The sequence below is a fragment of the Pinus tabuliformis genome, chromosome 1_1, assembly GCF_031772625.1.
Source record: "Pinus tabuliformis cultivar Carrire ecotype Pingquan chromosome 1_1, CPIR1, whole genome shotgun sequence".
NCBI classification, from domain to species: Eukaryota; Viridiplantae; Streptophyta; class Pinopsida; order Pinales; family Pinaceae; genus Pinus; species Pinus tabuliformis.
Window position 1 is genome coordinate 8,659,081 of NC_142297.1, and position 72,089 is coordinate 8,731,169.

The 72,089-nt window shown below is 37.3% G+C and overlaps 1 protein-coding gene across 2 annotated transcripts; it reads right to left on the reverse strand.

Moving 5' to 3' along the window:
- Positions 1–9,625: 9,625 nt before the first annotated feature.
- Positions 9,626–41,561, reverse strand: LOC149211348 (metal-nicotianamine transporter YSL3-like). Of its 2 annotated transcripts, none has more exons than XM_089391466.1 (7): positions 40,920–41,561; positions 40,451–40,623; positions 40,268–40,365; positions 12,645–12,779; positions 12,345–12,534; positions 10,789–10,915; positions 9,626–10,689 (listed from the first exon to the last, which is right to left on the reverse strand). In XM_089391466.1, exons 1-7 carry the CDS (start codon positions 41,365–41,367, stop codon positions 9,722–9,724), a joined length of 2,139 nt encoding a protein of 712 aa, XP_089247592.1. In that variant the 5' UTR covers positions 41,368–41,561; the 3' UTR covers positions 9,626–9,721. The 2 variants fall into 2 exon arrangements, with proteins under 2 accessions (XP_089247592.1, XP_089247591.1); XM_089391465.1 differs by lacking the exons at positions 9,626–10,689; positions 10,789–10,915; positions 12,345–12,534; positions 12,645–12,779 and adding exons at positions 34,999–36,256; positions 36,357–36,483; positions 38,343–38,532; positions 38,643–38,777 and having other exon boundaries at positions 40,920–41,534.
- Positions 41,562–72,089: the final 30,528 nt, after the last annotated feature.

The following is a 72,089-nucleotide window of genomic DNA, read 5'->3' on the forward strand; positions in this document are numbered from 1 at the left end:
AGTGCCTCCTTTTTTACCTTAGATGCCTATGAAAAGTCATTATTCAATGACTAGATCAACCAAGAGTGGGACGGTGAAGATATTCTACAAACTAATGATCGACACAGATATGATTTGAGGTCGACGATGAATAATGCCAAGGAAAATCCTGTTCAGAGAGCTATTGTCCCTACAATACAACAAGCTAAAAAGCAGAAACGATCGACAGTTGATCCCATCATCCTCAAAGCTCCAACTCACGAGGTAAGAGGCCTTGACATGTCTCCTTCTCCTTTCAGGTTTAAATTAGAAATTCAGAAGTTAAGCATACCTATACCACTTATTGAACTAGTGAAGAATGAGTCCTTCAGGATATCTATCCTCAAGTCCCTTGAGCCTAAAGCCATCCAAGCCTCCACTGACTATTTAAATCTGTAAGATTACAAACGAGCTGTTGTTCTCAACCCAATGATTGAAAACTTTGATGACGACTCCCCATCATTCTATGTCTCTTTGACTATTTATGACAAAATCCTCCACAACTACCTTTTGGACATAAGATCCAACCATAATCTAATTGCCAAGGCTGTCATGGATGAGTTGGGTCTTAACATTACCAAGCCTTACCATGACCTATTTTATTTTAACTCTAGAAAAATGAAATGTTTGTGATTAATCAAAGACCTAGCCATCACCTTGTCTCAACTGCCCATGAAGAGCATGATGATTGGATGTTGTGGTAGCAAATGTACCCCCCAAGTTTGGCATGTTGCTTTCGAAAGGCTAGATCAAGAGATTAGGTGGAACATTGCAAAATGATCTTTCCTATGCTACTGCCCCAGTTTTTGGAGGTGAGAGTAGGAGATTATACATAGAATCTCAGTTGTCTTATATCATCAGTGATGAAAGGAATCCCACTAATCATCCCATTTATGTTGTTGACACTGATTTTGGACCCTGTATTCTTCAAATTGAAGAATCTCAGTTGGCCTCCATGCAGCTTAGGAAACCGGTTTGCCAGATCATAGAGGAAGAAGGCCCACAAATTTGGGACATGTTCTTTGATGGAGCTTGCTCCAAGGAAGTTGCAGGGGAAGGTGTAGTCCTTGTGTGCCCCACAAAAGAATGCATTCATTTATCTTTCAAATTAACTTTTCATGTCACAAATAACATAGCAGAGTACGAAGCCTTGATATTTGGCTTAAACGTTGCTAAAAAAATGGTCATCAAAGGTCTGAAGGTCTTTGGAGATGCAAACCTCATCATTCAAGTAGGTCAACAAAAATTTCTAAGCAAAGCATCCAAGGATGAAAGCATAGAGAGATGATTTATGGAACCTCAAGGGTTCTTTTAATAGTTTCAGCATTTCTTACATCCCTAGAATGAAGAACCATCTTGCTAATTCCCTTACTATGTCTGCTAGCACATTTATTCCTCCTTTGCCTCCTAAATTGACTTATGAAGTTCAAGTGAAATATAGACCATATCTGCCTGACAATGTCAAATGTCGGAAAGTTTTTGAAGATGATGATGAAATTAATAGGCTTTTACAAGCCTTTGATGAATTTACTGAAATGCACATTGACTAAGAAAATGAAGCCATTGAAGAATAAAACCAGTCCAAGCTAAAGGACGATATTGGTTAGGATAGCATTGTTCAACTGCATAGTAACCATATACCCAAAGGATTGGTACACCTAGAGAAGTTGTTTGATCATAATGATGTACCTTATAAGCTTTCCAAAAAAGAAAATGAGTCTACAGATCATAGACATAATGTAGGGAGTCCAGCACATCCAAAGTACATAAATCTATCCACTCACTTGTATTCTGCCCAAAGTTCCGAGTATTGCACCTTGACGAAACAATTTGCTAATATTTTTTCTTGGGAGTACAATGATCTTAAGACCTGTGACACCAACATCATTCAACATAATATTCCACTGGAGAAGGACACCATCCCTTTTAAGAAAAAATTAAGACCTATCAACCCTCTCTTGTTGCCTTTGCTTGAAAAGGAAATCAAAAAACTGCAGGAGGAGAACAAAAAGAACTGGGATTCCAAGTTGAAGTTTGCACTATGGGTTGACAAAGTTACCAACAAGAATTCCATAGGAAATTCTCCATTTAAGCTGGTTTATGGCGCTGATGTTCTTTTTCCTATCGAGTTGATTCTCCTCGTGGCCAAATTCTTGCAAGAAGAACAAGATGAAGAGAATGGCATAGTGAGGAGAATGAGTAACCTAGTTGAATTACAACATATTAGAGAACAACTGGTTGAGAAGTCAAGAATTCATCAGAAGAATATCAAAGAAACCTTCGATAGAAAGGAAAAAATGGACAATTTTCAGGTTGGTGACTAGGTTCTCAAATGGGATGCATTGAAGGAAAAGAAAGGCAACCATGGTAAATTTGATGCCTTATGGATGGGACCATTTGTCATTGCTCAAGTTCAGATGAACAATACTTTCATTCTGCACAATTTGGAGGGTAAGGTGTTTTTTATGGCCCAGTCAATGGGCAGTTTTTGAAACTTTACTTCATATGAGGCTTTAAGGCCTTAATATTGTAACGGGTTTTTTCAGTTTTTGTTTTTCATGCAAATAAACTCCATGCCCAATGGAACACTAGGGAATAAATTTTTTTTGGTTGTTACTAGAAAAGCAATAGTCTGTAGTTCTTGAAACCTCACAAGGAGGCTTTCATCCCCAGAAGGAGCTAGTGTTAGCCCCTGAGGTGCAATGCTACTATTTTTAGTAGAAATGTCCCCTGTTTTAGCTCCGATGGCTACGCCTCCTCTTGCTCCGTTCTGGCCATAAATAGGACTTCAAAAATATTATTCTCGCATCTATAATTGCATCAGGTCCTGATCCAAATGGATCCAAATATGCTCTCTAAGTCTTCAAAATCTCATAAAATCATGCCAAAGATCAAAACAATCGCATTAGAAGAGCCCTTAGAATGGCAGGGAAACACTATCGAGAGGCCAAAAACATGTAAAAATAGTGAAAAATAGAGTATCGGAGGTATAAGCAAGTGAAGGCATATTAGCCGTCAGATCTGGTCGATCAATGGTCCAGATCTGATCTGCAAATCATAATCGACAACCACAAAAGAGTGCTTACAACGACCTGGGGCTATCGTGATATGTGATTGCGATTAATCACATCGCGATATCACAATAGAAAAACACAACAGAGTGGGGCCTATACACATATATATGCATGATACGGTCAACCAGACCCGATAAAATTATGAACCATATTATATATATATTTAAGTCTGAGAAACGACTATTTCCTTTGCATTTGTGTATTTCATTTATTAAACGAAATACAAAGGATGAAGCGCGGATGCGACATTACAGACCCAAAAAGGTTTATTAATGTTGTTGAACACCATTTCAAGTCTGATAAAGCAATATTTTCACATTTTAATGTATTTTCCAATATAAAGGGAAAATCACAAAACAGGCAGGATTTCAGCAGAGCCAAAGGTGATAAGTGGTTTGGTCCGAGCTCCACCTGATCCCATACAACGACTGCCATGTGTCGAGGTTGATGAGAGATAAAACCACCTTCATCGGGTGGTTAACTCCCGTACAAAAGAGATGCCCGAAATGGATCACAATCATTGGATCTAGAGCTCCCAGATTAATGGTGGAGATGTGATATTGCTACAAAGGTGGACACAATAGGAAAATAGACCAGATTTGAGGATATTTGAAGTCCAAAATGAATAGAGTTTTGGTGGAATTTCAAAGTGAAAAGCATTTCTCTGTGTTAATAGGAAGCAGCTAGTTCAGGGGTTCCAAAGGCCCGAGGCACTCTTACACTGCAGAATAGGTGGCCACCTCCCCTTTCTACGCTAAGAAATGATTGATAACACTAGAAGAGGGATTCGAGTAGACAGAGGCCAAGAGACAGAGGCCAAGAGATAGATGGATGGAAGGGGAAAAAGCCACAGTGCAACATGGCTGAACCAACAGAAAAAGTCATGGAGCATCGCTGGCACGAGCGAGCTACCTAACAGTGGGGAAAAAAATACCAGAAATTGGTTACCATGTTTGTTAGAAGATAGAGGGGATATATTAATACCTCTCGAGCCTCAGATGGTTCGAGAGCATTGTAAAAAGTCTATAAATGGCTGAAAGCTAGAAGTAACAAGGGTTCAAATTTTGGGGACTGTGGATACTCTATTCCTCGCAGTGTCTCATCTTCATTCCAGTAATACAAGCTTCTTTTGCTATTACATGTTCAATTTCCATTTCCTCCTCCGTCCTAAGCTTGCACGTGAATAGGTTATTCATGTTTTCTTCTGTGTCTAATGCCAAATAACTATTATCTTATCTCCGCATTGATAAATTATATTTGCAAGCTCCATTTACTTTCTGTAGCTAGCCATTCATAGGTGTTTATGTATGCATCTCCTGGGACGGTCAGTATTCTCCATCTATCCATTGATTCTATAAAATATTGAGCATTAGTGGTCTAAAGCCTTGTCAAGCTGAGGGTGTTCATGCATTTCTGGAGTGAAAATAGAGTTGAAACAGTCATCTAACATGATCCAAACCATCATCCATTCCATTATTTTCGAGAACGTTATTAAATATTTATATGTTACCAAGCATATATGAGCTACAACCTAGGAGATCTTCCTAGAGTGACAACAAACCCAACTAATTGTCACCTAGAACAATGCAAAATTTTCTCAGAAATCCATCTCAATCTGTGCTGCCTACAAGCAAATCAACGAAGCCTCCATCTGGTCAACTAGAGAGTTTCACTGGGCAATGACCCCGAGCCTCACTCCCCCAAAAATTTTCACAGAAGCTGCCAAGCATGCTCGCCTCCATAGACTAAAGAAATTGCACAGACATACTTGCAAGACACCCACTGCCTGTCTCTACACTTCCCTAAAAAATTAGGCAGTTTTTCTAGCGAGTCACCCTATGAGTCGGCCTGCTGCTCATCTTGAAAACTTGGCAGTTTTCATGAGCAGTCTCCTAGTTGTCCAACATCCCGCTCAGCTCAGAAAATGTGCAGGCATGTGCAGCAGGGCAGCCTCATGGCTTTGTACTATTTTTCTAGCAACATCCCGTAGTTGACTGCGAGCTCCCCAGAAAATTGTGAAAATTTTGCCACCAACCTCCCACAGCCTGTCGTCAGCTCCTGAGAGAAATTGCATAGTTTTAATGCCAGTCTCCCTTTGCTCCCTACACTATCTGCTTGAAATAATGGCCTAGGTCTGCCCTTCAGTCGAGCCAGATCCCGCAAACAGTCCCTCTTGATCTGGATTGCCCATCTCAGCCTCCCAGTGACCTCTGCGCAATTTTCATGGACAGTGCCTAGAGCATGCATACCGGCTTGAAATCTTCCTTGCATAGTTTTAGAGCCTGGTCCTCTCTCCCGACAACCTCCATCCAAAAGCGAAAGACAATGCATCATGGTAGATAAGGAGATTTCTAGATTTGATGACGTCTTGTCATGAGTGATTACAGATACATGTACATGGATGAGACATGGCACGATGATAGACGGGATGAACAAGGAGCGCATACTAGGAGACTTGTTCATGAACGAATGAACACATGAAGCATACCAAGAAGCAAGCGAAGGAGAGACATGCATGTGCAACATCAAGCAAACACCAAACCATCGAAGACTCCACACACCTTGCCATGTAGAGGTGAAACTATGATACACCAAAAGCACATTCATCACTCAGCAACATTGCAACTCAACATGGATACCACCAACAACATGAACATACCATCTCAGTAAGTTTGCAAGATAAGTGGGAAGATCTGTACTTTGAAGAATATTTAATAAAAAATAGTTTTGAAGACCCATTCTATGTATTTACATCTTTGTGTTTATTTATGTAATTTTATGTGTTCGCTCTATTATTAAAAATATATGAACGAAGGATTAATTTATGTGCAAAAGTAGTAGATCTATAGAATTTATGCATGTTATAACTATTTAAGGACCTTAGCGGAAATATAAATATTTTGTATAAGTTTTATTATTATTAACTATTCTCGGAAGATTAGGGTTCGAGAAGACCGAAATAAGCTGTGAGGATCGCAAGAACCCTTCACCCAAAATTCTGGATGAAAATACCTCATTCTATCATCCCTCAACATTACTTTGGGTGAGACTTCAACCTGCGCTATGCGGGTCACTACTGAAAGGGCCAAAAATAAGGGTTTTGTTGGTTGGTGCAGCTAATGTTGAACTCGGTTAGGCCCCATCAAGCCAACAATCGAAGTGAAAAATGAGCTCCAATAAATAGTTTTGACAAGATCGAGGCTTATGACGTGGATGCCACAAATCTAGGAAAAAACTACACTTGGCGGGAGGTTCCTAAAATAGATCTTGCATGTAACCCTCAGCTACTTAAAATAAATCCCTAAAATCTAGGGATGCTTTTTTCTTTTTTTCTTTTTGGGAAGAAATTTCCCATGCATGCAAGGCAGGATTGCACATTCTTGGAAGAAATTTGTTAACTTGTGAGCACATGCAATGGACGGCAAGACCCAGGATGACTTCTGCGTAGTTTCTGGGCTGACTTGCTATGGCTTCCGTTCAAACTTTGTGCAATTTCTGGATTGAAGCCAAGGATGCCAGCTAGAATTGCACAAATTTTGTGAGCAAGCCTAGTGTTCGACTACTCTACACAATTTTAAAGGGGAAGGTTGCGTGCATGCTCTACGCAACTTTGGAGAGAAGCTGGTTGCCTTGATACTCTATGCAATTCTGGAGAGAAAGGTTGGTTTCCCTCAAGTTCTATGCAATTCTCCAAGTTAGCACCAAAACTAGTTGAAGACCAAGTCATGGGATGTTAGCGTGTGAGTGAAAGGAAAACAAGTTAGAAACACAAGCTGATAAGCGAAAGAAACTTAATTGAAAGCATAAGTACTTGGGCAGTGCAAGACATGCTACTAAGGATGGTTGGTAGGGAGGCTCCAAAACGAAGCCAAGGAAAAATTTTGGAGGATGGTTGTAGCTGCTACAACATGGCCTCAAGAAAGAACTTAGAGCGTGGTATGCAAAGAGGGATTTCTATTTGTTATCTAAAAAAACAATATGCTACAAATCGGATTGCAATGTTTATTTGTTGAAGAAAATTGACTCCTTGTTGATCATAGTACTCTACATAGATGATCTTTTGATAACATGTAGTTCAACTTCTGCCAATGGTGAGATTAAAAATCAATTTCATAAGTGCTTTTCTATGACAGATATGGGCTTGCTAAATTTTTTCCTTTGACTAGAGATCAATCAAAGTGGTTATGGGATTACCATTTCTCAACCAAAGTATGCCAAAGATATTTTGGCATAATTTCACATGAGTGGCTGTAAGAAAACAACCACACCTTTCTTATCAGAGATAAAGCTTTAGAATGGTAAAGACGCACTATTGGTTGATTTCACATTGTACCGTCAACTTGTGGGGAGTCTTATTTATCTCACTCATTCTTGTCCTGATCTGTCATATGCCATAGGAGAAGCTTCCAGATATATGCAGGTCCCACATAAATTACGCTGGAAAGATGCAAAGTGCATCCTTCAATATGTCGAGGGGACAATAACCTATGGGATTCATTATGCAACAAATTTTCCTTTGGATCTCATTGGGTTAACAGATTCAGATTGAGTTGGCGACAACCTTGATTGCACGTTCATCTCCGATTATCTACTTAGTTTAGGATTCAGCCCAATTTGTTGGTAAGCAAGAAGTAGGTTGTCATTGCTTTATCATCAGTAGAGGATGAGCATAGAGGAGGATTCAATGCCGCTATTTAGTCCATTTGGCTACAACATTTTCTTTCTGAGCTTGGTATTAGTGTCCATCGTCTCTCTATCATATGGTGTGATAATCAGAGTAGCTAAAGTTTTGCAGATCCAATGCAATGATAGAAGACCAAACATATTGAGATCCACATCCACTTCATTAGAGAACTGATTCATGATGGGATCATCTATTTGCAGTACTGCCTGGTTCTAAGTAGACTCCTGACATATTCACTAAGACATTCACTAAGCATAAGATTCAATTTATGTAAGATTTTCTTGGGGTGAAGGACACAACTACCTAGGAGGTGTCTTTTCTCTACCTTTTTGCATTATATTTTGGGGGGGTTTTCTTCCTAATCGGTTTTCCCTCTTTTCTCTTTTTCATGCATTTTACATGGGTACCTAAAATGGCCTCGTTGACGGGACCTATTCATGTTGCATCACACTCACCTACTTTATGCTTAAGGAGGAGTGTTGGTGTACATGCACCTAATTAGCCTTAATTAGCTTCAATTCAACTCTAGTTCTTGCATGTGATGTGCACTCGGCTTTAGTTAGTTAAATCGAGTGCTTACATGTGGTGTGCACTTGGATTTAGTTAGTTAACTCGAGTGTTTACATGTTGTGTGCACTTGGCTTTAATTAGTTAATTCTAGTGCTTGGATGTAGTGCACGTGTACATTAAGAGAACATAAAGCACACTTAGCTTCAACAAATTTAATTATCCTTAGTTATTGAACCAATATTGAGTAATCAAATTCATTCTCAATTCTAATTTTCTTTTTAATTCTTGCAAGTTTGAACTTTGTGCCATTATTCTTCACAGATGTTTCAGTTTCTTACCTATAGGAATCATACTTCAATGGTAATCCCTAATTTCTCCTATTATTTTATAAAATGGGTGGTTGTGTTACCATATATTGGCACACCCTTCTTTGGCTCTACTATTTATGTGTGTATGTTTTGGCTGCATTTGTTGGTCTCAATTTAAGCTATTGGTGGGAGAGGAGACATGAACGCATGAACTTTTTGGTTTGGATTCTCTATTTTAATATGGATGGAATTGAGCCCTTGTTGGAGCTCACAATGAGGTGGAGACTCACATTAGGAATTGAAGCTCTCATTCTCGAAAAGTCTATGGAACTCAAATTTGAGGTGCCCTCTTTGTGTAATTTTCAAGGCTCAATGCCCTATGGAGAAATAATGGTTGAAATGAGTCATAATCATGCTGGAGGCCCCCTTGGTAAATGGCACAAAGGCCCCCCCTAGTAAATTGCACAAACAAGCTTTGGAATTAGCATTTGTAGGATATTCCTCAAAAGGATAGTGCCTTATAAGGATTCCAATCTCTCTCCAACCTAATATCATAAATGTAAAAATGAAGTCTTGGTTCGTAGGAAACATTTTGAATCAGGAATCATGGAAATAATCTCTCATGATTCCATGACATACCTTCTAATATAAAATCATCCATTAGTGTTAAAAAATAATTACAATAGTAAATAATAAGTTAATTATCTATGATATAGATTAATTAATAAACTTCCCATAAGAATCAAATTGTTTTTGTTTTCCAGTAGTGACTAGATTTCATATATTTTGTAAAGATTGTGCGAAAGAAATCTCTTACACAAAAGTTTAAAAAATATATAGCTAAGTATTTTTCACATGCTCTTGTGTGATAAGCATATGTTTTTATATCATATTGAAAAGGAGTAAAACGATATTAACCCACTGCACCATCATCTCTTGAGGAGAGAGGAGCGCTCAAAAATTTACATTCTAAGCGTTCACGTTGTTACATTAACAACAAGAATTGTGTTGCAGCCATACTGCGAAGACGATTAGAATTTTCAATTTTGACATTGGATTATTTTATGTACTCTATTTTGATTTTGAAATGCAACAATATGTATCTAAAGAACTTTGTGACCATCTACTTAAGGATGAAGAAATTTGTCCACCTTCTGGTTCATATGATTCGAGAGAAATTTCATGCAGATCGGAGGCTTGACTTTCGTTAGAGATAGGATAGCCTCTGGAACAGTCCAAAGGCCTTCACCACAGATGAGGCCGGATGCCATTGTAGGACCATATGTCTCTGCTTTTTTGTAGTCGATCTTGTGCCATATGAACAAAATTGCACTCCCCACGCACATGTCAATAGCAAAATAGGATCCAACATAAAATGGAATCGCCATGGCCATAGGTAGAGGAATATATGCAGAAATTCTATCTGGCAACTTTTCTCGGATGACATTAACCACCACTGCAAAAATAAATGCACCGCAACAAATCTGTAAGCAATGGTTGGGAAGAGCTGAGAAACCTTCCACTCCCAGAATGGCCATGTTTCTGTAAATAAGTGCAAAGGGTGCTTTGTACTCTCCATCCGGATTTCCGACATCAAAAGCCTCGTAGAAGAGCCAAAAAGTGAGTGGGGCAATTATGCATCCCATGAAATTACCAATCAGTTGGCTCACAAACATGGATCTTGGTGATGAAAGTGTAAGGTGTCCAGTCTTGAAATCCTGCATCAAATCTGCAGAAGTTGCCACAAAGGACTTCATGACACCACATGTAACGAGACCCACAATAACGCCCCCATGGGCTTCCCCTGCCCAAGCTGCAAAAGCAAACAGCGCCACTTTTCCATAATTGTATGCCAAGTTCTGATCAGTTAGGCCGGCCCCATATGCATTGCAAAATGCCATGACAGGCGCAAATACATAACAAATGAACACATAGTACCATTTCATGTGAGGGAAAACCTGTGGGATGACTAGTGTAGATATTGCTGCAAGGCCCACATAGCCAGATGCTGCTATCCAAACGGGTATGGTGTCCTTCATGAATACCTCGTCTCGTCGCTTCTCTATTGCGCCGACTTCTGCTACCACGTCGATCCCTAAATTTAACAACACGGTGTATATATTTAGAAAATTCACGAGGGAACCACGGGAACTCAATCCCCAAAAAAATATACAACTTGGTTGGTGGAACTCACTGTTTATTTTGAGTGGAATCGTCATTCTTTTCATGGCGTCCTTGTAGATGCTGCTGAGGGAGATATACAGTACTTTCAGAAAGTTGTAGAGACCATCACCTAAAATTAGAGAAACGCACACAAAAACCTGGAAAATAAAAGTCGTCAATAAACTGACAACAAACTTTGAAGGCTGGACAGTACCAAACTGTTTACTGAGCTTGTAATATGATGTTACAATTTAATTTATTTATTATAATAAAATTTATTTATGGAGTGAAAGAAGAACAAAAAATTAAAATAGTTAATCAAAGCATTCTAGCATAAGGATGTTATATTCACCATTATTTTAATAATAAAATATATAAAATGTTATTAGAATGATAGGTTGAAGTCAAATAAAATAATGATGGTTATTTTTTTATTTAAATTTAAATTTTATAAATGATGGATGATAATGATTAATTTCTACTAAGATCAATGCTGTGTATTAGAATTTCTTGCTACTTTTTAATATTTTATTTTTATGATAAAGAATGAGGGGACTTAAGAAATTAAGAGATTAATTGCCACTTTTTAATATTTTATTTTTATGAAAAAAAATGAGGGAACGAGGTGTTCCAAGATCGCCTATACAACATTAAGAAAGTAAGAGATTAATTGTGACTCTTATATGATAAAAATTACAGAGAGAAGGAATCCAAGCTCACTATAGTTTTATTGACAAGTCAAGAAGGTTGGAAGTGTGACAAATGTTCTGGAACTGTGGGCGGATCTGCATAAGAATCGGCAATCTAAGAGAAAGTGTTGTTCATTTTCAAACACTTTAAGTATTGCAAAGGAGGCAGATTCTTTGGTGTAATTATTCTTTCGTCCGAGGTATTTTTGAGAATAGACCAACCTCTCATGAGAAATAATTCTTATCCTTGTAATGCTCATTTTATTTTTAGCACTAGTCAATACAACGAAATAATTATGGTAGCCAAGGGTGGGGTTAATCACCTCCTTATAATATCAGAGTTTTTTTTTCTTTCTAGCTCCTTATCTTCCCACAATTTATCCTTAAATTTGGAGGTAATAATATTTTTAATACTATCCTTATTCCCCAAGATGATCTCCTCCTATGGTACCTCCTTATAATACTTGAGCTTCCTTTCTCTTTCTAGTGCCTTATCGTCCCACAATTTATCCTTAAATTTAGAGGTAATAATATTTTTAATAATATCCTTATTCCCCAAGATGATCTCCTCCTTTATCCCTCAATGGTCTATCCAAGAAGCGACATCCTTATGCCATCCACTCTTGAGAGAGAGGTGAGAGTTTTGACTAGAGTTAAGAACCAACTTTGTGAAATCCTGTGACTTCCATATTGTAAAATTTCTTTTTATACACCAAATACTTAAACATAGACATTCTTTCAATAAAAAAAATCTAACTTCAATAAAAAAAATAAAAAATATTATATTTAAAATAAATATATTATTGCAATCCCCTCTAACATTATTAATATATCGTTATACTTTATTATACATACTTGTGTAAAACATTAAAAAAAAAATTACTCAAAGAGGTCATACCTTATAGCCATTAATGCCCTTGATACTACTCTCCGGAATACCGTGAGGGTACCAGTCCCCTTCACGTTTGCTGATAAGTGGCCACATAACACCCCATGAAATGATCCCTCCAATAAGCATAGAGACGGTAACCAGACGGGGGCATATCATCCCTGCTCCCACATATATCATATTGAAGTCGAAGTAAAACCTAAATTACAAACACATTCAATAAGAATAACGATGCTGTGGTTGGCACAACTTCAAACAAGAGTCCACATACACTGTACGAATTTAAATCTCTGACAAGATCTGATTTACCTATGCTCCAGAGCTTTCAATCCGAAGAAGGGAAATTTTACGAAGCCGCAATCATCTCCAGCGGCGAAGAACCATTGGAAAAGTCCCCAAAGAAAACTGAATGTAAAATATTTTCCAAAGCTTCGAACTTGCTTCCTGCCGTAGACAATTTCCTTTAATTTAGTAAGTCAAGCTAGCCCATACGTTAAATGTATATTATATTTAATTTATATGGATAAAAGAAATGTTATTATCAGAATTTTAAGTGATTGTCTGGAAAGTCCTGGTTTAGGTTGATTTAGTTTTTGAGAGAGAGTTTAGAGTTAGAGTTTATTAATTTTTCTTAGTGCATAGGATGTGGTAAACAATAATAGCAGTAGCCTTTCACTTTATAAGGCAGAAAAGAAAAGTGGAGACATTAAGTCTACCGTCCTCACCTCATAATATTAATTTATTAACATGTAAATATTCTATTTCCTGGAGTGGAGACATTTTACTTTCTGAAGTGGAGACCTTAAATCTGTCACTCTCACTTCATAATTAATTTATTAACATGTATAAATTTTATTTCATGTTTTTAAGTATGTTATTTTTTTATCTTCAGGAGAGAACACATCTTCTGGATCATTATGCCGCTTAAATTGTACAAATATTTCTTTTTGAGGTTAATAAAAATATTTAATTCTGTAATTTCATTTTATTTTGTTAATATAAAATAAATATTTAAAAAATATATATAATATTATATTAATTTTAAAAAAATATTATTTTGTTATTACAGAAATCAAACTAATAATAATTTTTTTATTTTTCATATTATTTAAGATGACCAATTAATACAAATATACTCAACTAATACAAGTATATTCAAAGAACAACAATGTTACTTCTATAACCAAAAAACGCAAATGTTCATGGTCTATACATACTAGCAATTAATCAAATAAAAGGTATGTGCACAACATTACAACAACTTGTTTATAAATATATTGAAACTCTTGCAAACTCATACCAAATGAATTTATGAACTACTTTATTTTTTTTTTGTAAGCTGAGATGGAACCATTTCTATTATAACGGGTTAAAACCAGTGCATACATATGATGGCCTCAACCCGCCTCCAAGGGAAACCGGGTCTATTGGCCATCTGAAGTTCTTAATGGCCATCCAAAAACAAAATTTAACTAGTCTCTTTGTCCATGCTATATATATTAACCATTCAAAAAAACTAAAACTGTTTACTAACTGCATTATGAAAATTTACAGAGGGTGGCATGCTTTTCAACTTCCTAACTAAAGAAGAAATAGACATATCTTGACAGGATCATTCTTCCATTGCGCTTGGTTGATGCTCCTCCTCTTTAATCTCCTGAGTGAACTTCTTTAACTGCTGTTGTATCTTGTTGAGCTTGCCATCTTACATCATAATGATTATCAAGGTTGTTTATGTCTTTCTTTAGATTAGGAATATGAACTATGTTATTATCTTAAGGATGATTATGATATATATATATATATATATATATATATATATATATATATATATATATATATATATATATATATATATATATATATATATATATATATATAGGTTGATGGGGCTTTAGATTGACGATGATTGGGATTGCATTGTTAAGGCATTCTATGCGGGCTTTGGTTTGGATTCATAGTGAATAGGTGTCTTGTTAAGTTACTCCATGTCATAAGTGTTTACTTCGGCCTCCCTCCCCTCAAAAAAGAATTAGTAAGCCATCCCAACTATAACAATCTTGGAGTGCTTCTTTTCGGTGATTGTGAAGAATAATGATCATCATCATCATCATCATCATCATCATCATCATCATCATCATCATCATCATCATCATCATCATCATCATCATCATCATCATCATCATCAAATTAATATGTTATTTTTTAATTATTTATAAAATATTATAAATTTTCAAACTCATTCTCACATCATTCTTTTTTCTACTATCCATTAGCATTTGGTACTCTATATAACAAAATTTGAGATAAGATTTATTCTTGTTATTATTTATTAATTTATTTTTAAATATTGAGAAAAAAACAGTTTATGATAAAAATAGAAACAGAAAAAGAATATTTTATTGTGTAGTAAACTTAGTGAGTAAATATAGTGAGTAAATATTAAACACCATATAATAAAGAATGATCGGTTTATTGAATTTATAATAAATGAATGATTGGTTTACTGACTTTACATTTTATTCACGGGAAAAATGAATTTATGATTAAATAAAACAGAAAAAGTATATTTTATTGTGTAGTAAAGTTAGTGGGCAAATATTAAACACCATATAATAAGGAATGATTGGTTTATTGACTTTATAATAAACTAATGATTGGTTTACTGACTTTACATTTTATTGAAAGAAAAAATGAGTTTATGATTAAATAAAACAAATGATATTTATTGAATAGTAAAGTTGGTGGGTAAATATTAAACAACATATAATAAATGAATGATTGGTTTACTGACTTTACCTCCTGTCCACTTAATATCATTTTATTCAAGATATAAATGTACTGCTCCCCAAAATTGCACACACCTTGAAGTTGTCTCCTAAGGAGTCTGCACTGCACAATCCTGTAATCGACCCTGTTAGCCCCTGAGGTGCAGCGCTGCTATTTTTAGCAGAAATGTCGCCTGTTTTAGCTTCGATGGCCATGTATCCTCTTGCTCCGTTCGGGCCATAACTCGGACTTCAAAAATATTACTCTCGCATCTATAATTGCATTAGGTATTGATCCAAATGGACCCAAATATACTCTCTAAGTCTTCAAAATCTCGTAAAATCATGCCAAATATCAAAACAATAGCATGAGAAGAGCCCTTAGAATGGTGGAGAAACACTATCTGGAGGCCAAAAACATTTAAAAACAGTGAAAAACAGAGTATCGGAGGCATAAACAGGTGAAGGCACAGTAGCCGTCAGATTTGGCCGATCAACGATCCAGATCTGATTGCCAAATCGCAATCGACAACCACAACAGAGCGCTTATAATGGCCCGGGGCTATCGCGATATGCGATTGCAATTAATCGCATCGCGATATCGCAATTGGAAAACAAAACGGAGCAGGGCCTATACACATATATATATGCGCGATATGGTCAACTGGACTCGATAACATTATGAACTATATTGTATATATATTAAAGTCCGAGAAACACCTATTTCCTTTGTATTTGTGTATGTCGTTTATTAAATGAAATAGAAAGGATGAAGCACCGATGCAACATTACGGACCCAAAAGGGTTTATTAATGCTGTTGAACACCATTTCAAGTCCGATAAACTGGGATTTTCACATTTTAATTTATTTTCCAATATAAAGGGAAAATTACAAAACATGCAGGATTTCGGGAGAGCCAAAGGCGATAAGTGGTTTGGGTCGGGCTCCACCCGATCCCATACAACTGCTGCCATGTGTCTGGGCTGAGGAGAGAGAAAACCACCCTCATCAGGCGGTTAACTCCTGTATGAAAGAGCCCCCCGAAATAGATCACAACCATTGGATCTAGAGCTCCTAGATCAACAGCAGAGATGCGATATCGCTACAAAGGCAGACCCAATAGGAAAATAGACTGGATTTGAGGATATTTGAAGTTCAGAATGAATAGAGTTTTGGTGGAATTTCACAGTGAAAATCATTTCTCTGTGTTAACAAGAAGCGGCTAGTTTAGGGGTTAAAAAGGCCTGAGGCAATCTTACACTGTAGAATAGGTGGCCACCTCCCCTTTCTGCGTTAAGTAATGATTGCTAACACTAGAAGAGGGATTTGAGCGGATAGAGGCCAAGCGACAAATGGCCGGAAGGGGAAAAAGCCACAACGCAACACCGCCGAACCAACAGAAATAGTCATGGAGCATCGCTGGCATGAGCGAGCTACTTGACAGCGTGGAAAAAAAATACCAGAAATTGGTTACTGTGTTTGTTAGAAGACAGAGGGGATAGATTAAGACCTCTCGAGCCTCAGACAGTTCGAGAGCATTGTAAAAAGCCTATAAATGGTTGAAAGCTAGAAGAAACAAGGGTTCAACTTTTGGGGACTGTGGATACTCTGCTCCTTGTAGCATCTCATATTCATTCTAGTAATACAAGCTTCTTTTGTTGTTACGTGTTCAACTGCCATTTCCTCCTCTGTTATAAGCTTGCACTTGAATAGGTTATTCATGTTTTCTTCTATGTCTAATGCCAGTTAACTGTCATCTTATCTCTGCATTGATAAATTAGAATTGCAAGCTTCATTTACTTTCTGTAGCTAGCCATTCATATGTGTTTATGTATGCATCTGTTGGTACGGTCAGTATTCTCCATCTATCCATTGAATCTATAAACTATTGAGAATTAGTGGTCTAAAACCCTGTCAAGCTGAGGGTGTTCATGCATGTATGGAGTGAAAACAAAGTTAAAATAATCATCTGACTTGATCCAAACCATCATCCATTCCAATAGTTCCAAGAACGATATTGAAGATTTATATGTTACTAGGAATCTCCGAGCTACAACCTAGGAGAGCTTCCTGGAGTGATAACATAATTGGCATCATTGCCGAGGAGAGGAAACTAAAGATCAGCTTCCCTGGGGAACAACACAGATCCATCTTTGATGATAGACAAAGTCTGGACGCTATTTCGGTTGTAATCATCTATCTGGCAACTCTATTGGAGGACGAACCTCTTTGCGACTCCACTCCATAGTGCTGGCTCAGTTTATGAGGCATACTCGGAGAAATCCTCAAAAGCCACAAGCGGACCCAGTACCTGACCCTGAAAGAATCATCAAAGAAAGAAAGGCGTTGCAGAAAGAAGCATCAGGTTCAGGTAGTTCTAAACAATATTCTATATCTCTTTAAGAAAATCCTATAATAGAACAAATACATGTTGAGAGTATAGCATCTAATACTAGCAGTGAAGAAAAAATCTCAGAGATTCATAGAGCTCCTTATTCTTTAGGTTCTCCTTTCGTTGTAAGCCTAAAGGAAACCTCCCCTTCTATCCATTTGATCTGAATTGGATCCTAAAGCACTCTCTAAGTTTTAATGACTGTTTTAAATTATGCTAAAAGATTCAAGTCTTAGAATCATCAAAGCTATTAGAAGGAATCCTTGTAACAGTTGCAGTTGTCGCCAGAGCGGAGCAACGAGGACCCTCGCTCAAATGCGCAGACTATTGGCCCATGGTGACGCGCGATGGCGCAAACTGACGAAACTGGAGGAAAAATCAAGAAACGGGGGTGGTTTCTGATATGGGATTAGCACGAAAGTGGTAATCATGTATCACAGGGCATCCCCCTCAATGAAGGAAAGCCCCAAAGCACCCGGACTTGAAATCGTTATAAAATGCGGAAAACTAACTATTTCGGTTCCGTAGCGCGGGATTCCCCAAAACCGACAGGATATCGAAAGGCTTCGAGGCGGTAAGCAGTTTTGACTGAATCCTGCCTGATGCCACACATTGAGCGACACGCATGCGGTGGCAGAGAGAGAAAACTGCCCACATCAGACAGGTAAATGTCGTGTGACTTGTTCGCCCGATATGAAGGATGACCATAGGATCTGGGGGGCCCAGATCGATAACAGAGATGCACCCCAATGACTGACTAGATTTGACAGGTTAAAAAGCAAGCTGAGAGGGGATTTGAAGTCTGATGTGGATGATGAGTTGGAAAACGATTCGTGTTCACGAGCAATCTTGAAGCAAACAAATTTAACGGCCATTCGAATATTTTTTAGGGAATCTGACACTGAGTTCGTCAACAATCAGGTGGCCACCTCCCTGCAAGGCATTACCCGGTGATGATTACGCAGAGTAGAGGAATTCGGACGAACAGAGGATAAGGAAACCAAAAGATCGGGAAGCGAAATGAGCAGTCAAAGAATAGACTGGCTTTAAAGCCATGAACTAACAAAAGTAGAGAGGGAGGCAAAAACCCGAAGAGCAAACACATAGATGCAGAAAGCTAATAGCAGAGAACAGAGAGTAGAAGCCGAGTTGACTTGAAGGTAGCATCAAGCTAGATAGAGCCAAAGAGAGTCAAAGAGTCTGTGTAGTCCATTGAAGGCTTGAGAGGTTCAAGCAAACTACTCGGCATAGGCCTGTCATACTATTGTGACCCTTAGAGGTCGAGTTTCAGTAAGGAGAGTCTGTGCACTCCATTCCTGCTGACTACTATCTGTTAGTGAGACTCGAGTCGAGCTCACTGTTGTAAAAACTCTTCTTGAAAACATAATAGAGAGGCCACCACTAAAGGTTGGACCAGGAGACGTAGCCGAGGAGCATTGGGTGAACTCCTTATTAAACTTGTTTTGTTTAAATGTTTGACTGATATGTTTTCTCTGATTGCCTCAGTGTCTATGTATTCTAGCAATCTTATCGATCTATTGCATAAGTAACATAGGCACATCCATGCACATGAGTCTATAATACCTTTAATTCTTTGTCCTGGATAAATCCAGATCAAATGGTATTAGAGCATAAGTTTACTAAGGTTAGACAAGCTTGTGTTGGATTTTGTTGTTGAATGCTAACTAGATCAAAGCTTAAATTAGGAGAAGGAGAGTTGGATGAAACTAACCCGGAAATTGGAAGAGTCTATTCTAAGAGGAAAATGTCAGAAGAAAATCCCTTGGAATCAGATTCCCAGTTTGTGGATAGTTTTATAACCCTGAAATCCATCGTGGAGGAAACGTATAGGGACTTTAAGAAACATAGAGATGAAGATTAATCAAGCTCCAAAAAAGACAAAAGAGTAGAAGAATCTCTCCTCCATGACCACTCTAAAGGCAAAGGGAAAGAAGAAAAATTTCTCACGCCTCCTAATAGCCTTGAAAATAAAAAGAAGACATGTTTGATTAAATTAGATGTTAAGTTTGATTTACCAATATATGATGAGGAGTTTAATGCAGAGAAGCTGGATAATTGGATCAGACAAATTGATGTTTATTACAGAGTGCAGAGTATTGACTCAGACAAAAGTAAGATTCAGCTGGCCAGCCTATGCCTTGGAGGCACTGCCTTGGTATGGTGGGAAGGCAGGACACAAGCTGACATGAAGAAGCATGGTAAGATTCTTTCTGTCTGGAGTGAATTTGTTTCTGCAATTAAAAAGAAATTCTATCCACTAGCCTACATGCAGCAAGCCACGATGAGCTGGCAAACTCTTCGACAACTAAAAGGGAAAAGTGTACAAGTTTACACCAAGAATTTAGGAAAGGAGCTTTGATTCTAGGAATTTCTTTAGACTCACCTGAGACTCTGTTGAAGTATATAGGTGGTCTACACAACTACATGAGGCACACTATCCTCATGTTTAATCCCACTAGGATAGATGGGGTATTCGTTCAAGCTATGTATCTAGAAGCTAGAGGTAAGAATGGGAACCCAGAAGTTGGGGAATCATCCAAACCCACTACAAGCAAAAATAAGGAGAAAAGAAAATAGAAATCGAAATAGAGGAAGACAAACACTGTACAGAAGAGCAAGTCTTCATGCACTCACTGTAAGAAGGATGGGCATGATGATGAGCACTGCTGGATTCTGCATCCAAAGCTGAAACCTAAGAAGATCAAGGGCAAGAAGAAGAAGATTGCTACAACTATTCAAAAAGATTTGGGGTCAGACTCAGGAGATGAAACAATAATCACAACCACAGGTATAAAAGGTTGTCCGCTTTAGAGAATGTATAAATCAAGAAGCAGGGACTAGAGCTGCTCGAGAAGGGGTTCATTAGACCTAGCACATCACCATGTGGATCTCCAATTGTCTTGATGAGAAAGAAATATGACTCGTGGAGAATGTGCATTGATTACTGAGCACTAAATAAGATAACGATAAAAAATCATTATCCTCTTCCTCGCATAGATAATCTATTATATCAGTTGAAAGAAGCTATTTATTTTTCCAAGTTAGACTTGCATAGTGGATATCATCAGGTCAGAGTTGCAGAGCAAGATGCATGGAAGACTACTTTCAAAACAAAGCAGGGATTGTATGAGTGGCTGGTTATGCCTTTTGGCTTAACTAATGCTCCTGCTACTTTCATGATAGTAATGAATGATGTACTTAGACCTTTTCTTGATGATTTTCTTATTATATATCTGGATGAAATTCTTATATTCAGGAAAACATGGGAAGAGCATTTAAAGCATGTTAAGAAGACACTAGATGTTTTGAAAAGAGAAAATATTTATGTTAAACTCTCAAAATGTGAATTTGGCAAGACATATTTGAATTAGTTGGGACATATAGTAGGGGGTGGTGAATTGAAGATAGATCCCTCTAAGGTTGCAGTCATTGTAATCTGGCCTAAACCTAAATCTGCTACAAAAGTTAGAAGCTTCTTAGGAGCAGCACAATATTGGAGAAAGTTTATTTCTAACTTTTCCTTAATTACGGCTCCCTTACATGCTTTAACAGGATTGAACAAGGTGTTTCAGTGGGGAGGCAAATGGAAAAAATCCTTCGACACCTTGAAAGAAAAGATTAGTATAGCACCAGTACTAGCACTGCCCGATCTTCAAAGACCATTTGAGATTCAGATGGATGCCAATGACTATGCCATGGGAGCAGTGTTGACGCAACACAGTAAACCCATATGTTATCATTTCGAGACATTTAATTCTGCAGTAGTTAACTATCCCACATATGATAAAGAATTGTATGCATTAGTACAGAGTGTGAAAAGGTGGAAACATTACTTAATGAGCAAAGAGACAGTTATACATATTGATAATCAACCACTTCAATACCCACACTTCCAAACTAAGTTGCAGCAATAAAAACACTATAGATGGATGTGTTTTCTACAACAGTTTCATTTAGTCATCGGATATAAAAAGGGCATACACAATAAAGTTGCAGATATGTTGTCTAGACCAATTATAAATGCATCTACTATACTTAAGCATAATTCAGTGTTGCATGAGAGCTACATTGAACAATATGCTCAAGATATAGATTTTAAAGATGTATATGCAACTTTAAGTCAAGGCAAACGAGTAGAAGAATTGGATTATCATGTTAAGGACCAACTCTTGTATCATTTTGGGAAGCTATGCATTCCACAAACTGAAAGAGTAAAGATAATTGGAGAAGCACAGACTTCTCTAATATCAGGTCACTTTGGTGTAAGTAAAACAGTTGCACAGCTGCAAAGATTTTGTTATTGGCCAAAAATGAATGAGACGATTTCTAGATATGTAAGAGGGTGTACCATGTGTGCTAAAAGCAAGCCCAACAATAGAAAACTAGGTTTGTACACTCCATTACCAATTCCTTCTCATCCTTGGGAAAGTGTTACCATGGACTTTGTTGGAGGACCGCCTAAATCTAGGAAAGGTCATGACTATTTATATGTTGTTGTGGATAGGTTTAGCAAAATGTGTATTTTGATACCTTGTAACAAACAGATTACAGTTGAACAATCTGCAAAGTTGTTCTTTCAGCATGTATGGGTTCATTTTGGATTACCCACTTCCATTATATCTAATCGAGATACCCAATTTTTTGGGAAATTTTGGTCAAGTTTGTGGGAATTAATGGACACTAGGCTGAAGAAGAGCACAACTTTTCATTCGCAAACAAATGGCCAAACAGAAGTGGTCAACAGGATAGTGATCCAATTGCTTAGAGGCTATTGCAGCAAGCATCCCAAACTTTGGGATGAACATTTATGTTATGTGCAGCATGCTTACAACCGAGAAAAACATTCTTCTACATAGAGATCTCCTTTGGAGACCTGTTTTGGTTTCACACCAAGGCCTCCCTTGGATTTTGTCTTTGGTAAAGACATAGAAGTTGATGGACACAGTGATGTGGATAGGGCAACCAAGTTCATTAAACGAATCCAAGAGATTGACCAGGAAGTACAGGAACAGCTGGAAAAGAGCCAAGCCAAGTACAAGGCAAGGCATGACAAGCATCGGATGGAGCATAGTCTCCAAGTTGGTGATCAAGTTCGGCTGTATATCAATAAAGACAGAATGCAAGGTGAAGGTAAGAAGCTGAAGCCAATAAGGTATGGACCTTTCAAGATACTTGAGAAATTGGTGAGAATGTTTTTCCCCTTGATCTGCCAGCTTACATGCACATTTACTCAGTTGTTAATGTAGACAGCTTGAGACTATTTGAACCTTCATTAATTGAAGATCCGGAAGAGTAGAGTCAATTGCCTTCTATTGATGATCTGTTACCTAAATATCTTAATGAATTGCAGGAAGATACAGTTCTGGACAGGAAGGTAAGAACCACACGCAGAGGGGATGTTGAGTACCTCAGGATTGGACTCAAAGGTTCAAAGCCAAGCAGTGCAAAATGGATAGAAATTGAGCAAGCGAGGAAGCAATACCCTCACTTTATTAATGCTTAAAAGAAAACCAACTTTTGGTGGTCCAAAAGCTTTTTTAGTGGGAAGGTCGTGATCCAAATTGGATCCTAAAAAACTCTCTAAGTTTTCATGAATGTTTCAAATTATGCTAAAAGATTCAAGTCTTAGAATCATCAAAGCTATCAGAAGGAATCCTCGTAACAGTTACAGTTGTGGCCAGAGCAGAGCAACGAGGACCCTTGGTCAAGCACGTAGACCGTTGGCCCATGGTGACACGCAATGGCTCAAACTGACAAAACCGGAGGCCAAATCAAGAAATGGGGGTGGTTTCTGATACGTGATTAGCATTAAAGTGCTAATCGCATATCGCAGGGCGTCCCCCTCAGTGAAGGAAAGCTCCGAAGCACCTGAACCTGAAATCGCTATAAAATCCAGAAAACTAACTGTTTTGGTTCTGTAGTGCGGGATTCCCCAAAACCGGTAGGATGTCAAAAGGCTTCGAGACAGTAAGCAATTTTGACTAAGTCCCACCCGATGCCACACATTGAGCGACATGCATCCGGTGGAAGAGAGAGAAAACTACCCGCATCGGATGGGTAAATGTCATGTGACTTGTTCGCCCGATATGAAGGACAATCGTAGGATCTGGGGGGCCGAGATCGACGGTGGAGATGTATCCCGATCACTGACTAGATTTGAAAGGTTAAAAAGCAAGATGACAGGGGCTTTGAAGTCCGACATAGATGATGAGTTGGAAAATGATTCGTGTTCACAGGGGATCTTGAAGCAAACAAATTTAATGCCCATTCGAATATGATTCAGGGAATCTGACACCCAGTTCGCCAGTAAACAGGTGGCCACCTCCCTACGAGGCATTACCCAGTGATGATGATGCAGAGCAGAGGAATTCGAATGGACAGAGGACAGGGAAACTAAAAGGCTGGGAAGCAGAAAGGAGCAGTCAAAGAACAAACTGGCTTGAAATCCATGAACTAACAGAAGCAGAGAGGGAGGCAAAAACCCAAAGGGAAGACACAGAGACGTAGAAAGCTAATAGCAGAGAACAGATAGTAGAAGCCAAGCTGACTTGAAGGTAGCATCGAGCTAGACAGAGCCAGAGAGATTCAGAGAGTCTGTGTACTTCATTTAAGGGTTGAGAGGTTCAAGCAAACTCCTCGGAATAGGCCTGTCATACTACTATGACCCTCAGAGGTCGACTTTCAGTAAGGAGAGTCTGTGCACTCCATTCCTACTGACTACTATTTGTTAGTGAGACTTGAGTGGAGCTCACTGTTGTAAAAAATCTACTTGAAAACGTAATAGAGACGCCACCACTAAAGGCTAGACTAGGAGACGTAGCTCGGGAGCATTGGGTGAACTCCTTATTAAACTTGTTTTGTTTACATGTTTGACTGTTATGTTTTCTCTGATTGCCTCAGTGTCTATGTATTCTAGAAATCTTATCAATCCGTTGCATAAGTAACATAGGCACATCCATGCACATGAGTTTGTAATACCTTTAATTCTTTGTCCTGGATAAATTCTAGATCACCATAATACTCCTTTAGTCTTACCAGTCACTCATCAACCCTCTGTCATTCATACTTCTAGTACCCTTATAGCCATCACAGCTATGGCAGGACCATAAGAACCTACCAAAATGGAAAGAATCATTGTTTTTAGGTATGGACCCCTAGTACTGCCCACTCCTTTGAATGCCATGCCTACTGGAGAATATCAGACTTATATGCCTAAGTTCACTCGGACTGAAGATGTTACAGCTGAAGAACATCTTGAATCATTCTATAGCTATGCTGATAACTTGGACATTAGTGAAGATGATGTGTGGATGAGAGTCTTTGTCCAAAGCCTAGATGGAGAGGCTAGGAAACGGTTCAGAGAACTAACCCCAAGGTCTGTAGCAGATATTGAGGCTTTAGATGATGCATTCCTAAAGCATTGGGGGGATAAGAAGGATCTACTCAACTACCACACCGAGTTTGGCAACTTAAAGAAGGAAAATGGTGAGTTGTTGTCTAATTTTAATAAGAGGTTTAACCACATGTACAACAAGATACTAGCTAAAGTAAAACCCACCACTACCTTTGCTAAACTCATCTATGCCAATGCCTTTGATTCTGACTTCTGTCTACTATTGAGGGAGAGACGATGTGCTACCTTGGCTGATATGCAGGATGCAGCCTTGGAAGTAGAATCAAACATCATGGTTGCAGAGAAGCTCAAGGGGAATGTTGATAGAAGGAGACAAAGAGGTGAATATTCATCATCTTCAGACCCTAAGATAGATAAAATGACTAAAATGATAGAGTCACTAGCCTCTAAAATCTCCAAATTAAAGGTTGAGCAGCACCCTGGGAAACGAAGAGTTCCTAACACCTTAGCTCCTAGAAATCCAAATCCATATAGAAGAACTAATGAGCAATTGCAGATTCTGCAAAGAAGCAAAGATTCCAATGAAGACCAAAGGGTGAAGACCCCTTTCCAGAATGTAGTCATGGAAGAAGAGCAGTTTGAAGAAGATTATGAGATCCATTGTATGGAAGACAAACGCAGTGCCCCCTTTTTGACCTTAGTTGCCTATCAAAAGTCATTATTCAATGACCAGATCAACCAAGAGTGGGACGGTGAAGATGTTCTGCAAACTTATGATTGGCACATATATGATTTGAGGTCGAATATGAATAATGCCAAGAAAACTCCTATTCAGAGAGCTACTATCCTGCAATATAGCAAGCTAAAAAGCAAAAATGACTGGCAGTTGATCCCATCATCCTCAAAGCTCCAACTCACGAGGTAAGAGGCCTTGAAAAGTCTCCTTCTCCTTTCAATTTTAAATTAGAAATTTAGAATTTAAGCATACCTATACCTTTGATTGAAATAGTGAAGAATGAGTCCTTCAAGAGATCTATCCTTGAGGCCCTTGAGCCTAAAGCCATCCAAGCCTCCACTGACTATGTAAATCAGCAAGATGACAAATGAGTTGTTGTTCTCAGCCCAATGATTGAAAACTGGGATGACAACTCCCCGTCATTCTATGTATTTTTGACTATTTATGACAAAATCCTCCACAACTTCCTTTTGGACACAGGAGCCAGCCATAATCTAATTCCCAAGGCTGTCATGGATGAGTTGGATCTTGACATTACCAAGCCTTACCATGACTTGTTTTCTTTTGACTCTAGAAAAGTGAAATGTTTGGGATTAATCAAAGACCTAGCCATCACCTTGTCTTAGCTGCCCATGAAGAGCATGATGATGGATATTGTGGTAGCAAATGTACCCCCCAAGTTTGGCATGTTGCTTTTTAGAGGCTGGATCAAGAGATTGGGTGGAGCATTGCAAAATGATCTGTCCTATGCTACTGCCCTAGTTTTTGGAGGTGAGAGTAGGAGATTATACATAGAAGCTCAGTTGTCTTATATCATCAGTGATGAAAGGAATCGCACTAATAATCCCATTTATGCTGTCGACACTGATTTTGGAGCCTGTATTCTTCAGATTGAAGAATCTCAGTTGGCCTCCATGCAGCTTAGGAAACCGGTTTGCCAGATCATAGAGGAAGAATTCCCACAAATTTGGGACATGTTCTTTGATGGAGCTTGCTCCAAGGAAGCTGCAGGGGCAGGTGCAGTTCTTGTGTCCCCCACACAAGAATGCATTCATTTATCTTTCAAATTAACTTTTCATCTCACAAATAACATAGCAAAGTACGAAGCCTTGATATTGGGCTTAAATGCCGCTAAACAAATGGGCATCAGAGGTTTGAAAGTGTTTGGAGATGCAAACCTCATCATTCAGCAGGTCAACAAAACTTTCCAAGCAAAGCATCCAAGGTTGAAAGCATACAAAGATGAGGTATGGAACCTCAAGGGTTCTTTTAATAGTGTCACCATTTCTCACATCCCTAGAATGAAAAATCAGCTTGTTGATTCCCTTGCTGTGTCTTCTAGCATGTTTATTCCTCCTTTGCCTCCTAAATTGACTTATGAAGTTTAGGTGAAATATATACCATCTCTGCCTGAAAATGTCAAAAACTGGAAAGTTTTTGAAGATGATGATGAAATTAATAGGCTTTTACAAGTCTTTGATGAATTTGAATTTGACCAAGAAAACAAAGCCATTGAAGAATAAAACCAGTCCAAGCTAAAGGACGATATTGGTTAGGATAGCATTGTTCAACTGCATAGTAACCATATACCCAAAGGATTGGTGCACCTAGAGAAGTTGTTTGATCATAATGATGTACCTTATAAGCTTGCAAAAAAAGAAAATGTGTCTACAGATCATAGACATAATGTAGGGAGTCCAGCACATCCAAAGTACATAAATCTGTCCACTCACTTGTATTCTGCCCAAAGTTCCGAGTATTGCACCCTGACGAAACAATTTGCTAATATTTTTTCTTGGGAGTACAGTGATCTTAAGACCTGTGACACCAACATCATTCAACATAAGATTCCACTGGAGAAGGACACCATCCCTTTTAAGAAAAAATTAAGACCTGTCAACCCTCTCTTGTTGCTTTTGATTGAAAAGGAAATCAAAAAACTGCTGGAGGAGAACAAAAAGAATTGGGATTCCAAGTTGAAGTTTGCACTGTGGGTTGACAAAGTTACCAACAAGAATTCCATAGGAAATTCTCCATTTAAGCTGGTTTATGGCGCTGATGTTCTTTTTCCTATCGAGTTGATTCTCCTCATGGCCAAATTCTTGCAAGAAGAACAAGATGAAGAGAATGACATAGCGAGGAGAATGAGTAACTTAGTTGAATTACAACATATTAGAGAACAACTGGTTGAGAAGTCAAGAATTCATCAGAAAAAGATCAAAGAAACCTTTGATAGAAAGGAAAAAATGGACAGTTTTCAGGTTGGTGACTAGGTTCTCAAATGGGATGCATTGAAGGAAAAGAAAGGCAACCATGGTAAATTTGATGCCTTATGGATGGGACCATTTGTCATTGCTCAAGTTCAGATGAACAATACTTTCATTCTGCACAATTTGGAGGGTAAGGTGTTTTTTATGGCCCAGTCAATGGGCGGTTTTTGAAACTTTACTTCATATGAGGCTTTAAGGCCTTAATATTGTAATGGGTTCTTTCAATTTTTGTTTTTCATGCAAATAAACTCCATGCCCAATGGAACACTAGGGAATAAATTTGTTTTGGTTGTTACTAGAAAGGCAGTAGTCTGCAGTTCTTGAAACCTCACAAGGAGACTTTCATCCCCAGAAGGAGCTAGTGTTAGCCCCTGAGGTGCAGTGCTACTATTTTTAGTAGAAATGTCCCCTGTTTTAGCTCCGATGGCCACGCCTCCTCTCGCTCCGTTCTGGCCATAAATTGGACTTCAAAAATATTACTCTCGCATCTATAATTGCATCAAGTCCTGATCCAAATATGCTCTCTAAGTCTTCAAAATCTCATAAAATCATGCCAAAGATCAAAACAATCGCAGGAGAAGAGCCCTTAGAATGGCAGGGAAACACTATCGGGAGGCCAAAAACATGTAAAAATAGTGAAAAATAGAGTATCGGAGGTATAAACAAGTGAAGGCATATTAGCCGTCAGATCTGGCTGATCAATGGTCCAGATCTGATCGGCAAATCATAATCGACAACCACAAAAGAGTGCTTACAACAACCCGGGGCTATCGTGATATGCAATTGCGATTAATCACATCGCGATATCACAATCGGAAAACACAACAGAGTGGGGCCTATACACATATATATATGCACGATATGGTCAACCAGACCCGATAAAATTATGAACCATATTATATATATATTGAAGTATGAGAAACGACTATTTCCTTTGTATTTGTGTATTTCATTTATTAAACAAAATACAAAGGATGAAGCGCGGATGCAACATTACGGACCCAAAAAGGTTTATTAATGTTGTTGAACACCATTTCAAGTCCGATAAAGCAAGATTTTCACATTTTAATGTATTTTCCAATATAAAGGGAAAATCACAAAACAGGCAGGATTTCGGGAGAGCCAAAGGTGATAAGTGGTTTGGTCCGGGCTCCGCCTGATCCCATACAATGGCTGCCATGTGTCGAGGCTGAGGAGAGATAAAACCACCTTCATCGGGCGGTTAACTCCCGTGCGAAATGGATCACAATCATTAGATCTAGAGCTCCCAGATTAATGGTGGAGATGTGATATTGCTACAAAGGTGGACACAATAGGAAAATAGACCAGATTTGAGGATATTTGAAGTCCAAAATGAACAGAGTTTTGGTGGAATTTCACAGTGAAAAGCATTTCTCTGTGTTAATAGGAAGCAACTAGTTCAGGGGTTCCAAAGGCCCGAGGCACTCTTACACTGCAGAATAGGTGGCCACCTCCCCTTTCTACGCTAAGCAATGATTGATAACACTAGAAGAGGGATTCGAGCAGACAGAGGCTAGGATACAGAGGCCAAGAGATAGATGGATGGAAGGGGAAAAAGCCACAGTGCAACACCGCCGAACCAATAGAAAAAGTCATGGAGCATCGCTAGCACAAGCGAGCTACCTAACAGCGCGGAAAAAAATACCAGAAATTGGTTACCATGTTTGTTAGAAGATAGAGGGGATAGATTAATACCTCTCGAGCCTCAGATGGTTCGAGAGCATTGTAAAAAGCCTATAAATGGCTGAAAGCTAGAAGTAACAAGGGTTCAACTTTTGGGGACTGTGGATACTCTATTCCTTGCAGTGTCTCATCTTCATTCCAGTAATACAAGCTTCTTTTGCTATTACATGTTCAATTTCCATTTCCTCCTCTGTCATAAGCTTGCACTTGAATAGGTTATTCATGTTTTCTTTTGTGTCTAATGCCAGATAACTGTTATCTTATCTCTGCGTTGATAAATTATATTTGCAAGCTTCATTTACTTTCTGTAGCTAGCCATTCATAGGTGTTTATGTATGCATCTCCTAGGACGGTCAGTATTCTCCATCTATCCATTGATTCTATAAAATATTGAGCATTAGTGGTCTAAAGCCTTGTCAAGCTGAGGGTGTTCATGCATGTCTGGAGTGAAAACAGAGTTGAAACAGTCATCTAACGTGATCCAAACCATCATCCATTCCAATATTTCCGAGAACGTTATTGAAGATTTATATGTTACTAGGCATATCCGAGCTACAACCTAGGAGATCTTCCTAGAGTGACAACAAACCCAACCAATTGTCACCTAGAACAATGCAAAATTTTCTCAGAAATCCATCTCAATCTGTGCTGCCTGCAAGCAAATCAACCAAGCCTCCATCTGGTCAACTAGAGAGTTTCACTGGGCATTGACCCCGAGCCTCACTCCCCCAAAAATTTGCAAAGAAGCTGCCAAGCATGCTCGCCTCCATAGACTAAAGAAATTGTGTAGACATACTTGCAAGACACCCACTGCCTGTCTCTACACTTCCCTAAAAAATTGGGCAGTTTTTCCAGCGAGTCACCCTATCAGTCAGCCTGCTGCTCATCCTGAAAACTTGGCAGTTTTCATGAGCAGTCTCCTAGTTGTCCAACATCCCGCTCAGCTCAGAAACTATGCAGGGATGTACAACAGGCTAGCCTCACGGCTCTCTACTGTTTTTTCTAGCAACATCCCGTAGTTGACTGCGAGCTCCCTAGAAAATTGTGAAAATTTTGCCACCAACCTCCCGCAGCCTGTCGTCAGCTCCCGAGAGAAATTGCGCAGTTTTAGTGCCAGTCTCCCTTTGCTGCCTACACTATCTGCTTGAAAGAATGGCCTAGGTCTGTCCTTCAGTCGAGCCAGATCCCGCAAACAGTCCCTCTTGATCTGGATTGCCCATCTCAGCCTCCCAGTGACCTCTGCGCAATTTTCATGGACAGTGCCTAGAGCATGCATACCGGCTTGGAATCTTCCTTGCATAGTGTTAGAGCCTGGTCCTCTCTCCCGACAACCTCCATCCAAAAGCGAAAGACAATTCATCATGGTAGATAAGGAGATTTCTAGATTTGATGACGTCTTGTCATGAGCGATTACAAATACATCTACATGGATGAGACATGGCACGATGATAGACGGGATGAACAAGGAGCGCATGCTAGGAGACTTGTTCATGAACGAATGAACACATGAAGCATACCAAGAAGCAAGCGAAGGAGAGACATGCATGTCCAACATCAAGCAAACACCAACCATCGAAGACTCCACACACCTTGCCATGTAGAGTTGAAACTATGATACACCAAGAGCACATTCATCACTCAGCAACACTGCAACTCAACATGGATACCACCAACAACATGAACATACCATCTTGGTGAGTTCGCAAGATGAGTGGGAAGATCTGTACTTTGAAGAATATTTAATAAAAAGATAGTTTTGAAGACCCATTCTATGTATTTACATCTTTGTGTTTATTTATGTAATTTTATGTGTTCGCTCTATTATTAAAAATATATGAATGAAGGCTTAATTTATGTGCAAAAGTAGTAGATCTATAGAATTTATGCATGTTATAACTATTTAAGGACCTTAGCAGAAATATAAATATTGTGTATAAGTTTTATTATTATTAACTATTCTCGGAAGATTAGGGTTCGAGAAGACCGAAATAAGCCCTGAGGATTGCAAGAACCCTTCACCCAAAATTCTGGATGAAAATACCTCATTCTATCATCCCTCAACATTGCTTTGGGTGAGACTTCAACCTGCGCTATGCAGGTCACTACTGAAAGGGCCAACAATAAGGATTTTGTTGGTTGGTGCAACTAATGTTGAACCTGGGTTAGGCCCCATCAAGCCAACAATCGAAGTGAAAAATGAGCTCCAAAGCATTGAATAGATAGTTTTGACAAGATCGAGGCTTATGACGTGCATGCCACAAATATAGGAAAAAACTACACTTGGTGGGAGGTTCCTAAAATAGATCTTGCATGTAACCCTCAGCTGCTAAAAATAGATCCCTAAAATCTAGGGATGCTTTTTTCTTTTTTTCTTTTTCAAGAAAAAATTTCCCATGCATGCAAGGCAGGATTGCACATTCTTGGAAGGAATTTGTTAACTTGTGAGCACATGCAATGGACAGCAAGACCCAGTATGACTTCTGCGCAGTTTCTGGGCTGACTGGCTATGGCTTCCCTTCAAACTTTGCGCAATTTTTGGATTGAAGCCAAGGATGCCAGCTAGAATTGCACAAATTTTGTGAGCAAGCCTAGTGTTCGACTACTCTGCACAATTTTAAACGGGAAGGTTGCGTGCATGCTCTACGCAACTTTGGAGAGCAGCTGGTTGCCTTGATACTCTATGCAATTCTGGAGAGCAAGGCTGGTTTCCCTCAAGTTCTACGCAATTCTCCAAGTTAGCACCAAAACTAGTTGAAGACCAAGTCATGGGATGTTAGCGTGCGAGTGAAAGGAAAACAAGTTAGCAAACACAAGCTAATAAGCCAAAGAAACTTAATTGAAAGCATAAGTACTTGGGCAATGCAAGACATGCTACTAAGGATGGTTGGTAGGGAGGCTCCAAAACGAAGCTAAGGAAAAATTTTGGAGGATGGTTGTAGCTGCTACAACATGGCCTCAAGAAAGAACTTAGAGCATGGTATGCAAAGAGGGATTTCTATTTGTTATCTAAAAAAAAAATATGCTACAAATCTGATTGCAATGGTTATTTGTTGAAGAAAATTGACTCCTTGTTGATCATAGTACTCTACATAGATGATCTTTTGATAACATGTAGTTCAACTTCTGCCAATGGTGAGATTAAAAATGCATTTCATAAGTGATTTTCTATGACAGATATGGGCTTGCTAAATTTTTTCCTTTGACTAGAGATCAATCAAAGTGGTTATGGGATTACCATTTCTCAACCAAAGTATGCCAAAGATATTTTGGCACAATTTCACATGAGTGGCTGTAAGAAAACAACCACACCTTTCTTATCAGGGATAAAGCTTGAGAATGGTAAAGACACACTATTGGTTGATTTCACATTGTACCGTCAACTTGTGGGGAGTCTTATTTATCTCACTCATTCTTGTCCTGATCTGTCATATGCCATAGGAGAAGCTTCCAGATATATGCAGGACCCACATTAGTTACACTGGAAAGATGCAAAGTGCATCCTTCAATATGTCTAGGGGACAATAACCTATGGGATTCATTATGCAAAAAATTTTCCTTTGGATCTCATTGGGTTCACAGATTCAGATTGAGTTGGCGACAACCTTAATTGCAGGTTCATCTCCGATTATCTACTTAGTTTGGGATTTAGCCCAATTTGTTCGTAAAGCAAGAAGTAGGTTGTCATTGCTTTATCATCAGTAGAGGATGAGTATAGAGGAGGATTCAATGCTGCTATTTAGGCCATTTGGCTACAACATTTTCTTTCTGAGCTTGGTATTAGTGTCCATCGTCTCTCTATCATATGGTGTGATAATCAGAGTAGCTAAAGTTTTGCAGATCCAATGCAATGATAGAAGACCAAACATATTGAGATCCACGTCCACTTCATTAGAGAACTGATTCATGATGGGATCATCGATTTGCAGTACTGCCTAGTTCTGAGTAGACTCCTGACATATTCACTAAGACATTCACTAAGCATAAGATTCAATTTATGCAAGATTGTCTTGGGGTGAAGGACACAACTACCTAGGAGGTGTCTTTTCTCTACCTTTTTGCATTATATTTTGAGGGGGGGTTTTCTTCCTAATCGGTTTTCCCTCTTTTCTCTTTTTCATGCATTTTACATGGGTACCTAAAATGGCCTCGTTGACGGGACCTATTCATTTTGCATCACACTCACCTACTTTATGCTTAAGGAGGAGTGTTGGTGTACATGCACCTAATTAGCCTTAATTAGCTTCAATTCAACTCTAGTTCTTGCATGTGATGTGCACTTGGCTTTAGTTAGTTAAATGAGTGCTTACATGTGGTGTGCACTTGGATTTAGTTAGTTAACTCGAGTGTTTACATGTTGTGTGCACTTGGCTTTAATTAGTTAATTCTAGTGCTTGGATGTAGTGCACGTGTACATTAACAGAACATAAAGCACACTTAGCTTCAATAAATTTAATTATCCTTAGTTATTGAACCAATATTGAGTAATCAAATTCATTCTCAATTCTAATTTTCTTTTTAATTCTTGCAAGTTTGTGCCATTATTCTTCACAGATGTTTCAGTTTCTTACCTATAGGAATCATACTTCAATGGTAATCCCTAATTTATCCTATTATTTTATAAAATGGGTGTTTGTGTTACCATATATTGGCACACCCTTCTGTGGCTCTACTATTTTATGTGTGTATGTTTTGGCTGCATTTGTTGGTCTAAATTTAAGCTGTTGGTGGGAGAGGAGACATGAACGCATGAACTTTTTGGTTTGGATTCTCTATTTTAATATGGATGGAATTGAGCCCTTGTTGGAGCTCACAATGAGCTCCAGACTCACATTAGGAATTGAAGCTCTCATTCTGGAAAAGTCTATGGAACTCAAATTTGAGGTGCCCTCTTTGTGTAGTTTTCAAGGCTCAACTGTCATGCCGGCTCATATGCCCTATGGAGAAATAATGGTTGAAATGAGTCATAATCATGCCGACGTGAAAGATGTTGAAATTGTGGAGGCCCCCTTGGTAAACGGCACAAAGGCCCCCCTAGTAAATGGCACAAACAAGCTTTGGAATTAGCATTTGTAGGATATTCCTCAGAAGGATAGTGCCTTATAAGGATTCCAATCTCTCTCCAGACTAATATCATAAATGTAAAAATGAAGTCTTGGTTCATAGGAAACATTTTGAATCAGGAATCATGGAAATAATCTCTCATGATTCCAATGACATACCTTCTAATATAAAATCATCCATTAGTGTTAAAAAATAATTACAATAGTAAATAATAATTTAATTGTCTATGATATAGATTAATTAATAAACTTCCGATAAGAATCAAATTGTTTTTGTTTTCCAGTAGTGACTAGATTTCATATGTTTTGTAAAGATTGTCCGAAAGAAATCTCTTACATAAAAGTTTAAAAAATATATAGCTAAGTATTTTTCACATGCTCTTGTGTGATAAGCATATGTTTTTATACCATATTGAAAAGGAGTAAAACGATATTAACCCACTGCACCATCATCTCTTGAGGAGAGAGGAGCGCTCAAAAATTTACATTTTAAGCGTCCACGTTGTTACATTAACAACAAGAATTGTGTTGCAGCCATACTGTGAAGACGATTAAAATTTTCAATTTTGACATTGGATTATTTTATGTATTCTATTTTGATTTTGAAATGCAACAATATGTATCGAAAGAACTTTGTGACCATCTACTTAAGTATGAAGAAATTTGTCCACCTTCTGGTTCATATGATTCGAGAGAAATTTCATGCAGATCGGAGGCTTGACTTTCGTTAGAGATAGGATAGCCTCTGGAACAGTCCAAAGGCCTTCACCACAGATGAGGCCGGATGCCATTGTAGGACCATATGTCTCTGCTTTTTTGTAGTCGATCTTGTGCCATATGAACAAAATTGCACTCCCCACGCACATGTCAATAGCAAAATAGGATCCAACATAAAATGGAATCGCCATGGCCATAGGTAGAGGAATATATGCAGAAATTCTATCTGGCAACTTTTCTCGGATGACATTAACCACCACTGCAAAAATAAATGCACCGCAACAAATCTGTAAGCAATGGTTGGGAAGAGCTGAGAAACCCTCCACTCCCAGAATGGCCATGTTTCTGTAAATAAGTGCAAAGGGTGCTTTGTACTCTCCATCCGGATTTCCCACATCAAAAGCCTCGTAGAAGAGCCAAAAAGTGAGTGGAGCAATTATGCATCCCATGAAATTACCAATCAGTTGGCTCACAAACATGGATCTTGGTGATGAAAGTGTAAGGTGTCCAGTCTTGAAATCCTGCATCAAATCTGCAGAAGTTGCCACAAAGGACTTCATGACACCACATGTAACGAGACCCACAATAACGCCCCCATGGGCTTCCCCTGCCCAAGCTGCAAAAGCAAACAGCGCCACTTTTCCATAATTGTATGCCAAGTTCTGATCAGTTAGGCCGGCCCCATATGCATTGCAAAATGCCATGACAGGCGCAAATACATAAGAAATGAACACATAGTACCATTTCATGTGAGGGAAAAACTGTGGGATGACTCCTGTAGATATTGCTGCAAGGCCCACATAGCCAGATGCTGCTATCCAAACGGGTATGGTGTCCTTCATGAATACCTCGTCTCGTCGCTTCTCTATTGCACCGACTTCTGCTACCACGTCGATGCCTAAATTTAAGAACACGATGTATATATTTAGAAAATTCACGAGGGAACCAGGGGAAATCAACCCCCCAAAAAAAATTACAACTTGGTGGGTGAAACTCACTGTTTATTTTGAGTGGAATCGTCATTCTTTTCATGGCGTCCTTGTAGATGCTGCTGAGGGAGATATACAGTACTTTCAGAAAGTTGTAGAGACCATCACCTAAAATTAGAGAAACGCACACAAAAACCTGGAAAATAAAAGTCGTCAATAAACTGACAACAAACTTTGAATGCTGAACAGTACCAAACTGTTTACTGAGCTTGTAATATAATGTTACAATTTAATTTATGTATTATAATAAAATTTATTTATGGAGTGAAAGAAGAACAGAAAATTAAAATAGTTAAACAAAGCATTTTATCATAAGGATGTTATATTCACCATTATTTTAATAATAAAATATATAAAATGTTGCTAGAATGATAGGTTGAAGTCAAATAAAATAATGATTGTTATTTTTTTATTATTTTTTTATTTAAATTTAAATTTTATAAATAATGATGATAATGATTAATATCTATTAAGACCAATGCTGTGTATTGGACCTTAAGAAATTAAGAGATTAATTGCCACTTTTTAATATTTTACTTTTATGATAAAAAATGAGGGAACCAAGTGCTCCAAGATCACCTATAGAACCTTAAGAAAGTAAGAGATTAATTGTGACTCTTTATATGATAAAAATTACGGAGAGAAGGACTCCAAGATCATTATAGTTACGCTGAAAAGTCAAGAAGGTTGGAACTGTGACAAATGTTCTGGAAATGTGAGAGAATCTGCATAAGAATCTGCAATCTAAGAGAATGTGTTGTTCATCTTCAACACTTTAAGTATTGCAAAGGAGGTAGATTCTCAAGATTTGCATAAGAATCGGCAATCTAAGAGAAAGTGTTGTTCATCTTCAACACTTTAAGTATTGCAAAGGAGGCATATTCTTTGGTTGAGGGAGTTTTGAGAATAGACCAATGTCTGAGAAATAATTCTTATCCTTGTAATGCTCACTTTATTTTTAGCATTCGTCAATACAACTAGATAATTATGGTAACCAAGGGTGGGGTTAATCATCTTTGAGCTTCCTTTTTCTTTCTAGCTCCTTATCTTGCCACAATTTATCCTTATATTTGGAGGTAATAATATTTTCAATACTATCCTTATTCGCCAGATGATCTCCTCCTTTATCGCCCAATGGTACCTCCTTATAATACCTGAGCTTCCTTTCTCTTTCTAGCGCCTTATCGTCCCACAATTTATCCTTAAATTAGGAGGTAATAATATTTTTAATACTATCTTTATTCCCTAAAATGATCTCCTCCTTTATCCCCCAATGGTCTAGCCAAGAATCGGCATCCTTGTGCCATCCACTCTTGAGAGAGAGCTCGGAGTTTTGGCGAGAGTTAAGAGCCAACTTTGTGAAATCATGTAACTTCCATATTGTAAAATTTCTTTTTTACACTAAATACCTAAACATAATCATTCTTACAATAAAAGAAAATCTAACTTCAATCAAGAAAATAAGAAATATTATATTTGAAATAAATAAATTATTACAATCCATTCTAACTTTATTAATATATCGTTATACTTTATTATACATAGATCTTCAACACTAAAAAAATCCCTATAGCATTTTCATGATAAAAAGTGACAATCACAATTATTTTAATAATACAAAAAATATATAGTGTTATTAGAATAATAGGGTGAAGTCAAATAAAATAACGATTTTTTTTTTAATCTATTTTTTTTTCAAAATAAATATATTGTTGCATCATTTTTAACTTTATTATCTATTTATTGAATATATTATCCTACTTTGTTATACATAAACCTTAAACTAAAACTCAATGATCTCTATATTGCCTAAATAATAAGATAAAATTTCAAAGTAGATTATTTTTTCTTTTATAAGCTCAAAAAATAAAATTATTAAACTATATCTTTTAGGAGGGCTCTATGAACTCACAACTTATCTGTAAAAAGGAATTACTCAAACAAGTCATACCTTGTGTAAAACATTAAAAGAAAATTTACTCAAAGAGGTCATACCTTATAGCCATTAATGCCCTTGATACTACTCTCCGGAATACCGTGAGGGTACCAGTCCCCTTCACGTTTGCTGATAAGTGGCCACATAACACCCCATGAAATGATCCCTCCAATAAGCATAGAGACGGTAACCAGACGGGGGCATATCATCCCTGCTCCCACATATATCATATTGAAGTCGAAGTAAAACCTAAATTACAAACACATTCGATAAGAATAATGATGCTGTGGTTGACACAACTTCAAACAAGAGTCCAGATACACTGTAGGAATTTAAATCTCTGACAAGATCTGATTTACCTCTGCTCCAGAGCTTTCAATCCGAAGAAGGGGAATTTTACGAAGCCGCAATCATCTCCAGCGGCGAAGAACCATTGGAAAAGTCCCCAAAGAAAACTGAAAGTAAAATATTTTCCAAAGCTTCGAACTTGCTTCCTGCGGTAGACAATTTCCTTTAATTTAGTAAGTCAAGCTAGCCCATACGTCAAATGTATATTATATTTAATTCTATATGGATAAAAGAAATGCTATTATTAGAATTTTAAGTGATTGTCTAGAAAGTCCTAGTTTAGGTTGATTTTAGTTTTTGAGAGAGTTAATGATTAATTTTGCTTAGTGCATAGGATGTGGTAAACAATAATAGCAGTAGCCTTTCACTTTATAAGGCAGAAAAGAAAAGTGGAGACATTAAGTCTACCGTCCTCTCCTCGTAATATTAATTAGCATTTGGTACTCTATCTAACAAATTTGAGACAAGATTTATTTTTGTTATTATTTATTTATTTATTTTTAAATATTGAGAAAAAAACAGTTTATGATAAAAATAGAAACAGAAAAAGAATATTTTATTGTGTAATAAAGTTAGTGAGTAAATATTAAACACCATATAATAAAGAATGATTGGTTTCTTGAATTTATAATAAATGAATGATTGGTTTACTGACTTTACATTTTATTCACGGGAAAAATGAATTTATGATTAAATAAAACAGAAAAAGTATATTTTATTGTGTAGTAAAGTAGTGAGCAAATATTAAATACTATATAATAAAGAATGATTGGTTTATTGACTTTATAATAAATTAATGATTGGTTTACTGACTTTACATTTTATTCAAAGAAAAAATCAGTTTATGATTAAATAAAACAAATGATATTTTATTGAATAGTAAAGTTGGTGGGTAAATATTAAACAACATATAATAAATGAATGATTGGTTTACTAACTTTACCTCCTATCCACTTAATATCATTTTATTCAAGATATAAATGTAAAAAAGTAGATTAATGATTCACTTACAAATTTGAAAGAAGATTTAAAAAAAAGTATCGAGGAAAAACCAGTATATAATAAAAATATTAAAAAAAATTATATTTTATTGTATACTAAAGTTGGTAAATACATATAAAACACTATATAATAAATAAATAAATAATTTACTGATTTTATATCATACCCATTTAATATAGCTTTATTTAAATATAAATATAATATCAGATATAAATGTAAAAAAATAAAATCAACCAATCATTAACTTACTACCTCATAATTAATATGTAGAAGGTCCATCCATCCATTACTTATTAGACTGTTCAATGTTATTATCACATTATATCCACTCCAACACTCATTAATCCATTACTTATTAGACTGTTCAATGTTATTATCATTTTATTTGATATTGATAGAATGACATTATATCCACTAATCCATTACTTATTAAACTTTTCAAATCACTTTATTTGATATAGATATAAAAAATAAACTAAATGATTGATTCGCTCCAAAGTAGTAAACCAATTATTAACTTACTACCAAATACAAGATTCATCAATTCATTTACTGGTTAGGCTGATCAAGATTCATCAATTCGTTAACTTCTTAGGCTGTTCAATGTTCTGAACAGAGGGCAGATAAAGCTTACCTCGCAACTTTATCTGTATGCGGTGTATGGAAGCCATTAATTAACACAGCCGTTGCTGTTCCACTGGGATAAGTCAGTCTGTAGTCAATGATAAGGACCTGAAAAAAATTCCATGAAATTAATACCATAACAAGTGTAACTATTCAATTACAGACAAAAACCATTATTTTCTCAATAGCCTACCTTTCGCAGAGGCACCAGTGCTAAAATGCCAACGAATGTAACTAGAAGCAGATATCCAATCATCCAGCCAATATGGGGTTCCTTTACTGTATCTGGATTATTACCTGGAGTGTTGACACCTGCCCGCTCATAGGTTTTCCGATTCAATGACAACAAATAGGATCCAAATCCTCCTACATAAGTAAAATTAACAAATTAATACCAATATCATTCTAATGACTAATGATAGAAACTGAACTGAGTTGCTGTTTATGTTAAATTAACAAATTAATACCAATATCATCCTAATGACTGATGATGGAGACTGAATTTAGTTGCTGTTTATGTCCTTCAATATAATTAAGAATGTTTAGTCATAAAAGATAATACAGCTAGATTGCCATATTTATAAAGTATTATGTAAATCATAAAATCAAAATTCAAATGCTTCATAAATGAAAAGGAAAAGGAAAAGCAAATATATATATACCACCGTAAGCAAGACTGTAACAAGCCACAATACAAGTCTGGATTATAGTATTCTCTTGCCTTGTGAAAGGAACTTTCAGTAATCCAAACCTAGCCAGGAATTTGCTCCATGATTTTATGAATACAAACCCCAGCAACCCAGCAGAAACGTTCATGGTGGGAGCCAATCCAGTTGTGAGATTGAGATTCATAACAATGATACTGAAGATGGTTCCTATCACAAAGCTTACAAAGATCCCTCGCATAGATATTTGCTCCCTCCATGAAGGTATTTTGCTATCAAAATCTTCTAGAATATTCTGCTCCTTACGGCCATTTTCTCTATTCAAGCTCACCACAGTGCTCTGGTGTTTATCTTTCCCTCCATGATCTGCGTTTTCTACTGATAAATCATCTCCATCATGAACATGAACAGTCCGTTTCATAACTCCAACTTGTGAATCTTCCATTACAAATTCAATAAAAATTTCTAGCAAACAACTGACATCCAGTTGTTACTATGTTAAAGGCTGCTGGATGATCAAGACAGAGTTTCAGAGATACTGAGCATCGAAAGGTACTTAACCCAGCCAGAGTCCAATTTGGTCACGGAATTCACTGGAGGCATGATTGAGAGCAATCTTGAACGCCTTGACTTAGGATTCACAGGCCGCAACGCGACAGAAATAATTGATTGGAGTTTACAAGGACATGACATGGAATTAAGCGGCGCCATAACGCGACAATAGAATTCTGACAACGTACTCTCCATGTCAAGTAAACACGCTGCAGATATATTCCGTATCTGTATAAGCTGAAGTACTGTCGGTCACACAAATAATACAAGTGATAGAATTAATGGATGAAGGATCGTTCAAACCTATCCAGTTGATTCGTATTGTTACTGTTGTCCTGACTGTTAATACTTATCGCATCTTGACTGTGGCAAAATCTGATACTGTGATACAAAATATGATGCTGTAATGCAGAAGTTTTTGGTTTTTTTTTATATCTGTTAATATTACCTTGTTAATTTTGTCCTCTAAAATTTAGCAGGGAATCTTTTTATCACGTTGATTTGTATGGTTACTGTTGTCCTGACAGCTAATACTTAGAGCATCTTGTTTTGTGGCAAAATTTGATGCAGTAGTTTTAATTGTTAAATGCTATTTTTTTTTTCTGGATTTTTTTGTGTTTAAAATGTGGTCGGGATTTCTTGGAATCTTAAATTTCCGTCCTATAATGTGCAGAAATAAAATATCCCATAAATTTTTCAGGTCTTATAAATTTAAAAATGAGTTTTAAACCACTTAAATTTATAATCCGACCAAAAAAGTATCTTGGGGAATTCCAGAAAAAAACCAAAACATCTAATAGTTAAAAAAAAACAAAAACATTGCACTGCTACATAAAACAATATAAATGTTCAAACTCTGGCCAACAACCCTCCATTCCAAACTGTGATTCATGGATTTCACTATTTGATGTGAAAAAATGATGGAGACATGCGCTTTCTCCTTTCATCTCATCGTGATTGATTGCGTATGTGGGTGGTCCGTCCTTCCTCTGTCATCAACTACCTTGTAATATATGGATGGTCCTTCCTGGTTTTACCATCAACTTCTTGTTTTGATTTTTTAATCCTTCCCGGAAATGATGACAAGATGCCACTGTTTTTGTCGTTACAGACTGTATGCAGTGTTCTTGATTTCTTACCAACCACCCCAAAATATGGATTTCAACCTTCGTTTTTCTAATACATTCAATAGGCGCAGTGACATAAGACCTCTCATCTTATCGTGATGGATTTCACGCATGCGAGGTCGTTACTGGTTTAGCCTGTTGTATAGATTTAGACAAGCGTATATTTTCATGGTTGATTTGAAGTAGAGTACTTTATGGGCAAGGGAGGGGTCTCCTTATGTTTACTTCATTTCATTTGATCTGAAAAACTGTTTAGTTGGCATGTGAAATCTTATTGGTTTCTTTTAACCGGACATTATTGGTTTTAGTTTAAAGATATAGTTTTTTAATATAAATCAATTTAGTGACATAGTTTCAAAGATATAATTATTTTAGATATAGTTTTTCTATATATATATATATATCAATTTTGTGTTGGAATATTAATTCCAACTGCAGTGCAAGGATAGCGATGGCAGCACAGCGGCAGCGACTAAGGACACCGTCGATCAGCGATCGCCGATGATCGGATCGGCAGGTCGCAATGGAGGACTTACAAAGAGGTCGGGACCTTTATATCTTGCAATATGCGATTGCGATTGCATCGCATCGGCATATCGCTATCGACGCTTTCAAAGGGTCGGGCCTTTTCCACATACATATTGCCGATGCGATAACCAGACCCGACGGTTATATAATGCTCTGCTGTATATTCTTTTTTCAGTTCCCCCAGCGGCCATTTTCCCGTGTTTTCAATGTTTTCCAAGCTTAAGTTAAAATCCATCGCATCGGTGGATATCGCATCGGCGGGTCGCAAATCGCATATGGTCAGGGCCTTACCTCCGCTCCGATTTCCCGATGCGATGTGCCAGACCCGATAGAATCCCAAATCTCCCGTGCATATACTTTCAAGTCCGGTTTCCACCTGCGATAGTGTAACGGCATGTATACGTGAGTTTTGCCGCCGTTTACTTCAGTAAAGTAATCAATGGTATTTACTCTGGTTGGTAGAATATTGGTAAAAGACTTTCAATTTTAATGTTTTTTTTATGCACGAAGGTATGGCAAATTAAAAGATAGGTATGGTCATCTTGTGTAAAAATATACACAATGTAAACTTGTGTTGACCATGAATTGTAATGCACAGCAGTGCGAAGTAAAAATAGAACGCAGCAGCGTGAGAAAAATCTATGTGTAATTTCCACACAGCAGTGTGTTGATCTCTTTAGCAGAGACAGAAGTTTTTTTTTGTAATGCAACAACGTGATTGAAACAAGAGGATTTTATTTTTCTGAAGAGACAAAGTAAAGTTAAAAACTGTATGTGAAACAGTTCTAGTGGTGAAATCCCTCTATGAGAGAGGAAGACTCTTTTGTAACAACAATTTTATTAATGAATAGAAATCTGTTGGTGTGTGAAAAATCTGTCCTCTGCAAATAAATTTTTAGCCTTCTGCTGTGTTAAGATCCTATGTGGAAAAACAGAGCATTGTTCTCTGTTCATTATTTTTGTTTTTGGAATTTTACCAGAAAAATTCCCAACAGTGGTATCAGAGCTTGTCCAGGCTCTTTGAAGGAGTCAAAGACGTTGAAGGAAGGTTTCTTGTTGCAGTAGCTTCTCCAGCAAACTGAAGACTCAGTCAAAAATTCAAAGGTATTTCTTAAATCCCTGACTGTATATTTGAAGCATAGTTTATAGTGCAAGAATGGCCAGCACCAGTACCAGCACTAGCATGGGTATTTTTAATACTCATCTCCCACAGTTTAATGGAAAAAGCTATGACTATTGGGCAATAACCATGAAAGCCCTGTTTGCCTCACAAGACTTATGGGAAATAGTTGAAGATGGATTTAAAGAACCAGCAAGTGAAAATGAGTTTAACAATCTAACTCAGGTAGAGAAAGATCTGTTGAAGAGCTACAAGAAGAAGGATTCAAAAGCCCTTGTATTTTTGTATCAAGCAGTGGACCAGAGCGTGTTTCCAAGGATAGCAGCAGCCAAGACATCCAAAAAAGCATGGCAAACTCTCAAGACAGCGTATCATGGCATGGAGAAAGTGAAGACAGCAAAACTACAGTTGATGATGAGAGATTTTGAAAATCTGTGCATGAAGGAGTCAGACAATATTAACTCATTCTTCACACATGTAATTGGTTTGGTCACTCAAATAAGGACTCATGGAGAAGTTCTTGAAGAAAGGAGGATTGTGGAGAAACTGTTGAAGATCTTACCCTCAAAGTTTGATGTGATTGTCACCACCATAGAAGAGAGAAAGGATCTCTCAAACTTTTTAGTTGATGAACTTCATGCATCACTGATAACACATGAGCAGAGGTTGAGTAGAAATGAAAACTCATCTCTAGAGCAAGCCTTCAAGACCCAGATGTCCTTTGGAAGAGGAAGAGGTCAAGGCAGAGGAAACAAGAGAGGAACAGGCAGAAGCCAAAACAGAGGTGGAAGGAACAATCCAGCAAATGCTCAAGGAAGAGGCAGCAATCCAAATCAGAACCAAGGCCAAGGCAGCAGTGAACAAAGTGGACATCATCATGCTCAAGGACAAAGGTATGAAAAATCCAATGTCCAATGTTATTACTGTAAAAAATATGGGCATTATGCCAATGAATGTAGGAAGAAGCAGCATGATATGAATAATAAATCTAGTGCAAATATCACTAGAGAAAATATTAGCCAAGATAATGTGCTGTTAGCCTGTAATTTGGCTGAAACAAATAGTGAAGACATATGGTTTCTAGACTCCGGTTGCAGCAACCATATGACAGGAAACATAGCTTTGTTTTCTGTTTTAGATCAAAGTGTGCAGTCACAAGTCACACTTGGGACTGATAGCAAAATTTCTGTTATGGGTAAAGGAGAAGTTAAAATATTTACAAAGCAAGGTGAAAAGAAAACCATAGCAGATGTCTATTATGTTCCTGGAATGAGGTGTAACCTCTTGAGTATTGGACAGCTTGTTCAAAATGGTTACAATGTTTTCTTTGTAAATGATGTATGCACCATCATGGATAGAGCACCCAGCAAAAGATGCATTGCTGAAGTGAAGATGACAAGGAACAGGATGTTCCCTCTCAGAATAAGGGCAGATTTGAAAAACAAAGAAGAAATTGCAGCAGTTACCCAAGAGGCTTTCCAAAGCCAACCAAAAGATGAAAATTGGTTGTGGCATTTGAGATTTGGACATCTCAACTTTGGAGGTCTTAACTTGTTGAGTAGAAAAGGAATGGTAAGAGGATTACCATTGATAGAGAAACCGGACAACCTTTGTGAAGGTTGTATCTTGGGGAAACAACACAGAAAAAGTTTTCCATCAGGGAAAAGCATAAGGGCAAAAGCACCCTTAGAAATTGTCCACTCAGACTTATGTGGATCGATGCAAACCCCATCGTTAGCAGGCAGCCAATATTTTCTAACATTCATTGATGATTTCACAAGAAAGACTTGGGCTTATTTCTTGAAGAACAAAAGTGAAGTGTTTGAAAATTTTCGAAATTTCAAAGCACTTGTGGAAAATCAAAGTGGGCTGCGCATCAAAGTTTTGAGAACTGATAGAGGAGGTGAGTATATCTCCAAGGAATTCCTACGGTTTTGTAGAGAAAATGGAATTCACAAGCAATTTACAACAAGGTACACTCTGCAGCAAAATGGAGTAGCTGAAAGAAAGAATAGGACCATCATGGATATGGCGAGGAGTATGCTAAAGGCAAAGCATTTGCCAAATGATTATTGGGCTGAAGCTGTACACTGTGCAGTATATATTTTGAATAGATGCCCAACAAAAGCAGTGATGAACAAAGTGCCGGAAGAAGCATGGAGGAGTCACCCACATGAAAGCTTTTGGATGTGTGGCTTATGCACACATTCCAGATCAGCTAAGGAAGAAGTTGGACAACAAAGGGGAGAAATGTATTTTCATTGGATACAGTGAGGAATCCAAAGCTTACAGGTTGTATATCCCATCTACCAAGAAGTTTTTTGTGAGCAGAGATGTTCAATTCATTGAGGAGGAAGCTTGGGATGGAAGCATAGAGAAAACAGTGAATGTTAAAAACTGTTTGTCTCATGATGAAGATGATGGGGAGATGGCTGAAATACATCCCCAAACAGCAGCGCCAACACAAGGACAGCAAGAGACACCCTTGAGGAGAAATGAGAGTGCTTCTCTAAGCACACCACAAGGAGGAAATTCAAGTGTTTCCTCAAGCACTTCCACACCAAATGAAAGAGGTAAGAAATTCAGAAATTTAAGTGATATTTATGATGAAGGAATGAATTCCTTGTTTGCTTTGTATTGCCATGTTGATGACCCTATTCATTTCGAAGATGCAATTAAAGATGAGAAATGGATATAAGCTATGGATGAGGAGGTGAATGCCATAGAAAGAAACAAGACATGGGATTTGGTTGAGCTACCAAAAGGTAAAGAAGTCATTGGAGTTAAATGGGTCTATAAGACCAAGAGTAATGCTGAAGGCAAAATAGAAAGACACAAGGCAAGACTTGTTGTCAAGGGATACAAGCAGCAGTATGGGAGAGACTATGAGGAGACTTTCACACCAGTTGCTAGAATGAAAACCGTGAGAGCAGTGCTATCCATAGCAGCACAAAACAAATCGAAAGTTTACCAAATGGACGTGAAGTCGGCCTTCCTAAATGGAGTGTTAAAGGAGGAGGTTTACATTGAACAACCTCTAGGCTATGAAAAGAAAGGCCAAGAGCACAAAGTGTGCAGATTGAAGAAAGCTCTTTATGGGCTGAAGCAAGCACCAAGAGCGTGGTACAGTAGGATAGATTCCTATCTACTGGAAAATGAATTTGCAAAGTGTGAGGGAGAACCCACCGTTTACATCAAAGAAAAGGATGGTAAAATTTTAATTGTAGTGTTGTATGTTGATGATGTTATTTTCACAGGCAATGATGTTTATCTTATTGAAAATTTCAAATCAGTCATGAAGGAAGAATTTGAAATGACTGACATGGGTTTGCTGAGATAATTCTTAGGAATAGAAGTAGATCAAAATGAAAATGGAATTTTTATCTCACAGACAAAATATGTAAATGAAGTGTTGGGCAGATTTAACATGCAAGAGTGCAAGGTAACAATCACTCCCACAGTGATGGGATTAAAACTCAGCAAAGAGGACAGCAGCAAGGATTTTGATCCTAGTTTGTACAAGAGCATAGTTGGAAGCCTTATGTATTTAACTGCAACTAGGCCAGATATAATGTTTGTTGTTAGTTTAATTTCCAGATTCATGGAGAGGCCAAAAGAAGCACATTGGCAAGCAACAAAAAGAATTCTGAGGTATGTCAAAGGTACTAAAATGTTTGGCATTTTATATACTGTCTCAGAATGTTCAGATTTAATTGGATACACTGATAGTGATTGGGCTGGAAGTGTAGATGATCGGAAAAGCACATCCGGTTATGTATTTCACATGGGTTCAAGAGCCATTTCATGGGCTTCTAAGAAACAGCCTATCGTGGCGTTGTCTACAGCAGAGGCTGAATATGTGGCAGCTGCAGCAGCAGCATGTCAATCAGTTTGGATGAGAAGAATGTTAAGGAGCCTAGGCCAAGAGCAAGCAAAAGCAACAATGATTTTTTGTGACAATAGCTCAACTATTGCATTATCAAGGAATTCAGTGTTTCATAAGAGAACGAAACACATTGACACAAGGTTTCATTACATCAGAGAATTGGTGAGCAGTGGAGAAATCACTTTACAACATTGCAGGACTCAGGAACAGGTTGCAGACATTTTGACAAAGCCATTGGATCAAAAAAGCTTTGAATTTTTGAGGAAGTGTTTGGGTATGACTGAATGCCCAGCAGTTGAAATTAAAGGGGAGTGTTGGAATATTAATTCCAACTGCAGTGCAGGGACAACGACGGCAGCACAGCGGCAGCGACTAGGGACACCGCCGATCAGCGATCGTCGATGATCGGATTGGCGGGTCGCAATGGAGGACTTACAAAGAGGTTGGGACCTTTATATCTTGCGATATGCGATTGCGATTACATCACATCGACATATCGCTATCAGTGCTTTCAAAGGGTTGGGCCTTTTCCACATACATATTGCCGATGCGATAACCGGACCCGACGGTTATATAATGCTCTACTGTATATTCTTTTTTCAATTCCGCCAGCGGCCATTTTCCCGTATTTTCAATGTTTTCCAAGCTTAAGTTAAAATCCATCGCATCGGTGGGTCGCAAATCGCATATGGTCAGGGCCTTACCTCCGCTCCGATTTCCCGATGCGATGTGCCGAACTCGATAGAATCCCAAATCTCCCGTGCATATACTTTCAAGTCCGGTTTCTGCCTGCGATAGTGTAACGGCATGTATACGTGAGTTTTGCCGCCGTTTACTTCAGTAAAGTAATCAATGGTATTTACTCCGGTTGGTAGAATATAGGTAAAAGACTTTCAATTTTAATGTTTTTTTTATGCACGGAGGTATGGCAAATTAAAAGATAGGCATGGTCATCTTGTTAAAAATATACGCAATGTAAGCTTGTGTTGACCATGAATTGTAATGCACAGCAGTGCGAAGTAAAAATAGAACGCAGCAGCATGAGAAAAATCTATGTGTAATTTCCACACAGCAGTGTGTTGATCTCTTTAGCAGAGACAGAAGTTTTTTTTTGTAATGCAGCAGTGTGATTGAAACAAGAGGATTTTATTTTTCTGAAGAGACAGAGTACAGTTAAAAACTGTATCTGAAACAGTTCTAGTGGTGAAATCCCTTTGTGAGAGAGGAAAACTCTTTTGTAACAGTAATTTTATTAATGAATAGAAATCTGTTGGTGTGTGAAAACTCTGTCCTCTGCAAATAAATTTTTAGCCTTCAGCTGTGTTAAGATCCTGTGTGGAAAAACAGAGCATTGTTCTCTGTTCATTATTTTTGTTTTTGGAATTTTACCAGAAAAATTCCCAACATTTTGTGACTTAGTTTCAAAGATATAATCGATATAATCATTTTAGTTCGATTCAGTGACTTAGTTTCAAAGATGTAATCATTTTACTTGGATAATTCCTTATATGATGAAATTAATTATGCCCATTTTATTTAGCTAGTTTGATGGGTTACATTAATATTTTTTTTGAAAGGTATAATTTTTATTTATTTAAATCAATTAGTGTGGTAATTTTAAATTTTAAAGATATAATATTTTTATTCTTAGTGTAATTATTTTACGAAATAATTTAGTATATTTAGTCATGTATATTTTTTTTCAAGGTTTTAATGTGATCAAATCTATTTTGAAAGTGTAGAGGAAGATGGATAATGTCAAAGATGACTTTTCATTTTATTATGTTCCCTCTATGGCATATCTTTTGTGGATTATAGAGACACATTCATCCTTGTCACTAACTTATTTTTGAAATCAAGAGCATTTTTTCACAAAAAAGAAGAGTGCAAATGGCACTAATACCCATGGATATCTCGATGAAACACGCATATAAGTTGTTTAGAAGCTAGTTTTTTCTCAACAACTATTTGGTATACGTTAGACCCTTCTTGTCTAGTTCCCTTGCCTACAATTAGTCTTCCTTTTGTATTTGTTAAGGTTCCCAAATTTTGTTTACATTTGTCATCGCTAAATCCTCTCTCTTGCACAATGATTTCATTTGAATCGATATAACATGGACTAACTAGGAGGAAAATATATTTTCTTTTGTAGTTTTTATTTATTTTTTAGCTATACCAAAACCCTTGACACTTAATCAAGGTAACCATAAAATGTACCCAACTTTTATATGGGCACATTACTTAGAAGACTTCATAAGTACCTAGTGGCTTTCTTTCTTTTGTTTAACCTTTAAGCCTAGTTCGTAGTTTCTCTCAATAATCAAGTAGTTAATCCACTCCTTTACTCTTACAATTTGTGTCATGGTTAAATGCTTCACTATAATGAATGTGCTACATTTTGGTAACTCCATGTGGAGTACACATTAACCTTACCATTTCTCAAGCACTCTAAACATAACTCAATTATGAGTTCAAATCATCTTATGGGTTTGTGCCAAAGTCAATAATTAACTTTGTTGTGTTCCTATTGGATGCCCTAAAATCATAATTGAGATACGAATTGCTTCTCAAGTTTTGGGTTTCCTTTTATTTTGTTCCTTAGTTCCCTTTTCCATGGAAAACTCTTGCTTTACCATATTCTTGTAGAGTGCATGGGTTATGTCACCCCATGATAGGACCTTTGACCACATTGTCAACTAAGTTTTCCCTAAGGAAGGTTAAAATATTCCAACCCCAAGTTAAATGAATAACATGAACATAACTCAAAATACTTACTCTAAGTACTCACATAATATATTATGTTGTTCAACTATTTAGCAAAGGGTTTCATTCAACATTCTCACCTCAACCTTTATTACCTTTAAATATTACTATGTTTTCATCTTAAGCATAATCCAAATGTACCATGGATGTTTCCAAATGTCTCCCATCAACATGACATATAATGTTGGTTTCATGCATGTTGTATATTCATGAACCATCATTAAAGAATTTTTGAGGTCTAAAATGGGCCTCCTAAGGAATATTATAAAATAATAGTGGAAATAATAAAATAAGATTAGATTACATCATCAAATTTTAGAAGGGGAAAAGAAAAAAAAACTATATTTTAAACTCATATTTCAACTTATCTCCCTATGATTTTACTCAAATTTTGAGCAAGAGAACTTGTTGGATGTGGAATTTAATTCTTCGTTCAAAGAGTACTTATGTTGGATACTTTCATTGGACCCTAAGACATGAAAAAATGAGAAATACATGAAAAAACATGATTCACAATTATCATGTATTTCTCATTTTTCGTGAAGAAGGATCCATCAAAAGTAGCATGAGTACTCATTGGATAAGGAATTAAATTCCGCATCCAACATGTGCTCCCACTTGAAATTTGAGTAAAATTGTAGGGAGATAAGTTGAAAAATGAGTTGGAAAAGTAGTTTTTTATTTTTTATTTTTTAATCTTTTACTTTTTAAATCCAAATTTGGTGAATCATCCCCGATGGTTGACACCATCATCTTGAATCGTATTGGTTCTTGTAAAGTTGATTTTGGTCTTACATTTTTGTTTTGAGGCCCATTTTTACTTCAAAATTTCTCTAATGGTCCTTCCCTTAGGACAAGAGGACATTTAATCTCCATCATTTCAATTCCAAGTAAACATGCAAGATAACCTTACATGCAGGTCATGTGACCAACTCATGCCTTGCATGAAATAATGGATTAGGAAAAGGAATAACTTGTCCAAACCATATAACTTTTGTAAGCTATAGAAGCTTCCCTTTAAGTTTTTTTCCATGATCTTAAAATCCTATTAATCAACCTTTAACCTCCAAGGTTGATGACAATGATCCTTCCCTAATATCATATGTTCCTTCTTCTTAAAGATGAGGGTCAAAAGTGTTCTCACCTTCTCCAAGCATTGGTCCTAACTGAAGGATCATCTCTTAGAAATTTTGTCATATTATATCTAAACATATATAATAGATCCATTTCACCCATATAGGTGAAGTATGTACTACATGTATGAAATTTATTCAATTTCCAACTGTCATGCTAGAAATATTAAAATAAAAATTATCCTAACCAGGCTTTGTCAGCTTAGTGCAACACCTTTACCCCTAGGACAGAACACTTGCCTCAAATGTGTGACATTAAATTGAAGGCTTGGCATTCTTGTCATAATATTGGCACCCAATGTGCATAACACCATCATGTCTTGGATAGAAAGGACACAAACTAAGTTTTCTTCAAGGGACATCCAATATTCCTCCCAAACACCAAATATAACATCTCAATGGAACATTTCCTATTAATTTGACATACAAATTGTGTCATTTTGACATGATGCACCAAGCTCTCTTCCTATGGTGGATCTCATTAGAAATAATGCCTTGAGAAATGTTGGTGCTTCATAGAGGAAAAGACCTAGGGTTCAAGAGTTTTCCAACAAAACCTCAAGGATATTGGCATTGTCAACATCTATAAACAAATGAGGTCTCATCCAAGGTATGCAATAGGATTACATCAACTGTGTAAGTTATGTAGGGACACACGAGCATAAGAGACAATTCTGGTTCACCATGACCCAACCTAAGCTATAGTAGTTTCTTCCATGTTGCAAATAATCCAAATTCTTAAACACACATGTTCTTAACTTTTACCACAAACATTTCAATATTCTGAGACTATTTATATAGAATAGGTTGCACCTATACTACAATTTATACAAGAAAATTTCTCTAAAAACCCTTTACCATATGTGCATAGTACAACTTTGAAAAGAAATGGGAAAAATAGGTTAAATCTTTATACATTGGCATAATTATATACAACAACTAAAGTAGCTACAATAACAGAAAACTCCATGGAAATCCAAATCCCATCCATGATATTCATAATTAAACACAATATCACACATTAAACACACATATATGAGGCCAAAACTCTTGTGAGCTCTTATATTTATTTTAATAATTAACCAAGATTTATACACAGTACATAAATCTAACAACAAAACTTGAAAGCAAACATTCAATTTATACCTCTCGCCAATGCCATAAAATTCACATCCATACAACGTTTATGAAAAGACATCATATAAGAGCTTTTCCCTAATATTCCTCATTATAACCTAAGCGTACAAAATAGAACAGAGGATGCTAGAACAGAGTGGCCGAACATACCATAACAAAATATCAAAAACTAGAATAGAATTGGGAATAGATTTCAAAACCTTGGTCAAAAGAAACAATCTCTTTTATAGCATGAGTCGTCTAGATCTAGATTCGGGAGTCCTTTTACAACTCATATAGTAGGGTTGTCCTTGCTTGCTCCAACCCCAATTGTCCACCACTCCATCTGCTACCAAATATGTCACCTCAGTCCATGTCTAACTAACTTGCATCACCAGAAGATACTTAATTGGTTGAAGAATAAAATGATTACCATATAGTCTTTATTGGATACTTTTGTTTAGCATCTATCCGTCAATATTTTTCATAGTATGTCAAGAATATATTTGTTGAGCCTCTGTGTCGTATTCGTTTTTTGGTATCCACCCCTTCCTACACAGTAGCACCCATACTTCATCAAAATTTCAATTTTTTTTCCCTTATCTCTTCTTTGTCCCGATAAGGTAACACTAGGGTGATGCACTTTCATATTCCTCACCATTAGATTTTCTAGCCTTCCCCTTAGATTTTCAAACCCCTAGTGTTGTGTTTAGGTCCTTACCATTGGACTTCACTCCTACTCAATCCTCTTCGATTCCCAACCTTATGTTCATTATCTTTCATGTTAGGTTTAGGGAAACTCCTCCTAAGCCTTTTCCTCTTTTTGTTGTCACCTTGTTTAACTCAAGTTCATTCCATGCTTCCTTTCCCACCACATTTATAGCATGCTTATCTCCTCCTCCTTTCTCTCCAACCCATCCGATATCTCAAATGAGAGGCAATCTCTTAACCCCTCTAGGATCAGATAACAAGGTCTCTTTTGCATGTTGCTTTTGTTTCTTGTTGTTCTTTATAATATTGTACTCTTTTGTCTTGCCCTCATTATCGATGGAAGCATATTTGCTAGAGTAATTGTGTCAATTTCTTAACACTTAAGGAAATTAACACAGGTGTTCTCTTCTTGTCTTTTGTTTTCTTTGGTTAGATATGTTCACCCAAGGATGGGTGTTTCCTTTGTTTTTATTTTTTTCCTTTAGCTTTTTTATATCTCCTCTTAAAGGAGAAAATGCTAGCTCTTCCTCTATTATGCTTGGGGCATGCACCCATTTTTGTCCTTCATATTAGGCTTGTAGTCTTATAACATACTTTACTAATTACAATGTTCCCATGGAAAATTCAAGTATCGTACATCTTGCCTTTTCATATGCATAAGTTAATGCAAGTATCACACCTTTTAACATTCTTACTATTAATACATAATATAGCTCTTTTCTCTCTTCACATTATTTCTCTTTCATGCTTTAGTTTCTTAAATTAGCTTTCTTCTTCTCCAATATTCTTCTCTTATCATGCATAATTACTTGTTAACCATACTTTCCTTCTTATCATGTATGGTTACTTGTTATCCCTACTTTCAATTTGTATAAATTATTTCTCATGATACTCCCACTTATAACTATTGCAATTCTTCATAGTTAATTTTAATATTTACATAAAGAGACTTCCATGATATTTTTTAACCTTACCACATGAGATTTTTCCCCCTTATGTGAAGGACAAGGATAATATCATTACAAACTGTCCATTCTTCCCTTTACTACATGATTGCCTCTTATTATTCTACGTTATGTTCTTTCAATTTCCTTTCTTTATTTTGTCATTACTCTTAATTCCTTAATCATTTCTGGTATCTTTGTTTTATAATTACTCTTAATTCTTTAATCACAAATCAATAACATATTATGTATTATTCAGTGATAACGAATCCTACCATTGAAGAATATTCATTGGATCTTACATTGACTACTTGAAGTCCCATCGTTGCTTTCCATTCAGGAAAACTAATAACGACAAATTTACAGCCAGGACCATTCAAAACATCATTCCTTTATCATTTAGGAAAAGTAACAAGGACAAATTTACAACCAAGACCTTTCAAAACTTCAAGTCGTCGAACTGGAAAGAGTTGGGAGGGTCACGGCTCACCTCATTTCGTCTTATTGTTCTTGTTTTGTTCCTTCGTGGGCTGTGGCTATGCCAGATTGTAATATTCCTCCAGGGGATATTTAAACAAGTGGCACATATTGCATCTAACATATTATTTAAAGGGGAATGTTTGTGGATAAAATTTACCACGCTTTTTGCCCAGTGAACATAAGCCAGCTGCATTGTTTGACATGTGAACCCGATCTTTTCAGTCGTATTTCAATAATTGCTTATTAGTCAATTATTATGGTACACGTGCTTGAAAAATAACATTACCCACTATTGGTTTAAAAAACCCGATCTTTTCAGTCGTATTTCAATAATTGCTTATTAGTCAATTATTATGGTACACGTGCTTTGAAAAATAACATTACCCACATAGGTTTAAAAAAATGAAATCTAATCAAAAGAGAATAAACAACAAAGATTGAGGATATATCACAACAAAGTAAATAATGAATATCAACATGTGAAGGTTAATAGAGTTTTATTGAGTTGAAAATGATTATTAATATGTGAAGTTCTATTAGGGGGAGAAGTGTGTTTATTTTGGAATAGATTTTTTAATTTTGATTTAATTATTAATATTTAATAAGTATAATTATATAAATTAAATGATCAGTGAATGTTGATAGGCATTAATCCATAATAAATATCAAAATATTTACTCTTATTTTAAAATAGAGATTTTTAAATTATTGGCTTTGTTAAAATACCATGGTTCAATACCATGACTTATCAATACTACATGCCCAAAAAAAACCATACCTCACTTCAAATGACACTTGTTCATATGTGATTTTCCATTTTTTTTCTTAAATTAAGGATTTAACCTCCATGGAATATTCTTAGTAGTTATCCCCTTTCGTTCCTTTTATTTAAATTGATTAATTAAAAAAAATTATATGAATAATTTCCATATGAAATGAATTATGTTTCTTTTGGATATGATGGATTGATAAACTATAGCCCATGGTATTTTAACAAAGTTTATTTATAGATTAAGAATCTTTTTGGTTAAGAATCTTTGTTACAAGTGTTTCTAAATCTATATATGTTTAACTCATATCTTAGTTCCTTTTATAATCAATAATAGTAATAAGTTAAAATAAACTTATAATTTAGCCTTTTTAATGACTTTTTAATCTTCCTAATGTGAGATGTATCATGAGTTAAGTGTTTTGATGCTTAACATGGATTGATGCCAATCTAAATTTACCAACCATTTAATTTTTATGGTTGTCTTAGGGTGAAAGCATGGAGCCGGGTTACACTTTTTGGCGAAACTAGGGTGCATTTTGGTGAAAAAAATAAGCTCAATCGAACCATTTTAAGTGCTTGAATGAGCAATATTTCACTGATTGATCGAGCTTCTTAAGGGACTTAAACATAGGTTAATCAAGCATTTATACACACTCTCCATTGAGAGCAGTTACAACTTGGTTGAGAATGAGGCCTCAATCGAGAGATAGAGTTTGATCGATCTTTATGTATCGATTGAACATTAGGGCTATATCAAACCTCAATGCTTGATCGAGCCCTTATCTCTTGTTCAAAACGCAGACCACAAGGAAGGAGTTCAACACAAGATTTCTAAGCTCAATTAAGATGGACGAACTCAATCCAGCTGCCCAAAAACCTTGCAAACAACCTAGAGGCTAAAGTGAAGGTAAGTTTCCAATCTTTTTTTATCTCTTTTATTTAATCTTTATTGCAAAATAAAATAAATAATTTTGAAATAAAACCTTACCATACAGAAACCACAAAAAATAACCACGAAAGTCACCATGAAAACCACAAAATACCAAGAGGAAAACCCTAGAAAACACTTGAAAACCCTAGAAAATCACAAAAGAAAGGCCTAGAAAATCACAAAGAAAACACTTGAAAACCAACACAAAAAACTATAATTTAGGTTTTAAGTTTTTTGTTTCATTGTATAAGTTTTCTGCAATGGTAGCATGTTTATTATGAATTTTTTTTATGGTAAAAACTTGATTTTTTAATTATTTTAGGTTTTAAAGTTTTTCCTTAGGAATTTAGTGAAATAATTTTTCAAAAAAATGATTTTTTTTGTTATTTAAAATGCATTTCAAATTTTGAAAAAATATGACCAAAAATATGCCTAAAAAACTCCAAAACAAAAAACAATTAAACTATAACCAATAAATAAATAAATTAGGAGCTTGAGATTGACGGGATGGATATGGTTGCTCATGGTAAACATCTATTTATCAAATAAGAAGTTTTATTTCATTTTTTAATTTTACATTTAAACTAATTTATATTTTAAGTTCATTTATAATAATAGATAAGTAATTTGTTTTAAAAAATTAATTGTACGTACATAAAATATTAACTAAATTAAAAGTCCAAAACCATAAATTTTTGTTGTTTATATATCTATATCTATATATATATATATATATATATATATATATATATATATATATATATATATATATATATATAACAAACTAACTTATATACAACTGTAACATAACATTTAACACACACATATAGAACTATGACATAACATAATTATATATAGTTTTATATAATATAACTATATAATTATAACTAAATATAACTATACTAGCTATTGCACCAAAAGGTGTAAAAGAACATAGACAAGAGGAGTGGGGGAATGCGGAAGGCAATAATCAAGTGAAATATATGGACAATAAAACATAATCAAAATTTGAGTTTCTATATATGTTTTAAAGAATGTAGCAAAGGTTAAATTAAAGAAGAAAGTTACACTAAGATAAATGTCCCAAAACAATGAAAATCCTTCGAGACACTAGATACATAGAAAAGGAGTTCAATTTCATTAGGTTTTTTAAAAATGACGCGAAACAAATTTTTAACATAAATCCGAGTACATAAGGGTTCGAAAAAGGCATTCAATGTTGTTTAAAGAGTATATTTTAATAGAAAGTGTGAAGACAAAATGATGACATTTGATCTTGGTGGAGATGCCTTTGAAGGATTCTGGCTCGCTTGAAAGGAGGCAAAGGTCCTTTATTGTTACAACGAAGAGTTTAGTTATAGCATCATCGAAAGAAACAACATTTTCTTGATGGCGAGCATGGTCATGCAATTCAAGAAGGAGTACATGTTGGTAGTGAGATTCAAGGAAGGCATAGTTGCAGTTCATGCAATGCCACATGTTGTCTGATTGTTGGACAACCTTTTCCATGTATTTCATCCCATTAACGCTAAGGGGGTATGCAAGGAAGTACAAATCTTCCATGCTAATTGTTGTAGCAGTCGAATGGAGGACAAACCGCAAAGCTTTATCAATGAAGAATAGTGCAACTATTTTAGAGATTGTTTTTGTTTTGAGGAGCCTATTAGAGACACCAGTGTATTTTTTACTAAGTGAAGGAGAGGATGTATTGAAACTTGTTTCCTGAAACCATTGTTGGAGCTACCATGTTTCAACAATATGTGGGTTTATAAGAAGGCAAGTGGTGGGGATATTTCCAATAGTCCTTCCATTTAACTTGATGATACAACCCCCTTCGATGGACTAAGTTTGTTTTGAAGGTACAAAGGCCAAAAAGTTCGTCTCCTTTAGCATGGCATTGTGTCTCATAATGTGACATCGATTCTACATCCTGACATGTCCTAGAACGCGAGAGTTTTTTTGGCAGTTTCCAAGTCATCATGTCAATGTATGATGGATGCAAGAGAAGTCAAGCTAACAATACCAAGAATGTCAACAATTAGTTGATAGTTGCAACATTGAGTGAACTTATTGTTGTGAAAAGAAAGCTATCGGAAGGAGTCAGCTGATCATCATGTATGAGTTAAGACACAGTTGATGCGAAGAAAATGAGGATTTTGAATGGCTTGTTTTAGATGATTTTAGTTAGAATTATGATTATGAAGAGTGTTAGGGCCTAAATCTATCTCAGGCTGACAAAGGTAGGATCTAGGGTAACATCAAACCATGCTTAACCTGGTAGCTAGCCTACCAGGTCAGGAGAGGGCTCTCTGTTATAGACATTTTTGGGCCCTACAACCCCAAGCATGAAATGTCCATAAACCAAGGGCTCCTAAGTCCCTAAAAGTGTTGTTCTAACCCTTAAAGGAACAAGGCCAACAGATTACAGCTTCTCCCAGAAGTTCTCCATGAGAAACTGCTCAGAATTGGTCAAAACAGGATCATTGCAGCTGCTCCACTGGCTAAGTGTGTTGCATCTCACCCAAATACACTGTGAGGGTGCGTTGCATTTCAAAAGTCCCTTCTGTGGGGTGTGATGGGCGAGAAATGACAAATGGCAGTGTCATTCCGAGAGGTGGAGAGGCAATGGAAGCTTCCAAAATCTTCTCCTGTGACACTTGCCTCACTGAATTCGACCAAGGATGAGTAAGAGGCCCTTAGTCTCCAAGTGGAAGCAAGAACTATCAGAGAGAAGACACTAATCAAATCACAAGCTGACTCATCCCCCTTACAGATATCTATATATGGATCCCTCATCTCAGAGATCCAGAGGCTGGAATTTTGCATATTGTAAGGAATTGTTGTTGGTTTTCTGAGACAAACATCAGATTGTTGGGTGATCTAAGCTTTGTTTGAGGTGAAGAGGGGCTTCTTTGCTGGGAGGTTGATGCTAGGTCAGAACAACCGATTGTAACTCCTCTTGTCTCTTTTCTTGTTTATCAATAAAAGCTATTTGAGTTTTCCTCCATGCTTTTGTGTCATTGATGCTTATTACATTTGTATGGTCAATTTACATCTGACCCTAGATTGTTTATGATTATAGATCCATGTCTTTGTATAGTGCTATGCTTATGTGATCTTACAGGTACTTTGTGAAGTTGGGCGTGCAAGGGAGCAGGTAGCTGAGGAATATCAAAGAAGAGAGGGATCAAATCAGGAGATTGGCACAAGACAGAGGTTGGTCTTTCTGTTCCTCTCTATCTATAATTCATAAAGGAAAAACAAAAGTAGCTTTTCTCTGTTTGTTTCTAAGGCAACTGTCACACCTTAGTGGGATAGAGCAGTTCTAAATAGACAATTTTCCCTATAACAAAATGGCGACTCCGCTGGGGAACTAATTAGTTTGTTTGTTTATCATTCTTTGTTGTTTGTTTCATAAACTTACAAGTAGCATTTGAACTGCATTTGCCATAACAAATGCAAAGTAGACAACTGCTACTTCAATCCATCTACTGGATCTGTTTATGATTTAAACAAATGATTCACAATCTATCTGATTTCCCTTGTGATAGCTCTTAGATCCTCCTTAGATCGACCCCTGATTGTTGCATTACTGATTTTTTTTTACTCGGCCAAAACCCAAGAACTGAACTGCAAACTGTGACCCGGAATCCGAACAGAGTCTCGTTTCTGGTCCAGCGCAGGTACTGTTCAGAGATTCTGAATTTCAGAACACTTCCCGAGTGGTCAACTTGCGCTGCATTTCAGATTCTCTGTGTTACAGGTGCGCTGATCAGACTAGCTTTGTGCAGTTGTGGCTTCTGTGATTCATTCTTTCCAGTTCTATTCTTGAATTTTGCTGCCTGTGATCAGTATATGTCTGTTTGAAACCCCTTTTCCTTATTGTTATTCCGCCTCCTTTGTACAAAAGAACTGTAGATGTTTTTGTGTGTTTGTTGAGTCATTTACAGTTCTCCTTTGCGAAAGTAGCGCAATCGTACTGTCGCCCTTTGATTTGAAACTGTCGCAAGTGTCGATTTCAATCGTAGGAAAGAGCTTGATTGCTGTTGATGGTCGATTATCCTGTTACTATTGCTTTTGGTCTGAATTTGTAATTTTCTAGTATCAAGAACAAGTATTCATTTCAAAATCTTAAGGTGTTGTAATCGTCTCCATTTTTTGATTTTGAAAAGAAACTTGTTTATATTTGTCGCTTGAAAAGAAATTCAGATTTGTGCATCAAATTTATTTTTATCATTCATATACTAAGAAAGTCGAAAATAAATACATGCATGTGAATTTTCATATAGACAGTCTAATTGGCTTGATTTAGGAAAGTGCATTTATAGTGTGCTCTTTGCTCTTTGTGAAAAGATTTTGTCTTTCTGTTCCCTAATAGCTAGGATTTTCATTGCATAAAGGAGATAAAAAGTTTGTTTATCATCTTAGATTGCATTTTAGGAATTACATCTACATCTCGTGGTGAACCCGAAAGGCAAACTTCATAAACAAGATCAACTTAAAATAAATTCAATGAATCTAACAATGCTTTGGAACTTAACGCACAACATTTAGAAGTCTAGGCTAGAGACGTATTCCGGCGTCGTAAAGCCTGGTAACTGTTGTTCTCACTGATGGTTGGGTGATTCCTCCACTTTGAGACGATAAGTTCCAGTACGGACTTGTGCTCCCACGTACCGTCGAGTATATTTTGGGAGACCCCAATAGGCTTAATCCTTTATCCATAGGAAGCCGTGTTTGCCGCCCTATCGATCGCAATGCACTGAACACAGCATTCAGAAAGATTGACTGCCGTACCGTAAAAAGTATTCTATAGTTTTGCGATTGGTTTGGTAATCCCTCTACCTAGATTTCCAGAGCAGTCCCTTTCATTCCTTTTCAGACTCCTTAATGGAAAAGGTCCATCTGAGCACTTGTCACTTCAGGCTCATTAAAAATCGAAGGAGACTAGAGTCATCTTTTGTTTTTTCTTGACTCTTAAAAACTGAAAAAACAAGTTGTGTCAAAGCGTCTAAAATTTATTTTAAACGGAATATTCATTACCCTTTCCTACGTTGATCTTGGGCTGAGAAAATGGAATCCACCAACCAAGGAATTCCCCTTGGAGGAAATCCTAGTCCCTTCTCCTCTTGGGGAGATGTTGGTGCACCCCATATGGCCACATTGTCACTTCCAGGACTGACAATTGGTTTTCCTGTATGGCTCTTCTCAACCTCTGTCGTTCAGAACACCACAATTCCTGAACAATCGAATCAGCAACTAGACGAGTCTAGAGTTACCCACCAACCTTCTACTTCCTCCAATTCTTCCTCTCCTCCTTCCTCTTCATTTGATGGGGCTGGTAAAGCCAAAAGTCAAGTACCTAAGGAGAAGAAGGAAAAGAAGAAGAAAGAGAAGAAGAAGAAGGAGCCAAAAGCGAATGGGGGCAAACGAGTGCTGTCTAGCTAAAATCCACACACTGCACCGACAAGGCCTAAATCGCCATGTGTCATTTGCAAAGGAGACCACTATCACAGAGATTGTCCTTGCATCCCTCGGATCTTAAGGGACTAGTCTCCTCATTTGCACAACCCGGTGTCGTCAACCTCTGATGATCATGTTGAAAACACACCGTCAACTAGTGAAAGTGAAGCCCCAGGACAAAAAGGAAAATATAGATTTCCTTGTAAATTGTGCGAAGGTGATCATGTCGTCCACCATTGTCCCTTCTTAGACGAAGCCAAAAGAGTTTTGGATGATCGTCCGGTTTCGCCGTTACGACTTCCTCTTGGATATAAAAAACTCTTGCCGAGTCCGTCACTAGTTGAAAATCCGGCTGGCCCGCTCAGGTGGTCGACCGAAGCATCTATCATTGAAGATAAACCATCTGAATCCATACCAGACAAAAGTCAAAAGGTCGAGGCGGCAGTTGACCCGGTCTTGCCTTCAGAGGTTCCATCTTCAAATGATATAGTCACTGAAGAGAACAAGGATGACACCGTCCAAATTCTTTTCATAAGCACAGACTCCAACGAACATGGGGGCAATTTACCCGTTCCTTTACCGCAAGAAGGAAATTCGTCAGAGTCGTACCCGACCGTCTATTCGGTCCCACCTCCAAGCAACCTAGTTGTCTCCTTCGACTGGAATCAACTAGGCAGACCCCATCTACCAGCTAGTATACCGTTCCGAATTATTGTTCAAATATATAGAATGGTTATGGCTGGTACCATCATAGATGAGGGGGCTTCTGTGAGTATCCTTTCCTCAACTACTTGGAAAGCGCTTGGTTCGCCATCGCTTTTTCCTGAGATGAGAAGTCTAACAGGCTTTGATAAAGGAACCAGTCGACCGTTAGGGATCCTTCCCAATGTGCCCATAACATTGAGAGGGAAAATCGTTCACATGAACGTGATGGTAGTTCAAGGACCCCTGGATTACAATCTACTCCTTGGACGAGACTATATTTATTGCATGAGAGCCATTGTCTCATCACTCTTTAGAGTGATGTGTTTTCCGCATGAAGGAAGAGTGGTCAAGCTCGTAGACCAGCTTTCATTTCCCGGATCATGCATAGAAAATAGTCATATACCATCCCTAAATGGTCTTTTCACGCAAGAAATGTCTCAATCTCCAGTCCGTCCACCCGATGAGCGCGAGTGATTCGGGGGGACATGACTGAAACCCAGGGGGCATGCACCCTAGTCTACTTAGGCAGAAAACTTCGGGTATAGGGTAGGTTTCCGCGAGAAAATATGACTAGTTTGTAATCCCGTCCATGATTGGAAGAGGGGGTTATTCTAGAACAAGATTCTCTTGTCAAAGTTACATGAGTAGAGTAACTTCCTCCACTCACCTTTGGCTATTTCGATAGACATCGCTGAAGAAGTGTTTTTTTTGTGCTGTGAATAGAGCAATCTTTGGGTAGCCTGAAAGAGGTATACCTTTCCTGATAAAACAAATGTTTTGTCAGCTCGAATAGAAGGTGACCTTGAAACTTTGTTTTATACCTGGGGGCATGCAAGCCTTTTGGCGTGCAAGCGAAGAGCGACTATTTATTTTTTAAATTTGTAGGACCTCTAACCCTTTAAACTCGTAGGATTGGTCGTTTCCTAACTTGCATAAAGAAAGGATGTGGGGCAAAACTCTAAAAATTGCCGTTTTATATGAGACATTCTTATCACACGACTGGATTAATCGAGCAGTTTTAGCACATAGTTCAAGCTCGTTAAAAAATAAACATAAGACATGAGCAAAAGTGTCCCCCCGCGTTTAAGCTCGTTAAAAAATGAACTATTCCCCTGTAAATAACCATCGTGAATGTAGTACTTCAGTCGTTAAAGCCTTGGTCGTGTTTGCACCATCACCTCCACTTTTTATTGGCCGATCATTCACCTCCATTTGATTGTTTACCCATTTTGAGGAACAGCTGCGAAGAGTGATTTCACTAGCCATCCTTGTGACACTGCCGTGATTGGAAAATTCCAAACCTTACCTGGAATCAACTGCTACCCGTTTTATCACTCGTTCCTCAAAAGACGAGTCTCCTTTAAGCTCTTTTCAACTGACTCGTAAAATATGAAAAGATTGTCGAGCCATTGGCCTCTCCAGCTCGTTAAAGGGACAGGAAGTGCTATCCCTCCTCTAGATTTTAATCTTTTTGGACCTGAGGGATTATTACACAAAACGATCGAGCGCTTGTTTTGTTCGGCTCATTAAAAGTATCAAAAATTCATCCCTTCTGTATTGTTTTATACTTTTTCGGACTTAAGGGATTAGATGACGAAAAAGGAATTTTTGAGTTACCTTTACGTCCCTTTTCAGACTCTCTAAAATTGAAAAGGACCGAGTTATCTTTGTCGTTAAACTCGTTAAAAAGATTAATAGCGACAAACTTGTCTATAGACGAGAACGAGTTTCACTATCGTTAGGCTCATTAAAACATAGCGATGGGTTTTCCCGAAGGGCAAATTATAGAACAAGCATATGTTATCCTCCTCAAGCTTGACAAAAATAAAGAGGTACTGGTCAGCAATGACTGGGGAAAATTGGGAAGAAAACTCAAAGAAACTTTGTTGGTAGCAAGTCGCTCTTGAACATGACACTTCCACTCTGTGTCCGAGTCGGGTTGGGTTGTTTCATTCAGCGGTCACATCACCATGGTCACGCCATACCATCCACATTTGGGGTTAATGCCACCAATCCATCACATCAGTGTCATCGATATGTTCAAGAGAAGTAATTCAGAGAATTCACCTGTGTCTCACCCACTACCATACATTATACTCCATTCTTTCATGACTGCCACCCTGAACCTTATATCACTAGATCGTTTTCATCTCCATTAAAATCATTTGCTTCGTTCCGTGTCATTGATGTGGGATTCATTAAGGCCCTCCTGTGACGGATCACTTCTTGTCGACATCAGCTCATTATCCAGGAATTTGATCTAGGAACACCCCATTCAGTACTTTGAAGCTTGCATGCCTCAATGGCAAGTTTCTCACTTCCGGCGACAGGTTTACATCGATGGCCTTCAACCGAAAGATTTTGCGTGGTGTTCAATGCCAAGTCCTTTATTCACACCACGTGAATTGTACTGCAGTACCTTGAGGGTCATTATCATTATCGATGAATCCTCTTGTGCTTGTTAACAGTTTACATCATTGATTGGTAATCAAGCGATGTCTTTCCATGTTCGACTTCAGAACATTTCTCACATGGATCGACTTGTACTTTGAGTGAATATCGGACGAGATTGAAGACCCCGGATCTAGTTTCATCCATCCGGGCTGCGATATATATTCAGGGAAATAAAGACATTAAATGTACATCATTGCTGCACAGATAATCATCTACTCAAAAGGATGATGGCTCTATGAATCATCAGTCTACACTCAGACGATTGTCTATCCTATGTACATGAAAATGAATTTATAAAGCTGAGCATGGGAATGCCCGCCTCAGCTAGATCATGAAATTAGTATGAAGATAATGTATTGTATTGTATCTTGTTACAGGTCTCCTCCCAGCATTGAAAGAACTTCGGACCCTCATAATAAAGCATTTCACCGACACTAAAAGATTAACGGCCTCATACTTTAGGGGGCAACTGTTATAGACATTTTTGGGCCCTACAACCCCAAGCATGAAATGTCCATAAACCAAGGGCTCCTAAGTCTTTAAAAGTGTTGTTCTAACCCTTAAAGGAACAAGGTCAACAGATTACAGCTTCTCCCAGAAGTTCTCCGTGAGAAACTGCTCAGAACTGGTCAAAAAAGGATCATTGCAGCTGCTCCACTGGCTAAGTGCGTTGCATCTCACCCAAATACACTGTGAGGGTGCGTTTCATTTCAAAAGTCCCTTCTGTGGGGTGCGATGGGCGAGAAATGACAAATGGCAGTGTCATTCCGCGAGGTGGAGAGGCAATGGAAGCTTCCAGAATCTTCTCCTGTGACACTTGCCTCACTGAATTCGACCAAGGATGAGTAAGAGGCCCTCAGTCTCCAAGTGGAAGCAAGAACTATCAGAGAGAAGACACTAATCAAATCACAAGCTGACTCATCCCCCTTATAGATATCTATATATGGATCCCTCATCCCAGAGATCCAGAGGCTGGAATTTTGCATACTGTAAGGAATTGCTGTTGGTTTTCTGAGATAAACATCAGATTGTTGGGTGATCTAAGATTTGTTTGAGGTGAAGAGGGGCTTCTTTGCTGGGAGGTTGATGCTGGGTTAGAACAACCGGTTGTAACTCCTCTTGGCTCTTTTCTTGTTTATCAATAAAAGCTATTTGAGTTTTCCTCCATGCTTTTGTGTCATTGATGCTTATTACATTTGTATGGTCAATTTACATCTGACTCTAGATTGTTTATGATTATAGATCCATGTCTTTATATAGTGCTATGCTTCTGTGATCTTACAGGTACTTTGTGAAGTTGGGCGTGCAAGGGAGCAGGTAGCTGAGGACTATCAAAGAAGAGAGGGATCAAATCAGGAGATTGGCGCAAGCCAGAGGTTGGTCTTTATATTCCTCTCTATCTATAATTCATAAAGGAAAATCAAAAGTAGCTTTTCTCTGTTTGTTTCTAAGGCAGCTGTCACACCTTAGTGGGATAGAGCAGTTCTAAATAGACACTTTTCCCTGTAACACTCTCTCCTTGTCAATCTTAGAAAAGATGTTCAATGAAAACTTGAGATGACTGATGTAATGACTGATTTTAGGCTAGGTATGTGTACAGAGGTGTTTGATTGAATTTGATGATGTTTTGTTGGCTCAAATGTGAAAGGCAGATTTGGGCTTGGGGAATGAGGCTCATCTTTGTAGAGATCTCTATGAGGCAAGGTAGACAAGTGATTTGGTACTTCAAATTGAGTGATATGGAGAGGTTTTAGACAAATGAGGAGTTGAAAAGGGCATGAAAAAACTCAGGGATCCTTTTCAAACAGCTGAAAACATAGATAACTAAGCAAACCCTAGGTAGAGCACTGCACTTTCAATGTATTCTACCTTTATCCTTGTTTGATTTAGTTAAGATGAAATAAAGAGAGATATAACATACATAAAACACATGTAGAGTTACAATTACAGAAGAAAACACGATACCAAAGTAAGATGCCACATGAATCCCATAAAGTGTTGCAAATCACTGGTATATTCCTTAGCCAAACTGCTGAAATGAGTATACAATGAAGCTCCAAGCTTTCCCAAAAGTCCAACCATGCTAATGACTGAAAAATTACAAGATATAGGCAACGAAAAACTCATCCTAGCCTTTAGGGGTCGAGCTCATAAGATTAGGAGCTGTTCCAACAAAATCTAAACTGAGAACTAAAAAGTAGGCACTAGAACAACTTGCCTCTAAAAGCTAGGAAACTCATTCATTCAGTTGCAAACTACCTTTTGATGGATGAATCTACCTCTATGAGTGAAAATTTAGCATAGTTACATCAAAATCCATCATGTCACATTAAATTACATCATGATTTTTACAATTAGAAGGAAAAAAGTCAAACTATGAAAAACTAGGGGAAAAACAGAGTTTTTGACCAAAAATGAGCAAAATTCCACCAATGGGCCGCGCTGATTTCCTTATGCGTAGTGCCTTTGTGTAGCTGATTTTGGAGGCCTTCCTGGTGTCCAAATTTTCTCCAAGTGGGCTTGTTGGAAAGGTCTACGTATTTAATTTCCAGTACAAGTGGAATTTTTCAATTTGGCCTTCATTTACCCCTCCAAAACTGAGTTCTTCTAACACTGCTTCCTGTGTGTCAAAAAAGGGGCAGAAATGTCATTTTTGAGGTGTTTTTTACCTTTTTGGAAGCCCAAAACCTGTCAAAATTTCTCGGCCATTTTTGGACATGCATATTTTTCCATGAAAGATCAAAAAATGTTGAGTTTTCCTCAAAAGGAGGTCCCCATCAAAAGCAAGCGCTAGGTGGCGCGGCTCATTGGGCAGAAAACCCTGTTTTTAAAGGCAAAAATTGCAAAATTGCAAAGAATGTCCCAAAATTTTTGAAATTTGGGCTAAGTGTCCTTCATTAAGTGTTGCGTTGGGCCAAGGAAGCCTCAACGAAGATCTGAAGTCTATCTTGCTCTTTTCGCCTCCTTGATGCCTTCTTCAACTTGGCCTTCAAAATCCTGATTCTTGCTTTGCATACCTTGTTTCTCGCCCAGTAATGATGGGCCATGTGCCTCAACATGTTTTTCTCATTGTTGGCCTTCTCTAGCATCCTTTATAGGTGCATGTTTGTTCTCTCAAGCCAAGATTCACGATCAGCTTGAATTTCTTGCTCAAGTGTGGTCAATTTGATTTTCCTCCTCTTGGCAGCTTGTTGGTTTTGCCTTCATGTTTTTGAGCTCCATGGATGAGTGGGATTGATGAGGGGAGGGGTTGATGCTAGCTATAGGGTTTTATGGAATGAAAGGGTTTAGGCAATGATATTTAGGGTCTGGGATGGCAATTATGGTTTTGGGGATATTTGACTAGGGTTTGGGATAGTGGGATTAGGGATTTTAAGGTTAGTTTATTAGGGATATGGGAAATGTGGAATGGATAGATGAGAATGTAAAGAGAGGGAGAAAATTATTGAGGGAATGAAGGAGTGAGGGAGTGAGAAATGGCTAGGAGTGGAATTAGCAGCAAGAAATACAACTCATAAACCCTATGCAATTGTTTTTTGACAAAAAATGCGAGGTAGGGTTTTAATTTTTATCCATTAAATCACCATAAGCACCAAGAGAAATTCATTCATTGGTCATGGAGGGATGTTAACTTACTTGGGAAATGAATAATTTAGCAATTTGAGAGTCATTGGAGGAATATTTGAATGGATTTCAGGTATTTTAGCCCAATGCGCCGTGCCAGTTCATCTTTTACACTACAGAGGGCTGCCCAATGCGCCATGCCATCTCAATGCGTAGCGCACTTTTGTATGAGACTTTTGGGGGACTTCCCGATGTCAAAATTGGGTGTGGGATAGCTTGTTGGAAATCTTATTGAGTCTACTTTCCAACCCCACTTTAATTTGTTAATTTGGAGTTTATTTGACTTGTCAAAATAAATCTCCCAAGACTGGTCAAAATGTGCAAAATGAGGCTGCCTCAAGGAAGAGTGTTGTTGTAGTCATCTTTTGAAGGTCTTCCTCAACTCCAAATTGATCTCATGATAGATCATTGGAAGTCGCTTTGTGTCTAGTTAACATTTGAGGAATCAAGCAAGTCATTTGGCCAACCAAGCTAGGATAAAACTTGATTTTACCAAGGTCACTTCAGAGGTGCATCAATTCTCCTGACGCAACTGTATTTTTGACATTTCTCTAAAACCATGACACCTGTGTAAAAAGTGAAGGAGGTTTTTCTTCCTTGGCCTATTTTAGACAAAAAAATCTCTCAGTTTTCCGAAATTCATCTTTTCTTGCTCAGAAAAATCATTGAAGTAAAACCTATCCTGATGTGTGGAACAAGGGATTTGTCGAAATGAAGTGAAATGAAGGGGATAAGGGGCTTCTAAATTCTTGAGAAAATTTTGGGAAGTAGGGAGGGATGTTAGGAAGCAGGGGAAAGTGGAATTTCAAAGATTGAGTGAGGGGAAGGGGTCCAAAAGGGCAAAACATAGGTATAGCCTAGAAAATTGCCACTTTGTAGCAAGAAACTAGGGTTTGTGCGAAAATGAGGAATTTGAGGGATATCGGTGATGGGAAGTGTTTAATAAGGTGCATTAAGGATAGGGAAGGTGTATCAACATCAGGATACAAGTTTTGTTGATGATTTTACCATCCAAGAGAAATTGTCTTCAAAACCCTAGGAGAGGGAAATGAACCTTACCTGGGCACAACCGAAGCATGAACAAGGTGTAAAATGACCCATTGGAACCTGACATGATGATGAAAACCCTCTAAATGATGGTACACTAAGCTAAATAGTGACATGGACTGACATTTGGACAACTTTGAAAGGAGTGAAAATAAACCCTAAACCTAATACCTAGTGACCAAATTTTGCTTGAAGACTCACTGAAATGATAAAATTTGACCTTGACACTTTAAAATCACTCTGTAAGAGCATGATTGATCATTGGAGGAAGGCTGCAAAGACTGACACTAACAAAGAGAAACCTTATACTTCAGTGGTTGCTTACTTGCTAATGGGAATTTTCCATTGTAGCTTTTGCTTATGCCTGGAGTAAGATGATTGATGGAAAATTATGCAGGTAAATAGATAAGTGTCCACAAAATTTATATGTTTCCTTATTTAATTCTTTGAATATCGAGGAGATTAATGGTTTATTATGATGTTATGCTAGGTAGGGAAAATTGTGAAGATAAAATGGATGAATTTTCACATTGATTTCTTTCACTATTTGAGTCAATATGACTCAGAGAACAACTTCGAAGAGATAGAGAAAAAATTGGCAAAGGCAGAGAGTGCCTAGTGGAGGTTAGAGCTGCTATTGAGTTTCCAAATGATGAATACAAGTATCATTGGCTTCCCCATGTCCAGTGCTTCACTTCTCGATGAAAGGACTACTCCAACAGAAGCCATGTGGATTTAGGTAGGCGCCATTGATATGAAGGATTTTTATTACAATAATTCCAAGGATGTCTACAAGGTTCTATTCAAGTATCCTTGAACTGGGGGGGGGGGGGGGTGGAATTACTTTGATTTCACCAGAAATGCGCATGCCAATGGCGTTAAGGTTGTCATGGTCACATTTGTTGGATTTGACATTATCAAAGTCTTTAGGGTAGTTTAGAGTAGAAATGGCTATTGGATCTGCTAAGAGGTTTGAGGTTTCGATGGTATTTGGATGGACTCATGCCATTTTTTTAGATACTTCACAAGAGTGTAAGAGAATCATGCCTGAGAGGATTATAGGAGTGAGTGTGGATTCAAATGATAATCCAACTCTTCGAATCTAGTGTGTGAGATTTCTTCCCAACTACCTTATTTAGGCGTTCTTGGAAAGTTCCATGTTAACCAAGTCATAATTGTTGGTGGTGAGGTTAACGACTTGCATTGTTCATAGTGCCAAGAGCTAAAAACCATAGTCATCGACATCATTAAATTTTCTTTTTACTATTTTTAAGAATTGAGTTCATTGTACTCTTAGCCATTTTGATTAACATTCTTCTTGGGGTTTGGCCTTCAAGGGCCATTTACTCTAATATTTTTACTCTTTACCTTGGACATTGAAGGAAAAAGGTCATCATCATAAACAAATCTCCTCTTGACTCTAAATAGTGAGAGTCTTTTTTCCATGCTTATATATTTCCTCATGCAAATGAACCAATAACATCACACATGAATAAAAATGGTCCCCATGTCTATCTCACTTCTCCAAACCAAAATAACACAATCAAGAAAGGGATTCAAGATGCATTGATGCTTGGAATTTTCTTTTCAGTAATTCCTAAACCAATGCTTATAATCCATATGTCCACATGTCATTAAACAATTGTTCTAGGAGAATGTTTATTATTTATTTCTCTTTAATAAATGATGGTGATCATCATGTTGTTACTATCTATTGATATCAACTTTAGTTTATCATACCTTAAGAAAAATGGGAAAATTTAACTGGTTTGTTGAAAATGTTACTTCTATACTAAAAAAGATTGGATAAA

What these genes read in the sequence shown, in the direction of transcription:
- LOC149211348 (XM_089391466.1), bottom strand. Translation starts at nt 41,367, where the DNA reads ATGGAAGATTCACAAGTTGGAGTTATGAAACGGACTGTTCATGTTCAT. An exon ending in TTGAAAGCTCTGGAGCATAG is followed by an intron (nt 12,535 to 12,644) that starts GTAAATCAGATC and finishes TTTGTAATTTAG; the next exon opens with GTTTTACTTCGACTTCAATA. An exon ending in GATTCCACTCAAAATAAACA is followed by an intron (nt 10,690 to 10,788) that starts GTGAGTTCCACC and finishes TGTTAAATTTAG; the next exon opens with GGATCGACGTGGTAGCAGAA.